The 57210-nt window shown below is 46.3% G+C and overlaps 2 protein-coding genes across 2 annotated transcripts; both read left to right on the forward strand.

Moving 5' to 3' along the window:
- Window positions 1–3257: 3257 nt before the first annotated feature.
- On the forward strand, window positions 3258–19769 carry LOC129214545 (myosin heavy chain, skeletal muscle, adult-like). Its single transcript, XM_054846385.1, has 38 exons — window positions 3258–3496; window positions 3583–3726; window positions 3820–3976; window positions 5460–5487; window positions 5585–5696; window positions 5790–5882; window positions 6014–6077; window positions 6171–6269; window positions 6376–6479; window positions 6579–6717; window positions 7343–7461; window positions 7558–7707; window positions 8500–8670; window positions 9015–9324; window positions 9490–9557; window positions 10277–10364; window positions 10459–10576; window positions 11519–11642; window positions 11729–11865; window positions 11969–12224; window positions 13115–13357; window positions 13581–13757; window positions 13843–13988; window positions 14076–14166; window positions 14255–14644; window positions 14806–14932; window positions 15112–15230; window positions 15689–15885; window positions 16289–16472; window positions 16559–16724; window positions 16897–17021; window positions 17182–17490; window positions 17625–17828; window positions 18098–18223; window positions 18319–18489; window positions 18576–18680; window positions 18811–18906; window positions 19491–19769. Exons 1-38 carry the CDS (start codon window positions 3290–3292, stop codon window positions 19644–19646), a joined length of 5820 nt encoding a protein of 1939 aa, XP_054702360.1. The 5' UTR covers window positions 3258–3289; the 3' UTR covers window positions 19647–19769.
- Window positions 19770–25981: 6212 nt separating this feature from the next.
- LOC129214543 (myosin heavy chain, skeletal muscle, adult-like) lies at window positions 25982–43876 on the forward strand. Its single transcript, XM_054846382.1, has 39 exons — window positions 25982–26004; window positions 26485–26727; window positions 26816–26959; window positions 27053–27209; window positions 30453–30480; window positions 30578–30689; window positions 30783–30875; window positions 31007–31070; window positions 31164–31262; window positions 31369–31472; window positions 31554–31692; window positions 32318–32436; window positions 32533–32682; window positions 33067–33237; window positions 33537–33843; window positions 33944–34014; window positions 34191–34278; window positions 34373–34490; window positions 35626–35749; window positions 35836–35972; window positions 36076–36331; window positions 37222–37464; window positions 37688–37864; window positions 37950–38095; window positions 38183–38273; window positions 38362–38751; window positions 38913–39039; window positions 39219–39337; window positions 39796–39992; window positions 40396–40579; window positions 40666–40831; window positions 41004–41128; window positions 41289–41597; window positions 41732–41935; window positions 42205–42330; window positions 42426–42596; window positions 42683–42787; window positions 42918–43013; window positions 43598–43876. Exons 2-39 carry the CDS (start codon window positions 26521–26523, stop codon window positions 43751–43753), a joined length of 5820 nt encoding a protein of 1939 aa, XP_054702357.1. The 5' UTR covers window positions 25982–26004; window positions 26485–26520; the 3' UTR covers window positions 43754–43876.
- The last annotated feature ends 13334 nt before the right edge of the window (window positions 43877–57210 follow it).

Below are 57210 nucleotides of genomic sequence, written 5' to 3' on the forward strand. Positions count from 1 at the left end.
GCTGTATGTCTGCAAATTCCTAATTGTCTATTTGGGAAGTCTGATATATTACCTTATTTTAAGGCTAGCTTTTCTGAAGGTCTTCTGCAAGCTAAGGTAGGATGTGAAAATAACAATATTAGTTGGTCCAAGTTGTAGTACTGTCAGTAACAGAGTCAATGTCTCCAAGAGGCTACTGATGTTTTTTGGATCTGCTTATGCATAGCTCCAGGAGAATGAATCATGCAGTCTCAGCACTCTCCATCTGACACCCTGGATTTTAAAACCTGTCTGTTCATTCTCTGTGGGCTACTCTGCTCAACCAAGTAGACCACATTATTGCATGTTCCTTCTTTTTAGTCATGTAGAGATCTTAGTGCTACTTATCTTACACTGTCTTTGTTGCTTCATAGCCTATTAACTATCTGATCTGCAAACTCCGTTTGCTGACCTGTGTTGTTCAGGCAGTGGGGGAGGAGCTATACGCAAGTGAGGAACAATTCCTCTTCTTCCATTTTATGGGCTGTCTCACTTAGGAAATGTTACCATTGTCCAAGCCAAAGAGCATTTTCAAAAAATGTTTGTTTCTAACACTGTTTGTGCAGACAGAGCAGATGCTACACCCAAGACCTCCATCCTAAAAGCACTGCTGAGTGACTGTCGACACCTGGAGACACCTCAACTCACTGGCCACTTTTCTTTCAAACTACGCCTTCCCCTGGCTGACTGCATGCCCAGAGCTGCCTGGCCGTGTGCCTCCTGCCTGTCACACACCTGGGTCCACATCGTAGACAACACAACAGCAAAAACCCAGAAGAGCTCTGCTGAGAAGACTGGCTTTGTTGTTGGCAGCTGGGAAGTCAGAGATTTTCAGTCCCCAGCCTGAGGGGAGAAAACCCCCAGCTCTCATGCCCTGAGAGAGAGGCCTCAGGCATCCCTTGCTCTTCTCGTGTGGTCTTCTAAACCCCTGGCTCTGAGCTGCCAAGACCTTTCTGCCCCCTCCTCGGACAGGACCGATAGCCACTGGGCTGCTGGACACCATGTGGCACCCCAGCACCCCAGGGACTCAGCTGCAAGAGCCCCTCAGAGCAACGCTTGCTGGCCCCAGGCTGGGGAGCACAGTTGTGCTCTGGGTTCCACTGGAGGGAGGTGCCCCTGCCAGCACCCCTTGGTGCCTGCTCCCCAGAGAGGAAGGACTTCAGATGCAGCCCTGTGCTCACCATTTCCCACTGGGTGGCTCTGGGCTCCTCCTGGGCAGGGTGCAGGGTGTTTCCATCAGCCTCCCCACGGATCTGGATTTGGGCTCCAACAAAGTGGGCACTGCAGTGCTGCTGCCCTCCTTGGAGTGGGCTTTACAAACACAGGACATTGCCTGATGCTGGATATTATGTCAGAGCCATGCACCATTTTTCCGACTTGCCCATGTGTTATACACTGAGCTCTTTCAATAACCAGTGGCCAGCGGAAGAATGTGTTTAGCTCTGATACAATTTAAAGCAGCTCAGGTAAGGGCTGTTATCTATTTCCTCTGGCTGAACTCTGTAAATCAGGAATTTCATCTTTTTGCTTACCTGAAAACACTTCCTTTTTTACAGACATGGGGATGCTGTGATTTTTAGTTGTTAAAATCAAAAGGCACCTTTTGACCTTTTGTTCTCATATGTTTTATAGTAGATGCCACAACAATTTGCAACTCCTTGTTCATTATTAGGGACATGCAGATTGTCTTTAGATACCTCATCTTTCTGGGAAATTTACTATCTTTTAAATATAATATCTTTTAAAATAGAATATAACTTTATACTTGTCTTTATAATATCTTTATATCCATCAGCATCTGTATTTATCTCAAGACCCTGGAAATCACCTCAAGTACTCTATACATGAGTTGTATTTCAAGGGTTGATATATTGTCCCTGCGGGAATCTGAGCTACAATAGGTTTCTGGTTTTCTATTTTCAAGAAAAACACCTTGGTCTTAGTCACAATGTGTTGTAGGTTTTGGTATACTGTTATTTCTCTAGTATTTCATTATAAACCTCACAGCATCACGTGAGGAAGATTAATGTTTCTACCTGCATTGTATAGTTTGAATTGTTGCAGCACTATGTACCACACAATCTATCTTGGATGGATCAGAAAGTCACCTAGAAATATGTCAGCATAATCCATAAGTCCTGCATCCAAGTTCTCTAAGTGCTTTAACTGATCGAGATTCCGTCCTTAATTCTCTTGTCAAATTATTTATAGTAGATATAGCCACATAGTTGGTAAGATAAAAAAATTTCTAATTATATCTAGTCAAATCAAATGACAATTATGTCTTTATGTAAGTCTGCCAAACAATGCTTTGCCAAAGAAGGTTGGCCAAAAATGTTTTGACCGAAGAAAGAGGAAGAATCCAGAGCATCTGCATACCAGACTCTATAAAATCTCCTTGGGACTATTTTGCCCTGCTCTCACTGAATGTTTCAAGGTAAGTGTACGGGTTCTGAAGGATTGCAGAGACTGAGCAATTGCTCTTTATCTTGCATGTATCACTGCATTTTGATTGCTTCTGATACCCTGAAGGGAGGGCTTGTTTCTGATAGCTGAAATTTTCAATCTGTTTTCCATGGCATCTTTTTATTTCCAACTTAAAATTTATCTCTGGAATTCTATGGAACATAAGAAGAAAGTTACCAACGTGTTAATATACTAGTGACTGACTTAGAACCTCTGATGTCATGACACGCAACACCCGAAGTTATTAACTGTTAGTCCAATTATCTTGAGGTAATTTTACTGTATTCACTCCCCATTTATCATATTAATACCCATTGCAAAAAAGATTGCACTGAGCCTGATAAGATATATACAGCATGGAAGTAAGTAAATTCACTTTCCACAGATCAAGGGCAATTAAAGGACTTCTTGGAGACTCATCGCTGATAATTAAGGGCAACAGAACAGAGAGATTTGCTTTAGGCTTAGTTCTTCAGTATACCAATAGTGAAAGGGCAAAACACCTACCAGTATGATAATATTGCAAAATTATAATCAATATTAAAAATTCTGTTCATAGTTAGAAGAATAAAATTATTTAGAATGCTGTCTCATTCTGAAGTGGGATATAAGTACTTAGGTGTTTGAATCAAAACTAGCTTTCAAAAGGTGTTATTGAAAATGACATATTGGTAAAATACTGGAAAGATAGAAACTGTGAGAGATTTCACCACTGGGACAGAAAACTATTGTCTAACAACTGATGGAAAGTGTCTTCTTTCCCCCTCAGAGTCTTCTGCTGACGTGTCTTCAGCAAAGTGCAGACATGGCCTCTCCTGACTCCGAGATGGCCGTCTTTGGGGAGGCAGCTCCTTACCTCCGAAAGTCAGAAAGGGAGAGAATAGAGGCCCAGAACAAGCCTTTCGATGCCAAGACATCTGTCTTTGTGGCCCATCCTAAGGAATCCTTTGTGAAAGGGACAATCCAGAGCAGGGAATCAGGGAAGGTCACTGTCCAGAGTGAAGCTGGAGAGGTGAGCAAAATGCAACCCTTGCGAACATAATTTAATTCCCACTCTGGGCTCTTAGCTGACATATATCGGTCTGTCTTCCTTGGCAGACCCTGACTGTGAAGGAAGATCAAATCTTCGCCATGAACCCTCCCAAGTATGATAAAGTCGAGGACATGGCCATGATGACCCACCTCCACGAACCCGCTGTGCTGTACAACCTCAAAGAGCGTTACGCAGCCTGGATGATCTACGTAAGTACCAGCAGCAGTCTTCCTTTGGGTAGCTAGGAGGAACTGCTCTGCCAGGCTAAGGGGAAGCCAACGTGCTGTCTCCCTTCCTCGCAGACCTACTCGGGTCTCTTCTGCGTCACTGTCAACCCCTACAAGTGGCTGCCGGTGTACAACCCGGAGGTGGTGTTGGCCTACCGAGGCAAGAAGCGCCAGGAGGCCCCTCCACACATCTTCTCCATCTCTGACAATGCCTACCAGTTCATGTTAAATGGTGAGTTGCTTGATATCTCTTCAAATGATATTGTAGCGTGCACTTCAGGAAAAATCTTCCTTTTCTCTGTAGATAATCTTTGAACATATGGAGTCATGTTTACAGCATATAGGTCAGATGAGTAAACTAGAATGCCCATCTTTAAATAAGACATAGCACAGAAAGCACACTGGGAATGTTGTAGAGGGAAGTCTAGAAATTAAGTTTTGTAATTACAGAGTAAAAAGTCTGATGAAAGCAGAATTAGCAATGCTGCAGAAGTGCTGGTGCTTTATTTTATCAAAAAGCATGGAATCAAACATTACTAACACAATATGCATATCAGAAAGTAAGAAAGAATCACTATAAAGTGAAATTCCAAATCCAAAGGAGTGCACTATCAGAGCTTCTTTACTGCCTCAGAATCCCAAATGATAAGGGATTGCCAGATGAAGGAGACAGAGCCTAAAAGTCAGGAGATACAATGGAAATTGGAACAATGGCAGAACGGTTAGCTAAGAAATGGCTATTACCTCTCAAGAAAAAGATATCAGACTTACAATGAATAATGCTACAGAAATTTGGCTCAGTGCTTATGAGGGCAGAAGAAAACAAAATGAACTGTAGGAATTACTTGGGAAAAAAAGAAAAGCAATAGTTCCATGATATCACATTCCATTAAAAAGTAGAACATTGACATCTTGAGTAATGCAGACAGTTCTAGGTTTCTCATGTTAAAAAGGAGATAGTGGACCTGGAAAAGCTCACCGAGGGACAAAACATTATTCATAGACATGAAATAAATTCAGTATGAATAACAATTAAGTAGGTGAGGATGCTTTGATGATAGAGAAGAGAAAACTGAGGGGATATATAACAGAAATTTGTAAAGTCAAGAGTTGTACAGAATCAAGTGCTGTATAGAAAGCAAAATCAGAATTCATTCTTTCATTCTATCTAACATTTGAACAGCTAGGAAGCATCAAAACAACTATCAGTTGAAACATTTTTTAAAAACCAAAAGGAATCACAAATTGCATACAACTTACTTAAGTCCTGGATATTCTTTATCAAAGAAAATTTATCAAAAAACCTTGAACTCAGGAGGGCCTATCGTCTGATCTTGAAAGGCTATTGAGTCCCCAGATAGTGTAATTTCATTTTATGTTCCATTTTTTAGTCACTTTAATCATATTGACATTGCAAAATAATATTTACTTTTGAATTTTTCTTACATACAGAAATATCAATCTTGATTTGAAGAGAATTATATTAACAAGAAACTGGTATATTTTATCTTACATCCATCTCCAAATCAGACTTTAGTTTTTTATTGGGGGACATTAAAACAATCCTGAAATGGATTAAGTGCTACATTTCCAGGGCATTTTAACTGGGATTTGGCTATGTTCACACTCTTAATGAAGCTTCAGTTCACAGTTCTTTCATAGATTTTGATTTCTCTGCAATTGAGGAGCACTAAGAAAACTCTGTCTTTTCACAGATCGTGAGAACCAGTCGATCCTGATCACGTATGTACACCCCTGCTCGGGTCCCTGCAGGGCTGCCCGGTGCCAGGGGACCTCCTGCCTGACCACACGCTCTCTGCTTCTTTCTTTGGTTTGACAGCGGAGAATCCGGTGCAGGGAAGACTGTGAACACAAAGCGTGTCATCCAGTACTTTGCAACAATTGCAGCGAGCGGGGATAAGAAGAAGGAAGATCAGTCAGGCAAAATGCAGGTAAATTAATAGGTGCTGGCTTGCATCAATGCTTTCCTCTGTTCCTGACATGATTTTTGGAAAGGATAACCAGCAATAATTATCGTCCTCTAGGGAACGCTTGAGGATCAAATCATCAGCGCCAACCCACTGCTGGAGGCCTTTGGTAATGCCAAGACCGTGAGGAACGACAACTCCTCACGCTTTGTAAGTTGTTGCTTTGGACAAAATCTCTCCCTCTCATTACAAGATAAGTAACGGTCCTAGCAGTGTTCCACATAAAGGAGACATCAAAAGAACCCATCCAGGCTGAAATGCTGCTGCTTCTCCTTTAACAGGGCAAATTCATCAGAATCCACTTTGGAGCCACAGGCAAACTGGCTTCTGCCGACATTGAAACTTGTAAGAGACTCTCCTGGCCTGATCCCATTCCTTCACAAATTCCCACCTCCATCTGCGTTGCTGTGCCTAACTCTGTCCTACCTTCCTTGACAGATCTGCTGGAGAAGTCCAGAGTCACTTTCCAGCTCAAGGCAGAAAGAAGCTACCACATATTTTATCAGATCACCTCCAACAAGAAGCCGGAGCTAATTGGTAGGAAGGATCATTATGACTTTTTGAGGATGATTGCTGAGCAACAGTTCCCGCTATTACCTGGTGAGCAAAACTAAGCCTGTGCCTTGCCCCTTTCTGCTTTCAGACATGCTCCTCATTACCACCAACCCTTATGATTACCACTTTATGAGTCAAGGTGAGGTCAGTGTTCCCAGCATTGATGACCAGGAGGAGCTCATGGCTACAGATGTAAGTAACAAAGCAAAAAGTTACATACTATACTTGTCTCAAAGGTGACATAGATGACCTACTAAGGACACGTATTTTATTTCATTGTTTTGACTGCAGAGTGCCATTGACATCCTGGGCTTCACTCCTGATGAGAAGACAGCCATCTACAAGCTGACAGGGGCTGTCATGCACTACGGGAACCTGAAGTTCAAGCAGAAACAACGAGAGGAGCAGGCAGAGCCCGATGGCACGGAAGGTATCAGAAATTCAGCCACTGACTTGTTCAAAGAACTTTTCCATTTGCAGAAGTGATATGTTAGCCTCCAAAGACTGGTCTTTGTTGGCCTGAGTCACCACATAAAACACTGAGAAAAGCATCTTTCTAGATTGTCTGTCTAACTGCAGAGGTGGTTCACCTTCAACGCAGGATATCTTTCTCTCTGTAAAACCTTCAACCACTAAGTCACCATCATGTGCAATCATTTTTTTTGCCAAAAGAAATCCTGCATTCTTTGCCATGCAGAAGTCCACTTTCCACAGAAAAGGAACTTGCTGCATGCATGCCTCATGTATTCCCAGAAGCTTTTGTGGTTCTTCTGGGGTCTTCCAGATTCAAGCTATTCCTATCCAAGCCATATCTGTTCTGGCTTTCGAAGAAGGCCATCATTAGCTTCCAGAATTTGCACCATTCCCCAGACCTTCTGTATGAGACCAGACCAATGCTTTTCCATTTCTAGAACATGAACAGCTACCAAAATACTGACCAAATTCTAGCTGTTGTCCAAAGATAAATGCTCCTCTCCCTCTCCCTCTCCCTCTGCCTCTCCCTCTCCCTCTGCCTCTCCCTCTCTCTCCCTCTCCCTCTCCCTCTCCGTCTTTAGTGGCTGACAAGGCTGCCTACTTGATGGGCCTGAACTCGGCTGAATTGCTCAAAGCCCTGTGTTATCCCCGAGTCAAGGTTGGGAATGAATACGTGACCAAAGGTCAAACTGTGGAACAGGTAAATAGAAGATAGTTTGGAAATGGCTTGAAAGAGTACGTGAGGATTCTTCTTTGACCCTAGGAGGTAACTCCAGTCCTTTCTTCTTTGCGTTAGGTGAATAATGCAGTTGGTGCCCTGGCAAAAGCTGTCTATGAGAGGATGTTCTTGTGGATGGTTGTTCGCATCAACCAACAGCTGGATACCAAGCAACCCAGACAGTACTTCATTGGTGTGCTGGACATTGCTGGCTTTGAGATCTTTGATGTAAGGAACAGAGATTTTGCAACAGCTTTGTGGAAGGGACAATAGGTGTTAAGAAAATGCTAAGCCTTATTTCATGAAGAGTCAGAATTTTTGTAATAGTCAAGAGATCTCACTATTAAAGTGAGGGGCTCTTTCAACCTTAAGATCTTAATCGGAAAGAAACTAATACCACAGCATGCAAGAATATTAAGAAAAAGGAAGAAATTTGTGAAAAGGTTATACGGGCCAGTGGTGTGGAAAAATATTGAAGGATATTAGAAATGTTCATGCTGTTGTTGGAACTTATTGAAAGAGTTTAGGCAATGGTCAAGCTATTGGTGAAAGAGCCCCAAAAGCTTCAGTATCAGCATGTGGAAATATCTAAATCCGCTCTCTTAAGGAGAGAAAAATATTTGGGTAGCAAATTCTGGCAGTCTTCATGATCAGGGTATCAGGAGAGGCAGAGTCTAGTAATAAATTTGTTCTGATAGGTGAAACTGTGTTGAAGTTATTTACTAAATTTCCTTCAGAATTAAGGAATTCCAAATGGATAATTATCATAATTAAAGTATCCATATTATATGGAATGATAATAAGGACAAAAATTATCTCTACATTACAGTGAATTAGAAGTTTTTTATTGATCCAGAATGCAATCTGAATCCCATTGAAGGATTTCTGGGAGAACAGATAGGGAAGGGACCTTGCATTTGTCTGAAGAGACATATGAAAAATCAGAAATACACAGGGAAAAGCCTTGTGGTAATGGCTGAACCTTGGAAACATTGCATCTTTTTTTTTTTCATTTGGCAGTTCAATAGCTTTGAGCAGTTGTGCATCAACTTCACCAATGAGAAACTGCAACAGTTCTTCAACCACCACATGTTTGTGCTGGAGCAGGAGGAATATAAGAAGGAAGGAATTGAATGGACATTCATTGACTTTGGGATGGATCTAGCTGCCTGCATTGAGCTGATTGAGAAGGTATCCTTCCTGTTCAGGTGCATTAATGTTGGATTTCTCTAGTTATGGAGGGATATATACAGAATTTGTTTATGTCTGGATTAAAATTATACATTTGAGTTATTAAAGAATTCTGTATTTCTGTAATTTGTAATGTTGGCAGCAATAGTTAAAAGTAGTTCCACAAGTAACAGTGAAACACCAAGAATTAAAAATTATGAACCTCCATTAATTTTCTGTGACATATTGTTCAGAAAAGAATAGAAGCAACCTTATCTTCCAATTTGTTTCACAGCTTTGTGTCCTAATACAAGCCTCTTTCCAACCAAGGAATCTGTTTCTCCCTCTTGGCTGTTGTCTTCTAGCCCATGGGCATTTTCTCCATCCTGGAAGAGGAATGCATGTTCCCCAAGGCAACTGACACCTCTTTCAAGAACAAGCTCTATGACCAGCATCTGGGCAAGTCCAGCAACTTCCAGAAGCCCAAGCCTACCAAAGGCAAGACTGAGGCACACTTCTCCTTGATCCACTATGCTGGCACAGTGGACTACAACATCACTGGCTGGCTGGAAAAAAACAAGGACCCCCTGAACGAAACTGTCATTGGGTTGTACCAGAAATCGTCTGTGAAGACATTGGTTTTACTCTTTGCCAACTATGGTGGACCAGATTCAGGTCAGCTCTGTGAAAATTGTATTTTCAGTGTTGGAAAATGTTGACAGGAAATCAAACAGGAAAGGCTACATGTTTAAAAATTCTTTTCTGTTCTGTAGTTCCATGTTCAATAACTTTGACAAACATCAATATTTTGATATTGTTTTCCCTTTCTTTAATTTACAGAGGGTGGTGGCAAAAAGGGTGGCAAGAAAAAGGGTTCTTCTTTCCAGACTGTCTCAGCTCTTTTCCGGGTACGTACCAGTTTCCTCACTCTTTTTAATTGATGAAAGGGAATTTAAAATGTGAAAAGTAATGTTATAACTCTTGAAGTCTTATAGTAAGAGGATTAAGAACATTATGTATTATAGGTAAATTTCCTTTCCATTTAAACGATGGACTGGTTTCTTCTCTCTGTCAACATGGAATAACATTCTCTCATTAATATATCAAAATGAAAATTCTTTCAAATGATTGAAGATATTGTCATTCAGATCTTTTTTATATACATCTCTATTTTTTAAGCTAAATATGAGAATTTCTTTCAGCTATTGCACAGAGTTCAGACCATTTTACCAAACAGAGATTTTGGACTTCTGAATATTTTCAATATTGCTACCATACACAATTAGTAAGTAATAGAGCAATTCCGAAAAACAGAGAGGCTGGGTTTAAGATTATGATATATATAAACACCTAACCAATACATTGATTCAACAGAGCAAGCATAGGGAATTGTTCACAACTTTCAACACCGTTAGTCTCAGGGTATTAAATGAGTTATATCCCAGTTTTTGTAAATAATAAAATATGAAGACATAGAAAACAAATTATAGTTCCATTTCTACATTAATATGGAAATCAAGTTAAAATCTGACAAATTACTAACTCCTTTGCATGGATGAAATACATGCAGCTGCAGGGATGCAGATCTTTCATTTGTTGATCTCACCTTTACCTTGTAATCTCACAGGAGAATTTAAACAAGCTGATGACCAATCTACGGAGCACTCACCCCCATTTTGTACGATGCATCATCCCAAATGAAACAAAAACACCTGGTAAGGGGATCCAATAGGAGGAAAACTCAGACCACAGAAGCACTTCTCCTGAGTATCAAACAATGGGATAGTCACTAATGGTGGTGTTTGTTAGGTGCCATGGAGCATGAACTGGTGCTGCATCAGCTGCGGTGCAATGGTGTGCTGGAAGGGATCAGAATTTGCAGGAAAGGATTCCCCAGCAGAGTCCTGTATGCTGACTTCAAACAAAGGTGAGAGTGCCACACCTTTCTCCCCATTCTTTTCCACAGCTACTACGTCCTAAATTACTTAAGCATAATATTTACTACACAGTTTAGTGTAGACACTCTGTAATCAAATTACATTACAGTAGCCTACTACTGGAAAACAATGAGGTTTATTTATTTATAAATATCTAAAGGGCAAGTGTCAAGAAGATGGGGCCAGACTCTTTTCAGTGGTGCCCAGTGACAGGACAAGGGGCAACGGGCACAAACTGGAACACAGGAAGTTCCATCTGAACGTGAGGAAACTTCTTCACGCTGAGGGTGACAGAGCTCTAGACGAGGCTGCCCAGAGAGGCTGTGGAGTCTCCTCCTCTGGAGAGATTCAAAACCCGCCTGGACACAATACTGTGCAACCTGCTCTAGGTGAACCTGCTTTAGCAAGGGGGTTGGACTAGGTGATCTCCAGAGGTCCTTTCCAACCCCTACCAGTCTGTGATTGTGTGATTCTCTGAGGTAACATAGAAATTTCCTTCACACATCCACTTCACATTTGAACAACAATACATGTTTCCACCCAGTGTCCTAAAAATGCTTCTGATCTGTCTTTGGGAGGTCTGTCCCCATGAATGATGTAGTCAGCTGTTGCTGAAAATGACCAGCTGAGAGCTATTGCTGAGAACAGACTGAGTATCCTAACATGAATATGTTAACAAAGAACTGAGTAGTAATATGAAAATGTTTCACTGCCAGTTTATGGTGGTATGACATGTCTGATGATCACGATTCACTTGGACTCTGAGCTAACAGTAGGAAAAGTTCACTTCCACTGTCTTGAAAGAATGGACTGTCTCTAATACGGGACATTACTCACTCAGACAGGCAGCTGCTGTTAAGAAGGCTATGGGGTTCAGTCACAGTGGTGATTTCAGAAATGTGGATTTCTTCATCTTCTGCTTTCTCCTACAGATACAGAGTGCTTAACGTAAGTGCTATCCCAGAGGGTCAGTTCATGGACAGCAAGAAGGCTTCTGAGAAGCTCCTTGCATCCATTGATGTGGACCACACCCAGTACAGATTTGGCCACACCAAGGTAGAAACAAGTCCTGCATTCAAACACTATGTTCCTCCATTATGTGCTACCTGAGACTGATGTGCTACAATGTTCCCTTTCTTAAGGTCTTCTTTAAAGCTGGACTGATAGGTATCCTGGAGGAGATGAGAGATGAGAAACTAGCAGAGATTATGACCATGACACAAGCCAGGTGCAGGGGCTTCCTGATGAGAATGGAGTATCGGAGAATGGTGGAGAGGAGGTAGACATTTCTCAGTCTTGTATCATGTTCTCATGGTACTTGGCTAATTGAGTCTAAATTCACCAGCCACAGAGTATGTCATACCACGTGAATTTTACTTCAGGGACGCAATCTTCTGCATCCAGTACAATGTTCGTGCATTCATGAACGTCAAACACTGGCCTTGGATGAAGCTGTTCTTCAAGATCAAGCCCTTGCTGAAGAGTGCAGAATCTGAGAAGGAGATGGCCAACATGAAACAAGAGTTTGAGAAAACCAAGGAAGAGCTTGCAAAGTCTGAGGCAAAGAGGAAGGAGCTGGAGGAGAAAATGGTGACCCTGCTGCAGGAGAAGAATGACCTGCAGCTCCAAGTGCAGGCGGTGAGTATCACCATTCATTTGTTCCTGGGAAAAGAATGCTATACATTGCTATACATGCTTCTTACCCTACGCAGAGACTCACAGGAAGATGACTAATGTGCAGCAGAACACAGTCTAAATCACAGACTCTAGGGCACTCTGGCATTGAGTAGACATGCACTGGCAGGGGCATGGTGAGTCTCACGGCAGCCCCACATGAGACTTGGCATTTGGGCTGTCTGAGGAAAGAGCCGTGTAACACTAGCCAACATGTAATCCAGAGCAGAGAGCTCTGAACTGGAAGGGAAGTACCTCCGTCTACTCAACTTTCAAAGTACTGTATCTGTCCAGCAGAGTAAAGACAAACCTGAGAAGGACCCACTTTTCCTACTTACAGCTGCATTAGAAGGCCTTGATTACTTTCAGAAACACAGATACTTCCCATTCAAACTCAACTAGGAAAAGGCAGTCTCTTCGCACCAAACAAAACACCACTTTCTCCACTAAATTATTCTCACAAAGCCTTTACTCCCCAAATATTATGAGGTTCACGATGAGTCAATTAAAAAGAAGCAGCTACTGAATACTCCTTCTGTTAGGAGAAAAGACTCCAGGCCCTTGCTCCTGATGAAACTAGTAATTGAAGCGACCACGGTTGTGTCGTGCTTGTGGGTGCAGGAGGTATTCCCTCTCTGTGAGGCATTTGTAAGAGACACAAAAACTTTGGAATCAATGTTGATACCAGATGAACAGGTTTCCCAGTAGACACCTGGCAAGATCTTCCAGTTGCTGGTCTGGAAGGCCAGGTTCGGCCCCCATTTTACCACATGCCTGCTCAGGGATATAAAAAAAGACAGAGCAGAGAAACTGCAGAACATTACAACCCAGAAACAGCTGTGTCTCCTCACCAGGAAGCAGATAGCTTGGCTGATGCAGAGGAAAGATGTGACCAGCTCATCAAAACCAAAATCCAGCTGGAAGCCAAAATTAAGGAGGTGACTGAAAGGGCTGAGGATGAGGAGGAAATTAATGCCGAGCTGACAGCCAAGAAGAGAAAACTGGAGGATGAATGTTCAGAGCTGAAGAAAGATATTGATGACCTTGAGTTAACACTGGCCAAAGTGGAGAAGGAAAAGCACGCCACTGAAAACAAGGTACGCACACGGGGAATCACGTAAGGGGTCCAAAAAATCTTTGCTTCTCGAAGCAAAAGAGCCTGCTACTCCAGGACGTGTTGGCTTTGGAAGATTTGAGCTGGGCCTCATCTGAGCAGCAAAAAGGAACATGAAGTTCCTGGCTAAGCACTGCAAAGTGAAAATGTCACTGAACCAGCAGGCATGGTTTCCACCCAGTTTTGACAATTCCTTATATTTGTAGGTGAAAAACCTCACAGAGGAGATGGCAGCCCTGGACGAGACCATCGCCAAGCTGACAAAAGAGAAGAAAGCTCTCCAAGAGGCCCATCAGCAGACACTGGATGACCTGCAGGCAGAAGAGGACAAAGTCAATACGCTGACCAAAGCTAAAACCAAGCTGGAGCAGCAAGTGGACGACGTAAGCACACAGGCATACAGCAAGAAGAGGACAGGTATGGAGTTAGACCTGGCTGGCAGAGCACTGATGGTCTTGCCCTTTTTAGCTGGAAGGGTCCCTGGAGCAGGAGAAGAAACTGCGCATGGACCTTGAGAGAGCTAAGAGGAAACTCGAAGGAGACCTGAAGCTGGCCCAGGACAGCATAATGGATTTGGAAAACGATAAGCAGCAGCTGGATGAGAAACTGAAGAAGTAAGCGTGGCTGTGGGGCACCCGAGTGCTGGGCTGGTGCACTTGTCTTTTCCTTTTGAGCTCTAACATGGTTTGCTTTGCCCAAAGGAAAGACTTTGAAATCAGCCAGATCCAGAGCAAAATTGAGGATGAGCAAGCCCTGGGCATGCAATCACAGAAGAAGATCAAGGAGCTGCAGGCAAGTCTCTGTCCCTTCTCCTCTTTCCCCCAGTCTCAGGTGAGGCAGGAGGAGGGCATGGGTGTGAAGGGTCCCCAATATTCCCCAGGCTCGTATTGAGGAACTGGAGGAGGAAATTGAGTCTGAGCGAACGTCTCGGGCAAAAGCAGAGAAGCATCGGGCTGACCTCTCCAGGGAGCTAGAGGAGATCAGCGAGCGCCTGGAAGAAGCAGGAGGAGCTACCGCAGCTCAGATCGAGATGAACAAGAAGCGTGAGGCAGAATTTCAGAAGATGCGTCGCGACCTCGAGGAGGCCACGCTGCAGCACGAAGCCACGGCTGCTGCCCTGCGGAAGAAGCACGCGGACAGCACAGCTGAGCTTGGGGAGCAGATCGACAACCTGCAACGAGTGAAGCAGAAGCTGGAGAAGGAGAAGAGTGAGCTGAAGATGGAGATTGACGACTTGGCCAGTAACATGGAGTCTGTCTCCAAAGCCAAGGTATGGAATTTCAGTAGAACATGCTCACAAGACCCAGGTGTGGCACATAGGCTATATCTACCAGCCACATTCTCCTAGAAACAATTCTCCTCCTCCTTGCCGTGAGGATAAGGCAGAGTCCAGGTGTTCATCAGCTTTCCTTCCTTGTGTTTGCTACCTAGGCAAATCTGGAGAAGATGTGCCGCACTCTGGAAGACCAGCTGAGTGAGATTAAAACTAAGGAGGAGCAGAATCAGCGCATGATCAATGACCTCAATACTCAAAGAGCTCGTCTGCAGACAGAATCAGGTGAGACATCCTCCTTCCAGAGGTGCAATGGGAGGATCTGCATGCCATGAGCATACCACAGGGTGCAAACTGACAGCTGGTATATGCTCTGCAGGCCACTCCGGATTACATGGGCTTACAGGCTGAACCTGTCATATTATGAATAGTCTAGTCACCTTTTTCCACTTTACCCTTCCCAGGTGAATATTCACGCCAGGTGGAGGAAAAAGATGCTCTGATTTCTCAGCTGTCTAGGGGCAAGCAAGGATTTACCCAACAGATTGAGGAACTCAAGAGACATCTAGAGGAAGAAATAAAGGTCTGGAAGTACCCTATGGTCCACAGCCTACATCTCCCCTAAAAGCATCTGGAGAATCCTGTCTGATCAAAGATTGGTTCAACATTCTTTCCCCAAACACATGTAGTACTGGAGGGAACACTGATAATGCACACCCCTCAACTCATAGGCTAGAGAGGGAAGAAAGCGTAATGATTTTGATGCTGGGGGAAGTCATCCACACGGCTTCCATGAGATTCTGACGATAGTGTCTAAGGCAGCATTCCGATACATATGGCAAAACATTTACAGAAACAGCAGATTACTGTCCCCAGAGCACCTGTCGCTGAAAACATCCTGATCCTCCAGAACACTTTGATGACGGCTTCATCAGCTCCCAGCTTTGCATTTACCTAATCAAAGTTTTGTTCTAATTTCCCTGTCAATTTCATGGTCAAGAGGCATCTCAAGACAGGTTACCCATCCCAATGTCCCCACAGGCCAAGAACGCCCTGGCCCATGGCTTGCAGTCTGCTCGCCACGACTGTGACTTGCTCCGGGAACAATATGAGGAGGAGCAGGAAGCCAAGGGGGAGCTGCAGCGTGCCCTGTCCAAGGCCAACAGCGAAGTGGCCCAGTGGAGAACCAAATACGAGACGGACGCTATTCAGCGCACGGAGGAGCTGGAGGAGGCCAAGTACGTGGGAAGTGGGATGTCGAATGGCTGGAGAAGACTGCGAGTGCCAAGGGAAACTGGAAATGGGAGTCTCCAACAGTGGGTTAGGACAGAGGTGGGAGGAAGGCAGGGATATACTGTGTTTGTGGTAAAGGGGAGAGAGGGAGGGAGAGGAACAGTGTGCTGTGGCAAAAGTGTAGACTGGAAGGGCAAGCAAAGCCTTTAGGGCTAGAAAGGCGAAGACAGGCCGAATACTCAGTAGGTGCTAGGGCACAGAAGTGATAGACCCTTTAGTCTGCATGCAGTCTTGAACAGAAAAAACACTGCAAAAAGCGCTAGGCTCAAAGCTCACAAAGTGGGCAACTGCCCTCAGGTGAACAGGACAAAATTGGCTCCTCTCTAAGCTGTGCTTATCTCCTCCCAGGAAGAAGCTGGCACAGCGGCTGCAGGATGCAGAGGAGCACGTTGAAGCCGTCAATGCCAAATGTGCTTCCCTGGAAAAGACAAAGCAGAGGCTGCAGAATGAAGTGGAGGACCTGATGATTGACGTGGAGCGATCAAATGCTGCCTGCGCAGCTCTGGATAAGAAGCAGAAGAACTTTGACAAGGTCTTCTGGGCTCCAGCCTTGGGGCTCCTGGGCAGAGCATCCCCTCCTGATTGCCACGTCCATACTCACGGCCCATTTCTCTTCAGATCCTTGCAGACTGGAAGCAGAAGTATGAGGAAACGCAGGCTGAGCTGGAAGCCTCCCAGAAGGAGTCTCGCTCTCTCAGCACGGAGCTGTTTAAGATGAAGAATGCCTATGAGGAGTCCTTGGACCACCTGGAAACGCTGAAGCGTGAGAACAAGAACTTGCAGCGTAAGTCCCTGGCCCTCTGCTCCCGGCCGGGCTTTCTCACTATCCACCACCACCCACCGCTCCACATGGGTCCTTGCCTGCAGGTCGGCAAAGATGCCTGCCACCTTGGTGCGACAGGGCCCTTCCCATTCTGCTCTGTGCCTGACCAGGCGTTTGGTCTTTGTTCCTACAGAGGAGATTTCCGACCTGACGGAGCAGATTGCCGAGGGAGGAAAGGCGATCCATGAGCTGGAGAAAGTCAAGAAGCAGATTGAGCAGGAGAAATCTGAAATCCAGGCCTCCCTGGAGGAAGCGGAGGTACACACAGTGCTAATAAATGTTGCCCAGACTGAAAGTATGGGAATAGTTATCTGCAGAGATGGCAGGAAAGCAAGCCTAGATTTCAGGAAATACCACATAAGCAATTACTGAGAAAGGAAGCAGTAGTTTAAGTCACTGTTCCTGCTGACTTGTCCAGGCCTCCCTAGAACATGAAGAGGGGAAGATCCTGCGCCTCCAGCTTGAGCTCAACCAGGTGAAGTCTGAGATTGACAGGAAGATAGCAGAGAAGGATGAGGAGATCGACCAGATGAAGAGAAACCACCTCAGAATTGTGGAGTCCATGCAGAGCACCCTGGACGCTGAGATCAGGAGCAGGAATGAAGCCCTGCGGCTGAAGAAGAAGATGGAGGGAGACCTGAATGAAATGGAGATCCAGCTGAGCCATGCCAACCGCGTGGCCGCAGAGGCACAAAAGAACCTGAGAAACACACAGGCAGTGCTCAAGGTCTGTTCAGCAAAGCTAGAGAAAGAGAGGTGACATCCGTGACATTTTTGGCACCCAAGCGCACACTGCTGCCTTGTAATTTCTCATTGCTCCAGTGCTGTGCCATCTTATAATTTCCCTTTCTTCTCTTAAAGGATACGCAGATACACTTGGATGATGCTCTCAGGACCCAGGAGGACCTGAAGGAGCAGGTGGCCATGGTGGAGCGCAGAGCAAACCTGTTGCAGGCTGAAGTTGAGGAGCTACGGGCAGCCCTGGAGCAGACGGAGCGGTCGAGGAAAGTGGCTGAGCAGGAGCTTCTGGATGCCACTGAACGTGTGCAGCTCCTCCACACCCAGGTGAGGCACTCTGCTGGAAATGAGTCCCATCAACAAGAGACAGCACAGAATGACATTGCGATGTATCTTGTAAGTGATGACTATGTAAACATTTGAGGAGCCATGCTGTGATACGGCCAATCTAGCCAGCCCCCCACGTCTGGTGTGCTGCTATGGCGCTAAAGAGGACTCTTGCATTAAAGACTTTCATAAACAATACTCTCACTGTCAACTCTTGATGTGGAGGCATTGGGTCTAAGAGTACAAATCATGTCTTTCCTGTTGCACAGAACACCAGCTTGATCAACACCAAGAAGAAGCTGGAAACAGACATCGTGCAAATTCAAGGTGAAATGGAGGATATGATCCAGGAATCCCGCAATGCTGAAGAGAAGGCCAAGAAGGCCATCACTGATGTGAGCTGGGGCCTGCTTTCAGTGCTGATGGTGGATGTATTCTCCCTCAAACTGTCTCCAGCCCCAAAATGGCTCTGATCCTTTTCTCTCATCAGGCAGCCATGATGGCAGAAGAGCTGAAGAAGGAGCAGGACACCAGCGCCCACCTGGAGAGGATGAAGAAGAACCTGGACCAGACGGTGAAGGACCTGCAGCACCGTCTGGATGAGGCTGAGCAGTTGGCACTGAAAGGAGGCAAGAAGCAAATCCAGAAGCTGGAGGCCAGAGTGCGTAGGGCTTTTATTTGTGGATGAGTGAACGTGGCACATAGGTAACCACCAGGGAAGCTCCAAAGATGGTCTTCTCATTGCAGGTGCGGGAGCTGGAAGGGGAGGTGGATGCTGAGCAGAAGCGCAGCGCTGAAGCCGTGAAGGGTGTGCGCAAGTACGAGAGGAGGGTGAAGGAGCTGACCTACCAGGTAAGGCAGGAGGCCTCCTTGGGCTGAGAGAGTTTTCTCATAGCGAGTCAAATTTCCCAAGGGGAATTGCTCACCTCACGTGGTGGGAAACCAGGAACTCATTCTCTGTCCTGCTTACCAACCACTCTAGTCTGAGGAAGACCGGAAGAATATTCTCAGGCTGCAGGATCTGGTGGACAAGCTGCAAATGAAGGTGAAATCCTACAAGAGACAAGCTGAGGAGGCTGTAAGTATTGCTCAAAGAATGGGCAAGAGCCGCCTTCCATCAGGGCAGCACGCTCATTGAGATGACTATGGATACCAGGAAAGGGGCATGAAAGAAGCTCCCAAGGCACAACAGTCTTGGCCATGCCATTTTACCATCGTGTCATTAGGCCTTGCTGAGTTCTGGGCACCCTGCCGTCAGGGATGAGCTGAGGGAAGTTGTGCAGCCTGTTTTATACAGAGGTCAGACTTAAAATACCCAAGGGCCACATCTACTGACTGACAAGTTCATGAATCTCTGCTGCTGATCAACAGCGGAGGGTTTCAGGATCTCTCTCAATCTAAGTCACACTGGTGTTGGGCAGCAAGTAGTGGGAGAAGTACACAAATGACAAATCCAAGTGACAAAATAGCTCCTCAGGAGTGACAGTGAAGCTTGTCACAGTGGGATGCTGAATAAGGGAGGATGAGGAGGTCTGTGTGAGGCTTGTGTGCAAGCAGCGGTGGGTGGGGGATGGAGGGGAAGAGCCGCAGCCCCAACAAGGCCGAGGCGCAGGAGGAGTGAAACCCTTGGCTCCTCACCACCGACTCCCTCTGCTCACACAGGAGGAGCTGTCCAATGTCAACCTCTCCAAGTTCCGCAAGATCCAGCACGAGCTGGAGGAAGCCGAGGAGCGGGCTGACATTGCAGAGTCGCAGGTCAACAAGCTCCGCGTGAAAAGCCGGGAGTTTCACAGCAAGAAAATAGAAGAGGAAGAGTGAGGCAGCAAAGTGACCTGAGGGATGCACAAAATGTGAACCTCTTGGTCGCTTTCTTCTGCGATGAGTCTTTGTAACTGTGTCAATGTCTAGAGAACAAAGACTGTAGATTCCTTTGCATACGCACCACGAGCACTAGTTTTCATTTGTTTCTCTTTTTTGTCTGGTTAGGGCTGTGTCATCATTAGCCTTCAGGCACAGTTTTGGCTTATAACCTTTGTGTACCTGTGTCACAGTACAGGTTTTTTGTCACCTACTTCCTAACTACTTATCCCTTCTTTATTACTTAGTGATTGTGACGTGAATAGAAATTTAGCTTCACGATAAGAGAAATCAAGGGCAATAATTCCTGACAGTGACTTCTGCCAGTTCAGCCTTCCTACTGTTCTGTCCCAAATAGCTTCTTATGTAACCTTTACCCATACAGCACCTCAGCAGCTTCCAGTTGTGCAGCATGTCAGGTGTGAGCTCTTCCTTTTGCTGGCCACTGTCCGAGGCAGATTTGTGGAGGGCTGATAACCAACAGAGTTCATGGTTTTTTGGAAGCTTACAGGAGGTGGTTTTTAGTCTCCGGTATGTTTGATTCATGAATTTAATTAGATGGGGGCACCGTGAAGAGTATCACCGTCCCTTGGACTAGAACTGGAGAAGGCTGGTGACAGTTCTGGGGCAATTACTTTAATTCCTGTAAATAAGGTCAGTGTCCACAAAAGCTGAGTCTCTGGTGGCACAGTACCCTCTGGAACACTGCCCTGCCTGGGGGAATCTGTCCTTCCTGATGAGAGAGCCCAGCTGTTCAGTGTGGGAAAGTGGAAGGGAAACTCGGAGGTGTTCATTAGGAGCTGGCATGTCCAGTCTAGCCTACTGATTTTCCATTGAATGCGCAGAAAAAATAGCAAGGAAGGTGGGCAGGCAAATGGCAGCTTGATTCTGGGCCTGAGCAGAGCTCCAGATGAACTGACAATCACAACTTGAGAGCAGGGGTAAAACGCCATCGTGTTCAGTCTCAATCACTGCCTTGTTGGGGCAGAGCTCAAAGGGCTGGAGCTCACTGTCACAGCCACAGCTTCTGAATTCCCAGTGAGCACTGAACCAGCATATGTAACAGCTCCTGGGAAAGAACTGCTATGGGGAACTGAGGACAGGTAGTTTGTGTCCTTCCAAAGGGAGTATTCCATTACATTCAAGTAAGCCTTAAATGTGAATCAACACAGAAACCTTTGAAAGGGTAGATGAGCATGTGCACAGGGAGATCCAGCTGAAACAATCGACTGGGATTTCCAAAACCTTGCAGCAAGGTGTCCCAACAAAGGCTTTTATAGACGTAATGGAGCCATGGGATAAGAAGGAAGCTTCTCACTCAGATAAATAATCTTCAAAGACACAGAATGAAAAAGAAAAGTTGTTTGTGCTGGGGCCTGGGTTGTTCAAGCTATTGATAAAGCAAGCTGAAGAGGTGTTGAACAGGAAGGAACACAATGTTTCCCAATGAAATAATGCTATTCCAGGCAGTAAGGACAATGAGTGATACCTAAGAAACACAGAAGGCTTTCATGACAATGAGCAAGCAGTACCATTAAATAGCATACAAAATTCAGTACATTTAAACCCACAAAACTATATGCATGGGGGAACATAATGCAGTGTTACATATAAAAAGATGGACTCTAATGATTACCCATCAGGAGCAAGTGAAAATACCCACTCATTTCTCAGCAGTGGTAGCAAAAGCAAAAATAAGAAGAGATAAGTTGAATTTGCAAGGAATTATGATTCCAAAGGAAGGCAATAAAGTAGATCAGATGCATGGAGGGGCTTCCATAGGAGGACCAATTAAACAAACCCAGAGACTTAAGAGAGGAAAGGGGAGAACTGAGTGGGCATACAAAACAGAACTATAAAATCAGCACAGTGTGGAGAGAGAGACTTGACAGGGATCAGTGTTCTAACTGGCTCTGGCATTAAAAGAAACAGGAGAGTGGAGAGAGCAGAAAGTGGAGGACAGTGTGTGTGTGCTTGTGAGTGTATGTGTGTGTAAATCAAAGGGAATTACCTGAAGACAAGGTATGAAAAACCACAAAGACATGTGGGTTCTTCAAAAAGTATGCAGTTAAGTATACTTTGTCACTTCAAACTAAAGGATTACATGGATTCAAAAGAAACTTGGACATGTTCACAGAGAGAAAATCTACTGGAAATACAGAGAAACCCTGTCCATGGTGCAAAGGCTCAGAGCTGTATAGAAAGACAGAGGTTCAGAGAGCTCTTGAGGGTAACAGCTGTTACCATTTGGGAGCATGGAGGGCATTCTGCACTCCAAATCTGTTTTGTGGGTAGAAAATGAGGCTGCCGATCATAACACACCCATCAGATGAGGTACCCCAAGGAGACACTGGTAGAAACACATAGTTGTTGAGTCCCACTTTTTTTATGCAAGAGATGTTTGGACTGCCACAGTAACAGCGCTACTGGACTGTCCTGGTTTTGGCTGGGATAGAGTTAATTTTCTGCCTAGCAGCTGGTATAGTGCCGTGTTTTGGATTTGGGATGAGAATAATGTTGATAACACACTAATGTTTTAGTTGTGGCCAAGGAGTCAAGGACTTTTCAGCTTCTCATACTGACCTGCCATCAATAAGGCAGGGGGTGACCAAGAAGCTGGGAGGGGACGCAGCCAGGACAGCTGACCCCAGCCGACCAAAGGGATATTCCATACCGTACGACGTCATGCTCAGTATATAACTGGGGGTTTGGCTGGAGGCGGTGTGGCTCAGGAACTAGCTGAGCAATTGTGCTGTGCATCACTTCTTTGGTATATTCTATTATTATTATAGATCATCATCTACATCATCATCATCATCAGTGTCATCCTCTTCCTTTTCTGTCCTATAAACTCTCTTTATCTCAACCCACAAATTTTAACTTTTCGATTTTCTCTCTCATCCCACTGTGTGGTTGTTTTAGCTGCCTGCCAGGTTAAACCATGACATGGACCTACCTAGGAAAGCTGGGAGAAACACAGTCCAGCACACAGGAAGGCTTTGGAACTGGAGCACAAAGAAGTGAAGTCCGAGCTTAGCTAACGTGTGAGGTCAGGAGCAGTGTGGGGTCATGGGACGGCTCTGCTCTGAGACCGTATGAGTCACCCTGCAAGGTACTGGCTAACTGGAGGCACTTCTCAGGGAGCTGAAGAGACTGATGTGGAAGGCAGGCAATGTACACCTGTCCTGCCTGGCAAAGCAGCGACCAAGTGAAGCGGCCATTGCAGCTTGAGCTGGAGACGATATGAAATACATTTCCCCAAATCTACTTGCTTAGAGCTCAAACAATATCCCCATTTCACGGGTTAAACTCAGACCTTGCCAAGTACAAGCCTCACGGAGAGAAAGCTGTGTCCCAGCAGCCTGTAGTGGGGTGAGCAGGGAATCTCCTCAGGACAGGGGATGTGCACTGTTAGAGCACCCTGACACGATGGCTGCTGGCTATCTGGTGGCATGTCGCAGTCATTGCTTCATTTCTGACCCATTTCCTTTCCTCTTCTTACCCAGGAGGCCTGTTGCCCTCCTCACATGCCCTGTAGCAGGAGCTTTGATGGATAGGGTATTCACAAGGTCACCTTCTCAGCCGGGACCCACTGCCCAGCAGCGTGACAGATGTGATGACATCCTGGACTTGTGCAAAGCTTTTGACACTGTCCCACATGACATCCTTACCTCTAAATTGGAGAGACATGGATTTGACAGATGGACCACGTGGTGGATAAGGAATTGGCTGGACGGTCGCACTCAAAGAGTTGCGGGCAACGCCTGAAAGTCCAAGTGGAGATCAGTGACGAATGGTGTTCCTCAGGGGTCGATACTGGGACCGGCACTGTTCAACATCTTTATCGGCGTCATGGGCAGTGGGATCGAGTGCACCCTCAGCAAATTTGCTGACGACACCAAGCTGTGTGGTACGGTTGACACGCTGGAGGGAAGGGATGTCGTCCAGAGGGACCTTGACAGGCTTGAGAGGTGGGCCCGTGCTAATTGCATGAAGTTCAACAAGGCCAAGTGCAAGGTCCTGCACGTGGGTCAGCGCAATCCCAAGCACAGCTACAGGCTGGGTGTAGAACGGATTGCGAGCAGCCCTGAGGAGAAGGGTTTGGAGGTGTTGATGAAAAGCTCAGCACGAGCCGGCGATGTGTGCTTGCAGCCCAGAAAGCCAACCGTGTCCTGGGCTGCACCAAAGGCAGTGTGACCAGCAGGTTGAGGGGGTGATTCTGCCCCTCTGCTCTTGTGAGACCCCAGCTGGAGTACTGCAGCCAGCGCTGGGTTCCCCAGTACAAGAGAGACATTGAGCTGTTGGGGTGATTCCAGAGGAGGACCACGAAGCTGATCAGAGGGCTGGAGCACCTCTCCTATAAGGACAGGCTGAGAGAGTTGGGCTTGTTCAGCCTGGAGAAGAGAAGGCTCTGGGGAGACCTAGTTGCGGCCTTCCAGTATCTGAAGGGTGCCTACAGGAAAGATGGACTGTTTATCAGGGAGTGTAGTGATCAAACTCCCTAAAGGAAAGATGCATTGAATTCCCTTTTCCCTTCTGTGAGCTCAAGGAAGACCTGCAGAAACTAGTCCCCGAGTGGAGAAGCTCTTCATGGCTACTCTGAGACAGGATATATCTTAACCAGATAACCCGCAAACACCTACGTGGAGCAGACATGGTATGCTATGCATGGAGAAAGCACTCCTCATATTTAATTCCAGATGACTCAATGCCCATTAGCAGAATAAACAGGCTTCTTAACGAGGAAAGTGTGTCTGTACCATATGCAGGCTCCAGCACTCAGCCATGTCTTAGCAGGAGGGCAGGGAAGAGGAGTTTTCCTCCAGGGGATTAGTGTGCTGGCATTTCTGTTTTGCTTGGGCTAGCATTCCTGGGAGTTCTCCTTTTACACAGAGGACTGCTGTCTGAAGAAACACTGCTGAAGCAGAGGCTGGGCTTTCCCTGTCAGACTGCCCATCGGGTCTGGTGATGTCCCTCTCAGCATGCCTAGATCTCCTCGCCTTCTTCTGACCTACAAATGGTCTTCTGTTGGAATATTTTTTCTTCTAAATCTGAATGGAATTGTCCTTGACTCTGCCCACAGTCAGTCAGGCTCACATTACTTATGCAGGAATTCTCCTGGGATTATTTTCATCCTTGGAATTATTCTCATTGCTTAAATAGAGTAATAAGGAGGACCTTGGGAACTACCAACCAGTCAGTCCCATGTCAGTGACTGGTAAGATCAGGGAACAGACCTTCCTGGACATTATGTCAAAGTCTATGGAACACAGGGAGTTGATTAGAGACAGCCAACATGGCTTCACCAAGACCAAATTCTGCTTGACTAATCTAGTGGCCTTCTACAATGGAGTGACTGCATCAGTGTACAAGGGAAAAGCAACTGATGTCATCTACCTGGATTTCTGTAAGGCGTTTGATACGGTCCCCCACAACATTCTTGCCACTAAATTGGAGAGTTATGGTTTTGATGGATGGACTGTTAGATAGATAAGGAACTGGCTGGATGGCCACTTCCAAGGAGTTACAGTCAAAGGAAATTGGAACCAGTAGTGTCCCTCAAGGGTTTGTACTGCAATCAGAACTACTTAATATCTTCATGATATTGACATGATTCATGACATAGACAGCAGCATTGATTGCACCCTCAGAGGTTTGCTGGCGACACCAAGCTGTGTGGTGCAGTTGATACAGCAGTGGGAAGGGATTCCATCCAGAGGGACCTTGACAGGCTTGAGAGATGGGCCTGTGTGAACCTGATGAATTTCAGCAAGGCCAAGTTCAAGATCCTGTACCTGGGTCAAGGCAATCCCCACTATCAGTATGTACTGAGAGATGACTGGGTTGAGAGCAGCCTTGCAGAGAGCGGTGATTCATTCTCCCTTCTGCTCTGCTCTCCTCTCATGAGACCCCACCTGGAGTAATCTATCCAGGCATGCATGTACACAGATATGCAATAAAAATGTGCCTTGAGTTCATGAGGAAATCACTGGAAATGCAGCAATAGAATCCATAAGCACTACATCCAAGTTCTCCGAGTGCCTTGACTAATTGAGATTCTCTCCTTAAGTCTCTTGTCAAATTATTTATAGTTGATACATTCACATCATTGGTAAGATACAAAATATTTCTAAATATATCCAGTCAAATCAAATGACAATTATGCCCTTAGTTAAGTTTGCCAGACAATGCTTTGCCAAAGAATGTTTGCCAAAAAATATTTTGACCGAAGAAAGAGGAGGAATCCAGTGCATCTGCCAACCAGACTCTATAAAAGTCTCTTTACAGCGCTCTGCTCTGTCTCCAAGTAAGTTTCAAGGTAAGTGTGCTGGGTCCTGTGATTTGTTGAAATGAGGCATCCCCCTTTATTGCATATTATGCTGTATATTCTTCCTTCTGAAACTGGTTTCCACATGCAATTTTCCATCTGCTTTCAAGGCATCTGTATATTTTCTACCTATACTTTTTTGATTTTTACATCAGAATATGAAGGTTCCTTTAAGATAATTCAAATCTCCAATATGACACTGTACAATCTGTGCAATCTGTAAATCCAATGCACAATCTGTACAGCATCACAAGACATGAATAACAGCAATTTTTAAGAGGTTATTCTGTATTATTCAAGGATGAAAGTAAGATTTTTCTGTTCCTGGTTTAAATCATTAAACAGGAGGAAGGCTAGTTTTGCTAATTTTAGCAATTTTAATATGTGCTTAATTTTAAAACATTGGAAAAGGCCTTCTTGCAAGCAAAGTACATTAATGATCTATTGATGTTACATTTCTTTTCTCCACAGGGTTCTCTGCTGCTGTGCCTTCAATAAAGTGCAGACATGGCCTCTTCTGACTCTGAGATGGCTGTCTTTGGGGAGGCAGCTCCTTACCTCCGAAAGTCAGAAAAGGAGAGAATAGAGGCCCAGAACAAGCCTTTCGATGCCAAGACATCTGTCTTTGTGGCCCATCCTAAGGAATCCTTTGTGAAAGGGACAATCCAGAGCAGGGAATCAGGGAAGGTCACTGTCAAGACTGAAGCTGGAGAGGTGAGTGAAAAACAAGGCTGAAGGACACCATTTGATTCCCAGTCTCAGCTCTTAGCTGACATACATGGATTGTTCGTTTCCTTGGCAGACCCTGACCGTGAAGGAAGATCAGGTCTTCGCCATGAACCCTCCCAAGTATGATAAAATAGAGGACATGGCCATGATGACCCACCTCCACGAACCCGCTGTGCTGTACAACCTCAAAGAGCGTTACGCAGCCTGGATGATCTACGTAAGTACCAGCAGCAGTCTTCCTTTGGGTAGCTAGGAGGAACTGCTCTGCCAGGCTAAGGGGAAGCCAACGTGCTGTCTCCCTTCCTCGCAGACCTACTCGGGTCTCTTCTGCGTCACTGTCAACCCCTACAAGTGGCTGCCGGTGTACAACCCGGAGGTGGTGTTGGCCTACCGAGGCAAGAAGCGCCAGGAGGCCCCTCCACACATCTTCTCCATCTCTGACAACGCCTATCAGTTCATGCTGACTGGTGAGTGCTTGGTTTTCTTTAAAGCTATTTGGCTGTGAACACTTGCAGAAAATAAAAAAATTCTTTGCATTGCAAAATAGTTCAGTTTAATGGTGGTGAGGGGGTTGATGTCCTCTCATCAGTGGAAATATTTTCTTTACTGGACACCATCAGTGAGACCATGTTTCTAACAATTAATGTTAGAATTTACTTTCCAATATATTTGGGAGGACATGGTTTAATGGTGAATACATTGTCAGATTTTCCTTCTAAAAAATTTGGATAAACATTTAAAGTTCTGGTTTTTTCTTAGTTGAGAGGATTGTTCTTTGAATGATTTGTTTTGCAGGACTGAAAGTCACTAGCGTGGAGTTCTGTAAATAAGATTGGGTGTATAGGGAAAGGAGGTTCAACATTGAAGCCAATTCTTCCTATGATGCTTTTAAAAAAACTCAGGAAGCAGTCTTAGTCAGACATTACAGTGAAACCTGCTTGGAAAATTGATACTTCCTCCCTCCATCTCAGAAACAATTTCTTCTTTTTAATTCATTAATATAAATGGAAGCAATAAGAAAGAAGGGTAGTGAAAACTTTTCTAGCATTGTCTAAACCTCCAGACTTTCAAGATAGAGCATATTAGTCACAAAAATATTAAACAGAGAGAGATATATTTTAATTTGTTTAAATAAATCTTGTTCCCCCCTCCCTCCCCAATTGCTGTATTTAATTCTGTAGTATTCAGAGTGGTAAGAAGGTTAAATGGAAGAGAATACTATGCAAGTGGAATGATAGTAAATTGATACTTGGTGAGTGTGTCTTATCATGGCAGTATTTATGTAAGTCATCATACGTTTACTCTTGCTGGCACCTTCAAGAGATGTGCAGGAAGTTGGTGAATGCAAATCCAGACTTTTCCACTCGAGTTAGTTACCTAATGGCTTAGTGTCTTCAGACTGCATGCAGGTTATTGGAAAGCACCATCCTAGAGGCATAGAACAAATGTAAATAACCTGGCAAAAAGCACTTTCTTTGAAAGCCAGTCCAGCTACACAGCCTATTAATGTAGGTTATTAAATACACATAGACTTTCTTCAAAATGTAACTCTGGCTAGTTAACTGTGAAAACACAAGAAGGCATGCAAAATTAAAGGTTTGAGAACAACTTGCAGCACGCATAAAAACTTATGCTTATTTCTTTTTCAAATACATAACAGGCAGAGGCGCTTAAAATGTGTCTGTAGAGTCTGTACTGACAGACAAAATTTAAAAAGACAACTTGGAAAATATAAGATCATATCAGAACAACTAAATGAGATTTTAATTTGTTTACCTTAAACCAGTGAGGGAAGTATTCATTTCTGGAACTCTTCCTTACAGTGGGATTCATCAGAGGAAGTTCTGATTGAAGTGTCCTTAAAAAAATTCAACAATAAAATAAACATTAGCAAATTGCCAGGGCATTCCAGTGGAATTCTACAGATCAAAATTCTCACTGAAAATTGCCCAGAAAATGGTGAGTGTTACACCAGCTTTTATAAAGAGTTTTTAAGGAACAGCATACCAGTAAGCCTGATTTTTGTAAAAGGCAAACTGCCAGCAATTTCTAAACAAGGCAGTTACTGGGCATGTAAATGTATGTGACTTAATAAGAAAAAAAAAAAAAAAAGCATTTTTCAAAACTACTGGTGTTTTTTTTTTTTTTAACAAAGGAGAGCTGGTTAAGGTAACCTATCCGAATTCAACAAAGATCTCTAGTACAGTTGATAAAGCAGCTATTCTTAGCATAATTTTTTTATGCTTACATTCACTACCAGCTGCAGAATTGAGAATGTTCAAAAAGAACTGATTAAGAAAAAGGAAGACATGGTAAAAATAGTTTTTGTCAGTTTTTATAGGGCAAAGACTTTATCAATAAAATTGCAATGGGATCTGTTTCTGGGACTTCTGTTGTTCAACATTTTTTCAAATGATCTGGCAATGATGACAAGCTTTCTGATTTAACTAAGTTCTTCAGGCCAGTAAAGATGAAGTCTAACAGTGAAGAATTTCAGAGGGACTTTATGACATTAATTGACTGAATTATTATTCAGTAATGTGGCAACAAAGTTTGATCAACAAGAATATAAAACAATGGACATCGGAGAAAACCCCAAAAGATGGGCTCATTGCTGACAACTACTGCTTCTGTTATAGATATCCTTTAATATAGCTTTGAAAATTTTGGCTCAGTGATCAGAAATCTACAAAATAACAAGTTGAATGGTGGAGATCACTGAGCACAAAATAGAGACCAAAACTGAAAACATCATTATATCATGGGGGTTATGCAAGGAACGTCTACACCTTGTATACTGTATGCATTTCTGCCCTTCCTTTTTCAAAATAGAAGATAGTAGAAATGGAACAGGTCATGACAAAGATGAAAAGGTTTCCCAAAGTTATGGCGGGACATCTGCTCAGGTAACTCTAGACAAATGATTTGTGCTACTTTATAAAATTATACATGGCATTGAGAAGATGAATAGACAAGGGAAGAATACGTGAAAAAACAAGCTCAGCACCAACCACATTTTTTCCTTCACACAGTAAGTGGTTCAAAAACGGAGCAAACTGGATGAAAAAAGTTTAAGCACCACAAAAAGAACTGAGCATATGTTAAAAAAGTAACCAGACAACATTCTGGAAAGGAAACTCAGCCCAAGCTATTTCACACAAAACCATCAAATTTAGCTCTGGAAGTACAACAATGTCAATATTCTAGAGTATGGGAGAGTATTCTGGTGAAAGGTTAATACATACTTATGATATTTTTTTGATTTTTCTTTAGGAAACAATTAATTGGCCACTGACAGAAATACTGTCTAGGTAGGCCTATGGACTGATCATGAGTGGTTGTTCCTATTTATAAAGTTTATGAGAAGCACCTGCTCTAGTTCACATTAGCTTACAGATAGTTCAATTAATCAGTAACTCTACAAAAATATTCCTTAGTTGGAATCCTCTTCATAAAGAAAATGAGCAGCTTGACATGAAGAGAATATCCAGAAAAAGAAGCACGTGTACTACAACTGACATCCACATCAGTGTTGACATGTCAGCTTCTCAGCTACAGCTAGAGACTTTAAAAAATCAAAAGGAATTATGGGTTTATGAAAGGAATTAGGTACCTACTGCTAGCACATCTTCTAAAACTTCCAGGAATATTTTTGTCCAGAATATTAAAGATACGTATTAATAATCTCTTTCTTTCTGCCCCTTTCACAGACCGCGAGAACCAGTCGATCCTGATCACGTATGTACACCCCTGCTCGGGTCCCTGCAGGGCTGCCCGGTGCCAGGGGACCTCCTGCCTGACCACACGCTCTCTGCTTCTTTCTTTGGTTTGACAGCGGAGAATCCGGTGCAGGGAAGACTGTGAACACAAAGCGTGTCATCCAGTACTTTGCAACAATTGCAGCGAGCGGGGAGAAGAAGAAGGAGGAGCAGTCAGGCAAAATGCAGGTAAATTAATAGGTGCTGGCTTGCATCAATGCTTTCCTCTGTTCCTGACATGATTTTTGGAAAGGATAACCAGCAATAATTATCGTCCTCTAGGGAACGCTTGAGGATCAAATCATCAGCGCCAACCCACTGCTGGAGGCCTTTGGTAATGCCAAGACCGTGAGGAACGACAACTCCTCACGCTTTGTAAGTTGTTGCTTTGGACAAAATCTCTCCCTCTCATTACAAGATAAGTAACGGTCCTAGCAGTGTTCCACATAAAGGAGACATCAAAAGAACCCATCCAGGCTGAAATGCTGCTGCTTCTCCTTTAACAGGGCAAATTCATCAGAATCCACTTTGGAGCCACAGGCAAACTGGCTTCTGCCGACATTGAAACTTGTAAGAGACTCTCCTGGCCTGATCCCATTCCTTCACAAATTCCCACCTCCATCTGCGTTGCTGTGCCTAACTCTGTCCTACCTTCCTTGACAGATCTGCTGGAGAAGTCCAGAGTCACTTTCCAGCTCAAGGCAGAAAGAAGCTACCACATATTTTATCAGATCACCTCCAACAAGAAGCCGGAGCTAATTGGTAGGAAGGATCATTATGACTTTTTGAGGATGATTGCTGAGCAACAGTTCCCGCTATTACCTGGTGAGCAAAACTAAGCCTGTGCCTTGCCCCTTTCTGCTTTCAGACATGCTCCTCATTACCACCAACCCTTATGATTACCACTATGTGAGTCAAGGTGAGGTCACTGTTCCCAGCATTGATGACCAGGAGGAGCTCATGGCTACAGATGTAAGTACTACAAAGAAAATATTTTAAATGAGATTGTTAAGGCTGTTAGGCAATGTTTTTACTACATTGTTTTGACTGCAGAGTGCCATTGACATCCTGGGCTTCACTCCTGATGAGAAGACAGCCATCTACAAGCTGACAGGGGCTGTCATGCACTACGGGAACCTGAAGTTCAAGCAGAAACAACGAGAGGAGCAGGCAGAGCCCGATGGCACGGAAGGTATCAGAAATTCAGCCACTGACTTGTTCAAAGAACTTTTCCATTTGCAGAAGTGATATGTTAGCCTCCAAAGACTGGTCTTTGTTGGCCTGAGTCACCACATAAAACACTGAGAAAAGCATCTTTCTAGATTGTCTGTCTAACTGCAGAGGTGGTTCACCTTCAACGCAGGATATCTTTCTCTCTGTAAAACCTTCAACCACTAAGTCACCATCATGTGCAATCATTTTTTTTGCCAAAAGAAATCCTGCATTCTTTGCCATGCAGAAGTCCACTTTCCACAGAAAAGGAACTTGCTGCATGCATGCCTCATGTATTCCCAGAAGCTTTTGTGGTTCTTCTGGGGTCTTCCAGATTCAAGCTATTCCTATCCAAGCCATATCTGTTCTGGCTTTCGAAGAAGGCCATCATTAGCTTCCAGAATTTGCACCATTCCCCAGACCTTCTGTATGAGACCAGACCAATGCTTTTCCATTTCTAGAACATGAACAGCTACCAAAATACTGACCAAATTCTAGCTGTTGTCCAAAGATAAATGCTCCTCTCCCTCTCCCTCTCCCTCTGCCTCTCCCTCTCCCTCTGCCTCCCCCTCTCTCTCCCTCTCCCTCTCCCTCTCCGTCTTTAGTGGCTGACAAGGCTGCCTACTTGATGGGCCTGAACTCGGCTGAATTGCTCAAAGCCCTGTGTTATCCCCGAGTCAAGGTTGGGAATGAATACGTGACCAAAGGTCAAACTGTGGAACAGGTAAATAGAAGATAGTTTGGAAATGGCTTGAAAGAGTACGTGAGGATTCTTCTTTGACCCTAGGAGGTAACTCCAGTCCTTTCTTCTTTGCGTTAGGTGAATAATGCAGTTGGTGCCCTGGCAAAAGCTGTCTATGAGAAGATGTTCTTGTGGATGGTTATTCGCATCAACCAACAGCTGGATACCAAGCAACCCAGACAGTACTTCATTGGTGTGCTGGACATTGCTGGCTTTGAGATCTTTGATGTAAGGAACAAGGATTTGGCTGCATAGGCAGGGGAAGGGCTGGGAGGGGTCATGAGGACTCGGAAACACACCTTTTTTTAAGAAGATTCAGAAGTTTATTGTCCTCATCTGCAGTTTCCTAGAAACCCCTCGCTCTTCTCTGTCACAGTAGCACCCTCAAATGGCTTTATATAATGATCATAAATTTATTTAATGATAATAAAATAATTCAAGGACAGTAAATTTTACAATAGAAGTCCTGGTAAGGAAACCCATGCTGTTACAGAATGGTTAGGAGTGGTGTTTCAGCTGGGGAGCTTCAAACAGCATTAGGAGAATGCAAGCAAAACCCTCTGGTGTTTGCCACACCTTGAGAAGCTGTGCACCTCTCCTTGCTTTGGGCAGTTCAACAGCTTCGAGCAGCTGTGCATCAACTTCACCAATGAGAAACTGCAACAGTTCTTCAACCACCACATGTTCGTGCTGGAGCAGGAGGAGTACAAGAAGGAAGGAATTGAATGGACATTCATTGACTTTGGGATGGACCTGGCTGCCTGCATTGAGCTCATTGAGAAGGTACCTTTGCCAGACAAGTGTATGATGTATTTTGGAATTCTGTGATGTTCCTGAGTCAGGTTCAGCTCAGAAAGAACTCACGGACAGACATCCAGTGTCAGTTCAATAAAATGTTTTGCAGGCTGCAGGAAGGTAAGGGAAGGCAGAAATAAGCTCCCTGCATAAGAACAACTCCTGACAGACTTAGGCCCTTATCCAGGCTGAGATGCTACCAGCAAAACACTGGTACCTTTGATGTTCATAGCACATGCTTCACATCATTATCATTTTTCTCCATCACTTCATGTTGTACCTTCCAGCCCATGGGCATCTTCTCCATCCTGGAAGAGGAGTGCATGTTCCCCAAGGCAACTGACACCTCTTTCAAGAACAAGCTCTATGACCAGCATCTGGGCAAGTCCGGCAACTTCCAGAAGCCCAAGCCTGCCAAAGGCAAGGCTGAGGCACACTTCTCCTTGATCCACTATGCTGGCACGGTGGACTACAACATCACTGGCTGGCTTGAGAAGAACAAGGACCCCCTGAACGAAACTGTCATTGGGTTGTACCAGAAAGCATCTGTGAAAACACTGGCTTTACTCTTTGCCACCTATGGTGGGGAAGCAGGTAAGCTCTGTGAAATCCATATTTTATGTGTTCATACTGTAGAAAGGGGAATATCAAAGGCAATATTAAAGACATCTGCTCATTTTTGTCAATTTTGCAGAGGGTGGTGGTGGCAAGAAGGGTGGCAAGAAGAAGGGTTCTTCTTTCCAGACTGTCTCAGCTCTTTTCCGGGTAAGGAATAATTCACTATCTCATCCTTTAAAAGTACCCGCCGAACTAACACTAAATTTTGCAATGTCTTTAAAATCTGACAAATTGCTAACTCCTTTGCATGGATGAAATACATGCAGCTGCAGGGATGCAGATCTTTCATTTGTTGATCTCACCTTTACCTTGTAATCTCACAGGAGAATTTAAACAAGCTGATGACCAATCTACGGAGCACTCACCCCCATTTTGTACGATGCATCATCCCAAATGAAACAAAAACACCTGGTAAGGGGATCCAATAGGAGGAAAACTCAGACCACAGAAGCACTTCTCCTGAGTATCAAACAATGGGATAGTCACTAATGGTGGTGTTTGTTAGGTGCCATGGAGCATGAACTGGTGCTGCATCAGCTGCGGTGCAATGGTGTGCTGGAAGGGATCAGAATTTGCAGGAAAGGATTCCCCAGCAGAGTCCTGTATGCTGACTTCAAACAAAGGTGAGAGTGCCACACCTTTCTCCCCATTCTTTTCCACAGCTACTACGTCCTAAATTACTTAAGCATAATATTTACTACACAGTTTAGTGTAGACACTCTGTAATCAAATTACATTACAGTAGCCTACTACTGGAAAACAATGAGGTTTATTTATTTATAAATATCTAAAGGGCAAGTGTCAAGAAGATGGGGCCAGACTCTTTTCAGTGGTGCCCAGTGACAGGACAAGGGGCAACGGGCACAAACTGGAACACAGGAAGTTCCATCTGAACGTGAGGAAACTTCTTCACGCTGAGGGTGACAGAGCTCTAGACGAGGCTGCCCAGAGAGGCTGTGGAGTCTCCTCCTCTGGAGAGATTCAAAACCCGCCTGGACACAATACTGTGCAACCTGCTCTAGGTGAACCTGCTTTAGCAAGGGGGTTGGACTAGGTGATCTCCAGAGGTCCTTTCCAACCCCTACCAGTCTGTGATTGTGTGATTCTCTGAGGTAACATAGAAATTTCCTTCACACATCCACTTCACATTTGAACAACAATACATGTTTCCACCCAGTGTCCTAAAAATGCTTCTGATCTGTCTTTGGGAGGTCTGTCCCCATGAATGATGTAGTCAGCTGTTGCTGAAAATGACCAGCTGAGAGCTATTGCTGAGAACAGACTGAGTATCCTAACATGAATATGTTAACAAAGAACTGAGTAGTAATATGAAAATGTTTCACTGCCAGTTTATGGTGGTATGACATGTCTGATGATCACGATTCACTTGGACTCTGAGCTAACAGTAGGAAAAGTTCACTTCCACTGTCTTGAAAGAATGGACTGTCTCTAATACGGGACATTACTCACTCAGACAGGCAGCTGCTGTTAAGAAGGCTATGGGGTTCAGTCACAGTGGTGATTTCAGAAATGTGGATTTCTTCATCTTCTGCTTTCTCCTATGGATGATAAGACATTACTGCGATCAGGATTCTCTTCCATTTCTCTTGCAGTAAAAACACTCTCAATACCCTGTTCTGAAAGGATTAGCTGTCTCCAGGCATGAGAGTGGTTCAATAGTCTGAGAAGGCTGTGGGGTTCAATCACAATGGTAGTTTTGATGATGGGGATTTCCTCATGTTCTGCTTTCTCCTACAGATACAGAGTGCTTAATGCAAGTGCTATCCCAGAGGGTCAGTTCATGGACAGCAAGAAAGCTTCTGAGAAGCTCCTTGGGTCCATTGACGTGGACCACACCCAGTACAGATTTGGCCACACCAAGGTAGAAACAAGTCCTGCATTCAAACACTATGTTCCTCCATTATGTGCTACCTGAGACTGATGTGCTACAATGTTCCCTTTCTTAAGGTCTTCTTTAAAGCTGGACTGATAGGTATCCTGGAGGAGATGAGAGATGAGAAACTAGCAGAGATTATGACCATGACACAAGCCAGGTGCAGGGGCTTCCTGATGAGAATGGAGTATCGGAGAATGGTGGAGAGGAGGTAGACATTTCTCAGTCTTGTATCATGTTCTCATGGTACTTGGCTAATTGAGTCTAAATTCACCAGCCACGGAGTATGTCATACCACGTGAATTTTACTTCAGGGACTCAATCTTCTGCATCCAGTACAATGTTCGTGCATTCATGAACGTCAAACACTGGCCTTGGATGAAGCTGTTCTTCAAGATCAAGCCCTTGCTGAAGAGTGCAGAATCTGAGAAGGAGATGGCCAACATGAAACAAGAGTTTGAGAAAACCAAGGAAGAGCTTGCAAAGTCTGAGGCAAAGAGGAAGGAGCTGGAGGAGAAAATGGTGACCCTGCTGCAGGAGAAGAATGACCTGCAGCTCCAAGTGCAGGCGGTGAGTATCACCATTCATTTGTTCCTGGGAAAAGAATGCTATACATTGCTATACATGCTTCTTACCCTACGCAGAGACTCACAGGAAGATGACTAATGTGCAGCAGAACACAGTCTAAATCACAGACTCTAGGGCACTCTGGCATTGAGTAGACATGCACTGGCAGGGGCATGGTGAGTCTCACGGCAGCCCCACATGAGACTTGGCATTTGGGCTGTCTGAGGAAAGAGCCGTGTAACACTAGCCAACATGTAATCCAGAGCAGAGAGCTCTGAACTGGAAGGGAAGTACCTCCGTCTACTCAACTTTCAAAGTACTGTATCTGTCCAGCAGAGTAAAGACAAACCTGAGAAGGACCCACTTTTCCTACTTACAGCTGCATTAGAAGGCCTTGATTACTTTCAGAAACACAGATACTTCCCATTCAAACTCAACTAGGAAAAGGCAGTCTCTTCGCACCAAACAAAACACCACTTTCTCCACTAAATTATTCTCACAAAGCCTTTACTCCCCAAATATTATGAGGTTCACGATGAGTCAATTAAAAAGAAGCAGCTACTGAATACTCCTTCTGTTAGGAGAAAAGACTCCAGGCCCTTGCTCCTGATGAAACTAGTAATTGAAGCGACCACGGTTGTGTCGTGCTTGTGGGTGCAGGAGGTATTCCCTCTCTGTGAGGCATTTGTAAGAGACACAAAAACTTTGGAATCAATGTTGATACCAGATGAACAGGTTTCCCAGTAGACACCTGGCAAGATCTTCCAGTTGCTGGTCTGGAAGGCCAGGTTCGGCCCCCATTTTACCACATGCCTGCTCAGGGATATAAAAAAAGACAGAGCAGAGAAACTGCAGAACATTACAACCCAGAAACAGCTGTGTCTCCTCACCAGGAAGCAGATAGCTTGGCTGATGCAGAGGAAAGATGTGACCAGCTCATCAAAACCAAAATCCAGCTGGAAGCCAAAATTAAGGAGGTGACTGAAAGGGCTGAGGATGAGGAGGAAATTAATGCCGAGCTGACAGCCAAGAAGAGAAAACTGGAGGATGAATGTTCAGAGCTGAAGAAAGATATTGATGACCTTGAGTTAACACTGGCCAAAGTGGAGAAGGAAAAGCACGCCACTGAAAACAAGGTATGCACACGGGGAATCACGTAAGGGGTCCAAAAAATCTTTGCTTCTCGAAGCAAAAGAGCCTGCTACTCCAGGACGTGTTGGCTTTGGAAGATTTGAGCTGGGCCTCATCTGAGCAGCAAAAAGGAACATGAAGTTCCTGGCTAAGCACTGCAAAGTGAAAATGTCACTGAACCAGCAGGCATGGTTTCCACCCAGTTTTGACAATTCCTTATATTTGTAGGTGAAAAACCTCACAGAGGAGATGGCAGCCCTGGACGAGACCATCGCCAAGCTGACAAAAGAGAAGAAAGCTCTCCAAGAGGCCCATCAGCAGACACTGGATGACCTGCAGGCAGAAGAGGACAAAGTCAATACGCTGACCAAAGCTAAAACCAAGCTGGAGCAGCAAGTGGACGACGTAAGCACACAGGCATACAGCAAGAAGAGGACAGGTATGGAGTTAGACCTGGCTGGCAGAGCACTGATGGTCTTGCCCTTTTTAGCTGGAAGCATCCCTGGAGCAGGAGAAGAAACTGCGCATGGACCTTGAGAGAGCTAAGAGGAAACTCGAAGGAGACCTGAAGCTGGCCCACGACAGCATAATGGATTTGGAAAACGATAAGCAGCAGCTGGATGAGAAACTGAAGAAGTAAGCGTGGCTGTGGGGCACCCGAGTGCTGGGCTGGTGCACTTGTCTTTTCCCTTTGAGCTCTAACATGGTTTGCTTTGCCCAAAGAAAAGACTTTGAAATCAGCCAGATCCAGAGCAAAATTGAGGATGAGCAAGCCCTGGGCATGCAATCACAGAAGAAGATCAAGGAGCTGCAGGCAAGTCTCTGTCCCTTCTCCTCTTCCCCCCAGTCTCAGGTGAGGCAGGAGGAGGGCATGGGTGTGAAGGGTCCCTAATATTCCCCAGGCTCGTATTGAGGAACTGGAGGAGGAAATTGAGTCTGAGCGAACGTCTCGGGCAAAAGCAGAGAAGCATCGGGCTGACCTCTCCAGGGAGCTAGAGGAGATCAGCGAGCGCCTGGAAGAAGCAGGAGGAGCTACCACAGCTCAGATGGAGATGAACAAGAAGCGTGAGGCAGAATTTCAGAAGATGCGTCGCGACCTCGAGGAGGCCACGCTGCAGCACGAAGCCACGGCTGCTGCCCTGCGGAAGAAGCACGCGGACAGCACAGCTGAGCTTGGGGAGCAGATCGACAACCTGCAACGAGTGAAGCAGAAGCTGGAGAAGGAGAAGAGTGAGCTGAAGATGGAGATTGACGACTTGGCCAGTAACATGGAGTCTGTCTCCAAAGCCAAGGTATGGAATTTCAGTAGAACATGCTCACAAGACCCAGGTGTGGCACATAGGCTATATCTACCAGCCACATTCTCCTAGAAACAATTCTCCTCCTCCTTGCCGTGAGGATAAGGCAGAGTCCAGGTGTTCATCAGCTTTCCTTCCTTGTGTTTGCTACCTAGGCAAATCTGGAGAAGATGTGCCGCACTCTGGAAGACCAGCTGAGTGAGATTAAAACTAAGGAGGAGCAGAATCAGCGCATGATCAATGACCTCAATACTCAAAGAGCTCGTCTGCAGACAGAATCAGGTGAGACATCCTCCTTCCAGAGGTGCAATGGGAGGATCTGCATGCCATGAGCATACCACAGGGTGCAAACTGACAGCTGGTATATGCTCTGCAGGCCACTCCGGATTACATGGGCTTACAGGCTGAACCTGTCATATTATGAATAGTCTAGTCACCTTTTTCCACTTTACCCTTCCCAGGTGAATATTCACGCCAGGTGGAGGAAAAAGATGCTCTGATTTCTCAGCTGTCTAGGGGCAAGCAAGGATTTACCCAACAGATTGAGGAACTCAAGAGACATCTAGAGGAAGAAATAAAGGTCTGGAAGTACCCTATGGTCCACAGCCTACATCTCCCCTAAAAGCATCTGGAGAATCCTGTCTGATCAAAGATTGGTTCAACATTCTTTCCCCAAACACATGTAGTACTGGAGGGAACACCGATAATGCACACCCCTCAACTCATAGGCTAGAGAGGGAAGAAAGCGTAATGATTTTGATGCTGGGGGAAGTCATCCACACGGCTTCCATGAGATTCTGACGATAGTGTCTAAGGCAGCATTCCGATACATATGGCAAAACATTTACAGAAACAGCAGATTACTGTCCCCAGAGCACCTGTCGCTGAAAACATCCTGATCCTCCAGAACACTTTGATGACGGCTTCATCAGCTCCCAGCTTTGCATTTACCTAATCAAAGTTTTGTTCTAATTTCCCTGTCAATTTCATGGTCAAGAGGCATCTCAAGACAGGTTACCCATCCCAATGTCCCCACAGGCCAAGAACGCCCTGGCCCATGGCTTGCAGTCTGCTCGCCACGACTGTGACTTGCTCCGGGAACAATATGAGGAGGAGCAGGAAGCCAAGGGGGAGCTGCAGCGTGCCCTGTCCAAGGCCAACAGCGAAGTGGCCCAGTGGAGAACCAAATACGAGACGGACGCTATTCAGCGCACGGAGGAGCTGGAGGAGGCCAAGTACGTGGGAAGTGGGATGTCGAATGGCTGGAGAAGACTGCGAGTGCCAAGGGAAACTGGAAATGGGAGTCTCCAACAGTGGGTTAGGACAGAGGTGGGAGGAAGGCAGGGATATACTGTGTTTGTGGTAAAGGGGAGAGAGGGAGGGAGAGGAACAGTGTGCTGTGGCAAAAGTGTAGACTGGAAGGGCAAGCAAAGCCTTTAGGGCTAGAAAGGTGAAGACAGGCCGAATACTCAGTAGGTGCTAGGGCACAGAAGTGATAGACCCTTTAGTCTGCATGCAGTCTTGAACAGAAAAAACACTGCAAAAAGCGCTAGGCTCAAAGCTCACAAAGTGGGCAACTGCCCTCAGGTGAACAGGACAAAATTGGCTCCTCTCTAAGCTGTGCTTATCTCCTCCCAGGAAGAAGCTGGCACAGCGGCTGCAGGATGCAGAGGAGCACGTTGAAGCCGTCAATGCCAAATGTGCTTCCCTGGAAAAGACAAAGCAGAGGCTGCAGAATGAAGTGGAGGACCTGATGATTGACGTGGAGCGATCAAATGCTGCCTGCGCAGCTCTGGATAAGAAGCAGAAGAACTTTGACAAGGTCTTCTGGGCTCCAGCCTTGGGGCTCCTGGGCAGAGCATCCCCTCCTGATTGCCACGTCCATACTCACGGCCCATTTCTCTTCAGATCCTGGCAGAGTGGAAGCAGAAGTATGAGGAAACGCAGGCTGAGCTGGAAGCCTCCCAGAAGGAGTCTCGCTCTCTCAGCACGGAGCTGTTTAAGATGAAGAATGCCTATGAGGAGTCCTTGGACCACCTGGAAACGCTGAAGCGTGAGAACAAGAACTTGCAGCGTAAGTCCCTGGCCCTCTGCTCCCGGCCGGGCTTTCTCACTATCCACCACCACCCACCGCTCCACATGGGTCCTTGCCTGCAGGTCGGCAAAGATGCCTGTCACCTTGGTGCGACAGGGCCCTTCCCATTCTGCTCTGTGCCTGACCAGGCGTTTGGTCTTTGTTCCCACAGAGGAGATTTCCGACCTGACGGAGCAGATTGCCGAGGGAGGAAAGGCGATTCACGAGCTGGAGAAAGTCAAGAAGCAGATTGAGCAGGAGAAATCTGAAATCCAGGCCTCCCTGGAGGAAGCGGAGGTACACACAGTGCTAATAAATGTTGCCCAGACTGAAAGTATGGGAATAGTTATCTGCAGAGATGGCAGGAAAGCAAGCCTAGATTTCAGGAAATACCACATAAGCAATTACTGAGAAAGGAAGCAGTAGTTTAAGTCACTGTTCCTGCTGACTTGTCCAGGCCTCCCTAGAACATGAAGAGGGGAAGATCCTGCGCCTCCAGCTTGAGCTCAACCAGGTGAAGTCTGAGATTGACAGGAAGATAGCAGAGAAGGATGAGGAGATCGACCAGATGAAGAGAAACCACCTCAGAATTGTGGAGTCCATGCAGAGCAGCCTGGACGCTGAGATCAGGAGCAGGAATGAAGCCCTGCGGCTGAAGAAGAAGATGGAGGGAGACCTGAATGAAATGGAGATCCAGCTGAGCCATGCCAACCGCGTGGCCGCAGAGGCACAAAAGAACCTGAGAAACACACAGGCAGTGCTCAAGGTCTGTTCAGCAAAGCTAGAGAAAGAGAGGTGACATCCATGACATTTTTGGCACCTAAGCGCACACTGCTGCTTTGTAATTTCTCATTGCTCCAGTGCTGTGCCATCTTATAATTTCCCTTTCTTCTCTTAAAGGATACGCAGATACACTTGGATGATGCTCTCAGGACCCAGGAGGACCTGAAGGAGCAGGTGGCCATGGTGGAGCGCAGAGCAAACCTGTTGCAGGCTGAAGTTGAGGAGCTACGGGCAGCCCTGGAGCAGACGGAGCGGTCGAGGAAAGTGGCTGAGCAGGAGCTTCTGGATGCCACTGAACGTGTGCAGCTCCTCCACACCCAGGTGAGGCACTCTGCTGGAAATGAGTCCCATCAACAAGAGATAGCACAGAATGACATTGCGATGTATCTTGTAAGTGATGACTATGTAAACATTTGAGGAGCCATGCTGTGATACGGCCAATCTAGCCAGCCCCCCACGTCTGGTGTGCTGCTATGGCGCTAAAGAGGACTCTTGCATTAAAGACTTTCATAAACAATACTCTCACTGTCAACTCTTGATGTGGAGGCATTGGGTCTAAGAGTACAAATCATGTCTTTCCTGTTGCACAGAACACCAGCTTGATCAACACCAAGAAGAAGCTGGAAACAGACATCGTGCAAATTCAAGGTGAAATGGAGGATATGATCCAGGAATCCCGCAATGCTGAAGAGAAGGCCAAGAAGGCCATCACTGATGTGAGCTGGGGCCTGCTTTCAGTGCTGATGGTGGATGTATTCTCCCTCAAACTGTCTCCAGCCCCAAAATGGCTCTGATCCTTTTCTCTCATCAGGCAGCCATGATGGCAGAAGAGCTGAAGAAGGAGCAGGACACCAGCGCCCACCTGGAGAGGATGAAGAAGAACCTGGACCAGACGGTGAAGGACCTGCAGCACCGTCTGGATGAGGCTGAGCAGTTGGCACTGAAAGGAGGCAAGAAGCAAATCCAGAAGCTGGAGGCCAGAGTGCGTAGGGCTTTTATTTGTGGATGAGTGAACGTGGCACATAGGTAACCACCAGGGAAGCTCCAAAGATGGTCTTCTCATTGCAGGTGCGGGAGCTGGAAGGGGAGGTGGATGCTGAGCAGAAGCGCAGCGCTGAAGCCGTGAAGGGTGTGCGCAAGTACGAGAGGAGGGTGAAGGAGCTGACCTACCAGGTAAGGCAGGAGGCCTCCTTGGGCTGAGAGAGTTTTCTCATAGCGAGTCAAATTTCCCAAGGGGAATTGCTCACCTCACGTGGTGGGAAACCAGGAACTCATTCTCTGTCCTGCTTACCAACCACTCTAGTCTGAGGAAGACCGGAAGAATATTCTCAGGCTGCAGGATCTGGTGGACAAGCTGCAAATGAAGGTGAAATCCTACAAGAGACAAGCTGAGGAGGCTGTAAGTATTGCTCAAAGAATGGGCAAGAGCCGCCTTCCATCAGGGCAGCACGCTCATTGAGATGACTATGGATACCAGGAAAGGGGCATGAAAGAAGCTCCCAAGGCACAACAGTCTTGGCCATGCCATTTTACCATCGTGTCATTAGGCCTTGCTGAGTTCTGGGCACCCTGCCGTCAGGGATGAGCTGAGGGAAGTTGTGCAGCCTGTTTTATACAGAGGTCAGACTTAAAATACCCAAGGGCCACATCTACTGACTGACAAGTTCATGAATCTCTGCTGCTGATCAACAGCGGAGGGTTTCAGGATCTCTCTCAATCTAAGTCACACTGGTGTTGGGCAGCAAGTAGTGGGAGAAGTACACAAATGACAAATCCAAGTGACAAAATAGCTCCTCAGGAGTGACAGTGAAGCTTGTCACAGTGGGATGCTGAATAAGGGAGGATGAGGAGGTCTGTGTGAGGCTTGTGTGCAAGCAGCAGTGGGTGGGGGATGGAGGGGAAGAGCCGCAGCCCCAACAAGGCCGAGGCGCAGGAGGAGTGAAACCCTTGGCTCCTCACCACCGACTCCCTCTGCTCACACAGGAGGAGCTGTCCAATGTCAACCTCTCCAAGTTCCGCAAGATCCAGCACGAGCTGGAGGAAGCCGAGGAGCGGGCTGACATTGCAGAGTCGCAGGTCAACAAGCTCCGCGTGAAAAGCCGGGAGTTTCACAGCAAGAAAATAGAAGAGGAAGAGTGAGGCAGCAAAGTGACCTGAGGGATGCACAAAATGTGAACCTCTTGGTCGCTTTCTTCTGCGATGAGTCTTTGTAACTGTGTCAATGTCTAGAGAACAAAGACTGTAGATTCCTTTGCATACGCACCACGAGCACTAGTTTTCATTTGTTTCTCTTTTTTGTCTGGTTAGGGCTGTGTCATCATTAGCCTTCAGGCACAGTTTTGGCTTATAACCTTTGTGTACCTGTGTCACAGTACAGGTTTTTTGTCACCTACTTCCTAACTACTTATCCCTTCTTTATTACTTAGTGATTGTGACGTGAATAGAAATTTAGCTTCACGATAAGAGAAATCAAGGGCAATAATTCCTGACAGTGACTTCTGCCAGTTCAGCCTTCCTACTGTTCTGTCCCAAATAGCTTCTTATGTAACCTTTACCCATACAGCACCTCAGCAGCTTCCAGTTGTGCAGCATGTCAGGTGTGAGCTCTTCCTTTTGCTGGCCACTGTCCGAGGCAGATTTGTGGAGGGCTGATAACCAACAGAGTTCATGGTTTTTTGGAAGCTTACAGGAGGTGGTTTTTAGTCTCCGGTATGTTTGATTCATGAATTTAATTAGATGGGGGCACCGTGAAGAGTATCACCGTCCCTTGGACTAGAACTGGAGAAGGCTGGTGACAGTTCTGGGGCAATTACTTTAATTCCTGTAAATAAGGTCAGTGTCCACAAAAGCTGAGTCTCTGGTGGCACAGTACCCTCTGGAACACTGCCCTGCCTGGGGGAATCTGTCCTTCCTGATGAGAGAGCCCAGCTGTTCAGTGTGGGAAAGTGGAAGGGAAACTCGGAGGTGTTCATTAGGAGCTGGCATGTCCAGTCTAGCCTACTGATTTTCCATTGAATGCGCAGAAAAAATAGCAAGGAAGGTGGGCAGGCAAATGGCAGCTTGATTCTGGGCCTGAGCAGAGCTCCAGATGAACTGACAATCACAACTTGAGAGCAGGGGTAAAACGCCATCGTGTTCAGTCTCAATCACTGCCTTGTTGGGGCAGAGCTCAAAGGGCTGGAGCTCACTGTCACAGCCACAGCTTCTGAATTCCCAGTGAGCACTGAACCAGCATATGTAACAGCTCCTGGGAAAGAACTGCTATGGGGAACTGAGGACAGGTAGTTTGTGTCCTTCCAAAGGGAGTATTCCATTACATTCAAGTAAGCCTTAAATGTGAATCAACACAGAAACCTTTGAAAGGGTAGATGAGCATGTGCACAGGGAGATCCAGCTGAAACAATCGACTGGGATTTCCAAAACCTTGCAGCAAGGTGTCCCAACAAAGGCTTTTATAGACGTAATGGAGCCATGGGATAAGAAGGAAGCTTCTCACTCAGATAAATAATCTTCAAAGACACAGAATGAAAAAGAAAAGTTGTTTGTGCTGGGGCCTGGGTTGTTCAAGCTATTGATAAAGCAAGCTGAAGAGGTGTTGAACAGGAAGGAACACAATGTTTCCCAATGAAATAATGCTATTCCAGGCAGTAAGGACAATGAGTGATACCTAAGAAACACAGAAGGCTTTCATGACAATGAGCAAGCAGTACCATTAAATAGCATACAAAATTCAGTACATTTAAACCCACAAAACTATATGCATGGGGGAACATAATGCAGTGTTACATATAAAAAGATGGACTCTAATGATTACCCATCAGGAGCAAGTGAAAATACCCACTCATTTCTCAGCAGTGGTAGCAAAAGCAAAAATAAGAAGAGATAAGTTGAATTTGCAAGGAATTATGATTCCAAAGGAAGGCAATAAAGTAGATCAGATGCATGGAGGGGCTTCCATAGGAGGACCAATTAAACAAACCCAGAGACTTAAGAGAGGAAAGGGGAGAACTGAGTGGGCATACAAAACAGAACTATAAAATCAGCACAGTGTGGAGAGAGAGACTTGACAGGGATCAGTGTTCTAACTGGCTCTGGCATTAAAAGAAACAGGAGAGTGGAGAGAGCAGAAAGTGGAGGACAGTGTGTGTGTGCTTGTGAGTGTATGTGTGTGTAAATCAAAGGGAATTACCTGAAGACAAGGTATGAAAAACCACAAAGACATGTGGGTTCTTCAAAAAGTATGCAGTTAAGTATACTTTGTCACTTCAAACTAAAGGATTACATGGATTCAAAAGAAACTTGGACATGTTCACAGAGAGAAAATCTACTGGAAATACAGAGAAACCCTGTCCATGGTGCAAAGGCTCAGAGCTGTATAGAAAGACAGAGGTTCAGAGAGCTCTTGAGGGTAACAGCTGTTACCATTTGGGAGCATGGAGGGCATTCTGCACTCCAAATCTGTTTTGTGGGTAGAAAATGAGGCTGCCGATCATAACACACCCATCAGATGAGGTACCCCAAGGAGACACTGGTAGAAACACATAGTTGTTGAGTCCCACTTTTTTTATGCAAGAGATGTTTGGACTGCCACAGTAACAGCGCTACTGGACTGTCCTGGTTTTGGCTGGGATAGAGTTAATTTTCTGCCTAGCAGCTGGTATAGTGCCGTGTTTTGGATTTGGGATGAGAATAATGTTGATAACACACTAATGTTTTAGTTGTGGCCAAGGAGTCAAGGACTTTTCAGCTTCTCATACTGACCTGCCATCAATAAGGCAGGGGGTGACCAAGAAGCTGGGAGGGGACGCAGCCAGGACAGCTGACCCCAGCCGACCAAAGGGATATTCCATACCGTACGACGTCATGCTCAGTATATAACTGGGGGTTTGGCTGGAGGCGGTGTGGCTCAGGAACTAGCTGAGCAATTGTGCTGTGCATCACTTCTTTGGTATATTCTATTATTATTATAGATCATCATCTACATCATCATCATCATCAGTGTCATCCTCTTCCTTTTCTGTCCTATAAACTCTCTTTATCTCAACCCACAAATTTTAACTTTTCGATTTTCTCTCTCATCCCACTGTGTGGTTGTTTTAGCTGCCTGCCAGGTTAAACCATGACATGGACCTACCTAGGAAAGCTGGGAGAAACACAGTCCAGCACACAGGAAGGCTTTGGAACTGGAGCACAAAGAAGTGAAGTCCGAGCTTAGCTAACGTGTGAGGTCAGGAGCAGTGTGGGGTCATGGGACGGCTCTGCTCTGAGACCGTATGAGTCACCCTGCAAGGTACTGGCTAACTGGAGGCACTTCTCAGGGAGCTGAAGAGACTGATGTGGAAGGCAGGCAATGTACACCTGTCCTGCCTGGCAAAGCAGCGACCAAGTGAAGCGGCCATTGCAGCTTGAGCTGGAGACGATATGAAATACATTTCCCCAAATCTACTTGCTTAGAGCTCAAACAATATCCCCATTTCACGGGTTAAACTCAGACCTTGCCAAGTACAAGCCTCACGGAGAGAAAGCTGTGTCCCAGCAGCCTGTAGTGGGGTGAGCAGGGAATCTCCTCAGGACAGGGGATGTGCACTGTTAGAGCACCCTGACACGATGGCTGCTGGCTATCTGGTGGCATGTCACAGTCATTGCTTCATTTCTGACCCATTTCCTTTCCTCTTCTTACCCAGGAGGCCTGTTGCCCTCCTCACATGCCCTGTAGCAGGAGCTTTGATGGATAGGGTATTCACAAGGTCACCTTCTCAGCCGGGACCCACTGCCCAGCAGCGTGACAGATGTGATGACATCCTGGACTTGTGCAAAGCTTTTGACACTGTCCCACATGACATCCTTACCTCTAAATTGGAGAGACATGGATTTGACAGATGGACCACGTGGTGGATAAGGAATTGGCTGGACGGTCGCACTCAAAGAGTTGCGGGCAACGCCTGAAAGTCCAAGTGGAGATCAGTGACGAATGGTGTTCCTCAGGGGTTGATACTGGGACTGGCACTGTTTAACTCTTTGTCGGCGACATGGACAGTGGGATCGAGTGCACCCTCAGCAAATTTGCTGACGACACCAAGCTGTGTGGTACGGTTGACACGCTGGAGGGAAGGGATGTCGTCCAGAGGGACCTTGACAGGCTTGAGAGGTGGGCCCGTGCTAATTGCATGAAGTTCAACAAGGCCAAGTGCAAGGTCCTGCACGTGGGTCAGCGCAATCCCAAGCACAGCTACAGGCTGGGTGTAGAACGGATTGCGAGCAGCCCTGAGGAGAAGGGTTTGGAGGTGTTGATGAAAAGCTCAGCACAAGCCGGCGATGTGTGCTTGCAGCCCAGAAAGCCAACCGTGTCCTGGGCTGCACCAAAGGCAGTGTGACCAGCAGGTTGAGGGGGTGATTCTGCCCCTCTGCTCTTGTGAGACCCCAGCTGGAGTACTGCAGCCAGCGCTGGGTTCCCCAGTACAAGAGAGACATTGAGCTGTTGGGGTGATTCCAGAGGAGGACCACGAAGCTGATCAGAGGGCTGGAGCACCTCTCCTATAAGGACAGGCTGAGAGAGTTGGGCTTGTTCAGCCTGGAGAAGAGAAGGCTCTGGGGAGACCTAGTTGCGGCCTTCCAGTATCTGAAGGGTGCCTACAGGAAAGATGGACTGTTTATCAGGGAGTGTAGTGATCAAACTCCCTAAAGGAAAGATGCATTGAATTCCCTTTTCCCTTCTGTGAGCTCAAGGAAGACCTGCAGAAACTAGTCCCCGAGTGGAGAAGCTCTTCATGGCTACCCTGAGACAGGATATATCTTAACCAGATAACCCGCAAACACCTACGTGGAGCAGACATGGTATGCTATGCATGGAGAAAGCACTCCTCATATTTAATTCCAGATGACTCAATGCCCATTAGCAGAATAAACAGGCTTCTTAACGAGGAAAGTGTGTCTGTACCATATGCAGGCTCCAGCACTCAGCCATGTCTTAGCAGGAGGGCAGGGAAGAGGAGTTTTCCTCCAGGGGATTAGTGTGCTGGCATTTCTGTTTTGCTTGGGCTAGCATTCCTGGGAGTTCTCCTTTTACACAGAGGACTGCTGTCTGAAGAAACACTGCTGAAGCAGAGGCTGGGCTTTCCCTGTCAGACTGCCCATCGGGTCTGGTGATGTCCCTCTCAGCATGCCTAGATCTCCTCGCCTTCTTCTGACCTACAAATGGTCTTCTGTTGGAATATTTTTTCTTCTAAATCTGAATGGAATTGTCCTTGACTCTGCCCACAGTCAGTCAGGCTCACATTACTTATGCAGGAATTCTCCTGGGATTATTTTCATCCTTGGAATTATTCTCATTGCTTAAATAGAGTAATAAGGAGGACCTTGGGAACTACCAACCAGTCAGTCCCATGTCAGTGACTGGTAAGATCAGGGAACAGACCTTCCTGGACATTATGTCAAAGTCTATGGAACACAGGGAGTTGATTAGAGACAGCCAACATGGCTTCACCAAGACCAAATTCTGCTTGACTAATCTAGTGGCCTTCTACAATGGAGTGACTGCATCAGTGTACAAGGGAAAAGCAACTGATGTCATCTACCTGGATTTCTGTAAGGCGTTTGATACGGTCCCCCACAACATTCTTGCCACTAAATTGGAGAGTTATGGTTTTGATGGATGGACTGTTAGATAGATAAGGAACTGGCTGGATGGCCACTTCCAAGGAGTTACAGTCAAAGGAAATTGGAACCAGTAGTGTCCCTCAAGGGTTTGTACTGCAATCAGAACTATTTAATATCTTCATTAATGACATACTAAGCTAGATTTAGCAGGGGAAGGGGATGGAGTTCTAAGCACCTGAGAAGAGCCAGGGGCTGCTCAGGCATTAGGAAGCAGCAGTGAAACACCTGTGAATTGCCTCAAGGGAGTTAAGGTGAACTCCCCTAAAAAGGGTATGTGGTCTATAGCCCTGCTGAAGTGCTTCTATACCAATGCACGCAGTATGGGAAACAAATTGGGCGAGCTGGTAGCCACTGCCCAGAGGGAAAACTATGACCTGATTGCTATCACAGAAACTTTGTGTGATGAATCGCATGATTGGAGTGTTGTGACTGATGGCTATAAGCTATTCAGAAGGGACAAGCAAGGAAGGAGAGGTGGGGGAGTTGCCCTGTGTCCAAAATGGGATTGATTGCACAGAGCTATCTTTGACGAATAGCAATGCACAGGTCAAGAGATTATGAGTGAAAATTAGAGACCAAGCCAACAAAGAAAACTTTGTGGCTGAGGTATGCTACAGGCCACCTGATCAAGAAGAGGAGGTTGATGAAGAGTTCTTTCTTCAACTGCAGGAAACATCATGCTCACAGACCTTGATCCTGATAGGGGACTTGAACGACAATCCTAGTACAGGTGATGGAGAGCCTTACCAGAGGAGAGGCACTGCTGCACCTTTTGCTCACTAATGCAGAAGAACTTATTGGAGAGGTCAAGACTGGAGGTAGCCTGGGATGCAGCGATCATGCTATGCTACAATTTTCAATCTTGAAGGGTCCAAGATGAGTAAAAAGTAGAATCAGGACCCTAAACTTCAGAAGAGCAAACTTTCATCTTTTTAGGGCACCAGTGCATGGGATCCCTTGGGAAACTGCCCCCCCGAGATAAAGGAATGAATGGGAGCTGGGAGATGTTTAAATACATTTTTCTTAGGGTGCAAGAGCTCTCAATCCCAATGTGCAAGAAGTTGGGCAGAGGAGACCTCTTAGCCAAACTAAAACACAAACCCAAATGCATAGGCAGTGGAGACGTGGATGCACATCCTGCGGGGATTATAGGGATGTGGACTGGTAGTGCAGGGATGAGATCAGGAAAGCCAAGGCAACAGCTGGAGCTGAACTTGGCTAGGGACATGAAACATAACAAGAAGTGTTTCTTCAGGTACATAGGACAACAAAGGAAGATAAAAGAATGTACACACACACACACCCTGCCCCCGACGAGTGAGATCTGGCTACAAGCAACATGGAGAAGGCTGAGATACTCAACAACTTTTTTGCCTTGACCTTTACCAACATGTGCTCTAGCCATGCTGCACAATTCACAGAATCCGAAGACAGGGATTGGGAGAATGAACTACTGCCCACTGTAGGAGAAGATCGGGTTTGAGACCATCTAAGGAACCTGAAGGTACACAAGTCCATGGGACCTGATGAGATGCATCCGCAGGTCCTCAGGGAACTAGCAGATGAAGATGCTAAGCCACTCTCCATCATATCTGAAAAGTCGTGGCAGACTGGCGAAGTTCCCACTGACTGGAAAAGTGGAAACATAACCCCCATTTTAAAAAGGGAAAAAAGGAAGACTCATGGAATTACAGGCTGGCCAGTCTCACCTCTGTGGCCAGCAAGATTGTGGAGCAGATCCTCCTGGCAACTATGCTAAGGCACATGGAAAACAGAGAGGTGACTGGTGACAGCCAACATGGCTTCACTAAGGGCAAATCATGCCTGACAAATTTGGTGGCCTTCTACGACGGGGTTACAGAGTTGGTGGATAAGGGAAGAGTGACTGACATCACCTACCTGGATTTGTGCAAAGCATTTGATACTGTCCTGCACAACATCATTGTCTCTAAGATGGAGAGACATGGATTCGACAGGTGGACCACTCGATGAATAAACAATTGCCTGGATGGTTGCACTTAAAGGGTTGCAGTCAACAACTTGATATCCAGGTGGAGACCAGTGACAAGTGGGGTCCCTCAGGGGTCCATATTTGGTCCCTTTGGGACCAGTATTATTTAACATCTTTGCTGGGGACAGTGGGAATGAGTGCACGCTCAGCAAGTTTGTGGATGACACCAAGCTGAATGGTGTGGTTGATACTCTAGAGGTAAGGGATGCCATCCAGAGAGGTGGGCCTGTGCAAACCTCAAGAAGTTCAGCAAGGCCAAGTGTAGGGTCCTGCATCTGGGTTAGGGCAATCCCAAACATGGATACAGGCTGGGTGAAGAGTGGATTAAGAAGAGCTATGGAGAAGGACTTGGGTGTATTGGTGGATGAAAAACTGAATATGAGCTGACAATGTGCACTTGCAGCCCAGAAAGCCAACTGTATCCTGGGCTGCATCAAAAGAAGCATGACCAGGAGGTCGAGGTAGGTAATTCTACCCTTCTGCTCTCATGAGACGCCACCTGGAGTACTGTGTTCAGGTCTGGGGCCCCCAACATAAGAAGGACATGGAGCTGTTGGAGCAAGTCCAGAGGAGGGCCATGAAGATGATTAGAGGGCTGGAGCACTTCCTCTGTGAGGACAGGATGAGAGAGTTGGGATTGTTTAGCCTGGAGAAGACTCCAGGGAGAGCATATAGCAGCCTTCCGGTACTCAAAGGGGGCCTACAGAAAAGATGGAGATGGTCTGTTTATCGGGGAATGTAGTGATAGGACAAGAAGTAATTTTTTTAAACTGACTGTGGTGGGTTGACCCTGGCTGGGGGCCAGGTGCCCACCAGAGCTGCTCTCTCACTCCCCTCATTCACTAAACAGGGGAGAAAAGGCATGACGAAACGCTTGTAGGTCGAGATAAGGACAGGGAGAGATCACTCACTAATTACCGTCAGGAGCAAACCAGACCAAACTTAGAGAGGGAATTCATCTGATTTATTACTAGGCAAAACAGAGTAGAGCAATGAGAAAATAAAATCGACTCTTAAAACACCTCCCCCCACCCCTCCCATCTTCCCGGGCTCAACTTCACTCCGGCTTCAATCTTCCCCCCCCTCAGCGGCACAGGGGGACGGGGAATGGGGGTTGTGGTCAGTTCAGCACACATTGTCTCTGCCGCTTCTTTGTCCTCAGGGGGAGGACTCCTCTCATCGTTCCCCTGCTCCAACATGGAGTCCCTCTCACGGGGTGCAGACCTTCAGGAGCAAACTGCTCCAGCGTGGGATCCCCCACGGGGTCACAAGTCCTGCCAGCAAACCTGCCCTGGCGTGGGCTCCCCTCTTCATGGGTCCACTGGTCCGGCCAGGAACTTGCTCCAGCGTGGGCTTCCCACGGGCCACAGCCTCCTTCAGGTGCCTCCACCTGCTCCGGTGTGGGGTCCTCCACGGGCTGCAGGTGGAATCTCTACACCCCCTCATCCTTCCTCCATGGGCTGCAGGGGGACAGCCTGCTTCACCATGGTCTTCACCACGGGCTGCAGGGGGATCTCTGCTCCGGTGCCTGGAGCACCTCCTCCCCCTCCATCTGCACTGACCTTGGTGTCTGCAGAGTTTCTTACATCTTCTCACTCCTCTCTCCGGCTGCAAAAGCTCCTCTCTCTAAGTGTTTTTCTTCTTCTTAACTCTGTCATCACAGAGGCGCTGATTGGCTTGGCCTTGGCCAGCGGCGGGCCCGTCTTGGAGCCGGCTGGCATTGGCTCTGTCAGACACAGGGGGAGCTTCTAGCAACTTCTCAGAGGAGCCACCCCTGTAGCCCCTCCTGCTACCAAAACCTTGCCACACAAAACCCAACACAGTCTCCCTTATATCCAAACAGAATCTACCCTTTTCAGTTTAAAACCTTTGGCCCTTGTCCTGTTGCTACAGGCCTTGGTAAAAAAGTCTTTCTCCATCTTTCTTATAAGCCTCCTTTATATATTGAAACGTCGCAATATGGTCTCCTCAGAGCCTTCTCATCTGCAGGCTGAACAAGCCTAACTCTTTCAGCTTTTCTTTGTAGGAGAGGTGTTCCAATCCTTGGATCATTTTTGTGGCCCTTCTCTGCACCTGCTCAAGCAGGTCCATGTCTTTCTTAAACTGAGGGTCCCAGAGCTGGATACAGTACTCCAGGTAGGGCCTCATGAGACTAGAGTAGAAGCAGGGAATCACGTCTCTCTGCAGGGCTGCTCTCAACCCAGTCATCCCTCGGTATATACTGATAGTGGGGATTGCCCTGACCCAGGTGCAGGACCTTGTCCTAGGCCTTGCTGAAATTCATCAAGTCCACATGGACCCACTATTCAAGCCCATCAAGGTCCCCCTGGATGGCATCCCTTCCCACTGGTGTATCAACTGCACCACTCACCTTGGTGTTGTCTGCAAACTTGTTGAGGCTGCACTCAATCCTACAATGTACAGAATCATAGAATAGAATCATAGCATGGTTTGGGATGGAAGGGACCTTAGAGACCATCCAGTTCCAAATCTTCTGCCATGGGCAGGGACACCCTCCACTAGATCAAGTTGCCCAAAGCCCCATCCAACCTGGTCTTGAACACTTCCAGGGAGGGGCCATTCACAACTTCTCTGGGCAACCTGTTCCAGTGCCTCACCACCCGCACAGGGGAGAATTTCTTCCTAATATTGAATATAAATCTACCCTCTGTCAGTGTGTTGGGTGTGCGTGTCAAGGTTTTGGTAGCGGGGGGGCTACAGGGGTGGCTTCTGTGAGAAGCTGCTAGAAGCTCCCCCTGTGTCTGATAGAGCCAATGCCAGCCGGCTCCAAGACGGGCCCGCCGCTGGCCAAGGCCAAGCCAATCAACGCCTCTGTGATGACAGAGTTAAGAAGAAGAAAAACACTTAGAGAGAGGAGCTTTTGCAGCCGGAGAGAGGAGTGAGAAGATGTAAGAAACTCTGCAGACACCAAGGTCAGTGCAGATAGAGGGGGAGGAGGTGCTCCAGGCACCGGAGCAGAGATCCCCCTGCAGCCCGTGGTGAAGACCATGGTGAAGCAGGCTGTCCCCCTGCAGCCCATGGAGGAAGGATGAGGGGGTGTAGAGATTCCACCTGCAGCCCGTGGAGGACCCCACGCCGGAGCAGGTGGAGGCACCTGAAGGAGGCTGTGGCCCGTGGGAAGCCCACGCTGGAGCAAGTTCCTGGCCGGACCAGTGGACCCATGAAGAGGGGAGCCCACGCCAGGGCAGGTTTGCTGGCAGGACTTGTGACCCCGTGGGGGATCCCACGCTGGAGCAGTTTGCTCCTGAAGGTCTGCACCCCGTGAGAGGGACTCCATGCTGGAGCAGGGGAACGATGAGAGGAGTCCTCCCCCTGAGGACAAAGAAGCGGCAGAGACAATGTGTGCTGAACTGACCGCAACCCCCATTCCCTGCCCCCTTGTGCTGCTGAGGGGGGGGAAGATTGAAGCCGGGAGTGAAGTTGAGCCTGGGAAGATGGGAGGGGTGGGGGAAGGTGTTTTAAGATTTGATTGTATTTTCTCATTGCTCTACTCTGTTTTGCCTAGTAATAAATCAGATGAATTCCCTCTCTAAGTTTGGTCTGGTTTGCTCATGACGATAATTAGTGAGTGATCTCTCCCTGTCCTTATCTCGACCCAAGCCTTTTGTTATACTTCTCTTTCCCATCCCGCTGGGGGAGGGGTGAGTGAGCGGCCGCGTGGCACCCAGCTACCGGCTGGGCCTAAACCACGACAGAGACATTTTTTAAGATGAGGCTAGTGAGACTGGAACAGATTAGCCCCAGAATTTGGGAATGCCCCATCACTGGAAATGTTCAAGATCAGGTTGGATGGAGCTGTGAGCAACCTGATCTAGTCAAAGATATCCCTGCCCACAGCACTAGATGATCTTTTTAAGGTCCCTTCCAACTCCAACCATTCTATGATTCTATCCTGTAACTTTTGCATGTCCGTGGGAGTCAGAGATTGTCTAGAGCGGCAGGACTTCAGATGCATCCCTGTTCTCATTGTTTCCCACTGGTTGTTTCTAGGCTCCTCCTGGGGAGGGCACAGTGTGTTTCCATCAGCTTCTCCATGCCCTGCGTAGGGAGCCCAGGGGTAGGCTCTAGGTTTGAACTCCCGAAAAGTGGGTGCTGCAGTGCTAGAGTCCTCCATGGAACAAGCTCTTCATGCACAGGCCAGAACTTGATGCTTATCCTGGGCTGCATCAAAAGAAGTGTGACCAGCAGGTTGAGGGAGGGGATCCTGCCCCTCTACTCTGCTCTTGTGAGACCCTGCCTGGAGTACTGCATCCAGCTCTGGGGACCCCAGTACAAGAAGGACATGGAGCTGTTGGAGCGAGTCCAGAGGAGGACCACGAAGCTGATCAGAGGGCTGGAGCACCTCTCCTATGAGGACAGGCTGAGAGAGTTGGGATTGTTCAGCCTGGAGAAAAGGTGGCTCCAGGGAGATCTAATTGCGGCTTGCCAGTACCTGAAGGGGCCTACAGGAAAGCTGGAGAGGGACTGTTTATGAGGGAGTGTAGTGGTGGGGCAAGGGGTAATGGGTTTAAGCTGAAGGAGGGTCAATTGAGATTAGATGTTAGAAAGAAATTCTTTACTGTTAGAGTGGTGAGGCACTGGCGCAGGTTGCCCAGAGAAGTTGTGGAGGCCCCATCCCTGGAAGTGTTTAAGGCCAGGTTGGATGAGGCTTTGGGCAATGTGATCTAGTGGAGGGTGTCCCTGCCCGCAGCAGGGGGGTTGGAACTAGATTATCTTTGAGGTCCCTTCCAACTCAAACCATTCTATGATTCTGTGATATTACCTTGGATCACAGGCATCATTTTTCTGACCTTGCCCCTTCATTATTCACTGAGTGTTATCCACTGAGCTCTTTTAATAACCAGAATGCCAATGACCAGGAGAAGAGTGTGTTTTGATGTGACAGTGTTTAAAACAGCTCAAGTGACAGTGCCCTTTTCCTAGAACTACATCAGTCACCCTCCAGGACTATCAGCAAATTCCCCCTTTCTCAGAGTATCAGCATTGTACACGACTGCCTGCCACCTCTAATGCTCTGATATAGACAGCACTGTGTTGATAGCTTTTGTTACTGAAACTGTATGAATGTGTAGGTGTGCAAGATATTTTGGATGAGGTGGGAGTGCTGGACTGAGAATGTGTCAGAATGTAGAGGATCTCGGAGTGTATGCTCTGTGTGTGATTGTGTGTAGAGTTGTGTTTGGGTGAAAGGGTGGTTTTTTTGGAGTTGTAGGTAGTGAAGGGCTATAGGGACCTCCCTTGCTTCCTGACTTGGTTGAGGACATTGCTTGAAATATGTTTATCAATGGACACATGCATATTGGAGACACAGACTTAAGCTCTCTAAGGCATGTTAACACTTCTCATTTGTGTGAGGGGAAATGGGAAGTATCACTGTGTATTTATTGAGTATGCATATATTTGAGGTTGAAAGTATTTCCTGGTGTAGGTTAGTTTTGCACGTTTGTCTCTCTTAACCCTTAGAGTATCTTTATTAAAGGTTGAGAAACAGAAATAACTTTAACTATGAATAACTTCCCTGTTAATAAAAGTGCTAGTCATTAAATGTTACATAATTCTTCTAGGTCACCTCTGTAACAAAAGCACTGAATCTTTTAAAACCAGAAATGTTTTGAAAAAAAGCAGTATAATTTTCTTTTTTCAGGTATGAGGTACCATGAGTAATTTGTTTAAGACTAGGTAAGACTTTTCTCTAGTATCAGTTATGACTGACTACAGCAACAGTGAACATTCCTCTAGTATGCACATTTTGAATTTTTCAATTTCTGCAAAATACCAAGTGTGGATTTGCTCGCATAGATATTTATTTCTTTTTATAGCTAAGGAGTCACCTTTCACACTCTAGGCATGAATTGCATGTCCAAAATTGAACTTGTATTCTGACTTGCTGTCTCTTGGATTCCCTCTG

This window comes from Grus americana, chromosome 18 (genome assembly GCF_028858705.1).
Source record: "Grus americana isolate bGruAme1 chromosome 18, bGruAme1.mat, whole genome shotgun sequence".
NCBI lineage: Eukaryota > Metazoa > Chordata > Aves > Gruiformes > Gruidae > Grus > Grus americana.

What these genes read in the sequence shown, in the direction of transcription:
- LOC129214545 (XM_054846385.1), top strand. Translation starts at nt 3,290, where the DNA reads ATGGCCTCTCCTGACTCCGAGATGGCCGTCTTTGGGGAGGCAGCTCCT. An exon ending in ACAGATTTGGCCACACCAAG is followed by an intron (nt 11,643 to 11,728) that starts GTAGAAACAAGT and finishes CCCTTTCTTAAG; the next exon opens with GTCTTCTTTAAAGCTGGACT. An exon ending in TGGAGCAGCAAGTGGACGAC is followed by an intron (nt 13,758 to 13,842) that starts GTAAGCACACAG and finishes TGCCCTTTTTAG; the next exon opens with CTGGAAGGGTCCCTGGAGCA.
- LOC129214543 (XM_054846382.1), top strand. Translation starts at nt 26,521, where the DNA reads ATGGCCTCTTCTGACTCTGAGATGGCTGTCTTTGGGGAGGCAGCTCCT. An exon ending in ACACACAGGCAGTGCTCAAG is followed by an intron (nt 41,598 to 41,731) that starts GTCTGTTCAGCA and finishes CTTCTCTTAAAG; the next exon opens with GATACGCAGATACACTTGGA. An exon ending in TCCAGAAGCTGGAGGCCAGA is followed by an intron (nt 42,597 to 42,682) that starts GTGCGTAGGGCT and finishes TTCTCATTGCAG; the next exon opens with GTGCGGGAGCTGGAAGGGGA.